The 70,497-nt window shown below is 41.3% G+C and overlaps 3 protein-coding genes across 6 annotated transcripts; all 3 read right to left on the reverse strand.

The window, feature by feature from the left end:
• Window positions 1-7,727: 7,727 nt before the first annotated feature.
• On the reverse strand, window positions 7,728-14,949 carry LOC131249751 (probable disease resistance protein At1g61300). Its single transcript, XM_058250515.1, has 2 exons — window positions 14,078-14,949; window positions 7,728-8,127 (listed from the first exon to the last, which is right to left on the reverse strand). The coding sequence occupies exons 1-2, from the start codon at window positions 14,947-14,949 to the stop codon at window positions 7,728-7,730; spliced, it is 1,272 nt and encodes a 423-aa protein (XP_058106498.1).
• A 5,333-nt stretch (window positions 14,950-20,282) lies between these two features.
• On the reverse strand, window positions 20,283-25,632 carry LOC131249184 (thioredoxin M-type, chloroplastic-like). 4 transcript variants are annotated; one of them, XR_009172697.1, is made up of 4 exons: window positions 23,928-24,368; window positions 22,499-22,752; window positions 20,682-21,433; window positions 20,283-20,372 (listed from the first exon to the last, which is right to left on the reverse strand). XR_009172697.1 is itself a non-coding variant. In XM_058249802.1 (4 exons), the coding sequence occupies exon 1, from the start codon at window positions 24,579-24,581 to the stop codon at window positions 24,366-24,368; it is 216 nt and encodes a 71-aa protein (XP_058105785.1). In that variant the 5' UTR covers window positions 24,582-25,632; the 3' UTR covers window positions 20,960-21,433; window positions 22,499-22,752; window positions 23,928-24,055; window positions 24,364-24,365. The 4 variants fall into 4 exon arrangements, 3 of the variants coding, with proteins under 3 accessions (XP_058105785.1, XP_058105786.1, XP_058105784.1); XM_058249802.1 differs by lacking the exon at window positions 20,283-20,372 and having other exon boundaries at window positions 20,960-21,433; window positions 23,928-24,055; window positions 24,364-25,632; XM_058249803.1 differs by lacking the exon at window positions 20,283-20,372 and having other exon boundaries at window positions 20,960-21,433; window positions 24,364-25,632.
• Window positions 25,633-48,428: 22,796 nt separating this feature from the next.
• LOC131249752 (disease resistance protein SUMM2-like) lies at window positions 48,429-53,880 on the reverse strand. Its single transcript, XM_058250516.1, has 2 exons — window positions 53,226-53,880; window positions 48,429-51,067 (listed from the first exon to the last, which is right to left on the reverse strand). The coding sequence occupies exon 2, from the start codon at window positions 51,057-51,059 to the stop codon at window positions 48,429-48,431; it is 2,631 nt and encodes an 876-aa protein (XP_058106499.1). The 5' UTR covers window positions 51,060-51,067; window positions 53,226-53,880.
• Between the last annotated feature and the right edge of the window lie 16,617 nt (window positions 53,881-70,497).

Consider the following 70,497-nt stretch of genomic DNA (forward strand, 5'->3'; position numbering starts at 1 on the left):
TTCTTCAAATGCTGGAGTACCACATGATTGAAGTTGTTGTTCCATTACTGTTCTACATTTAATACGAATATCTGTTGAAGTGTAATGTGTTTGGGACTATGAATAGTCCAGGAAATCGGTAATCTGCCTTAAGGTTGTGGCTGAGATTGCTTTCACCACAACGGACGTAATTAGACGAGCCCGAGCCGTATTAGAGTTAGCGGCAATGGTTTGGCCACGCGGAGTGTTTGCGCACTCTATGTCGTTCAACCCAACGTGCGTTCGTGCTAGTCGAGTTCGTCAAGTAACCCGATTGTCCGATGTATGTTCACCATATATGGACGCTACTGTTTGAATCTAGGGTACCGAACTTACCGATGAAATCCTATTAACTATGGTACCTTGATCCGCTAAGACTCATGGGCCGGACATGGTGGTATGGGACACCGTGGCCGAGCTGTCGGCCTACGCTGGGGTGACGAGCCTCCCTGTAGTGACCAGTGAGCAACCAAACTCGTGACCCGATTATGGTGGTATGGGACACTATATTCGTGCTGTCGGCCTACATTGATTGGTGACGAGCCCTTTGTAGTGACCTTGAGCATACCTGGCTACCGCATTGAGGTAATGAGCCGAACTGTGGTAATAAAGGTGTGATAGGCGTGCATTGATTGGTGACGAGCCCTTTGCTGCGACCTGAAACCATATGGCCGTATGAGATGTCTAGGATTGACGACCTTAGAATGGATCACTGTTTGGATGGTGATATGAGGAAGGTATCTTAGCTTCACAATCCTGCTGTATGAAATGAACTAATAACAACTTAGTAATCATATCCATGCACCGCATTTGCATGTGCTTTGTAGACGTGGCGCACTTTGAGGTGGTGTCATGCGTAACGTAAGATGAAGACGCTGAGGGTGTACGCGTGAGTGCACGCATCATTCTGCATACATCCTTGCATTAACAAGAGTACTTAGGACATGTTTAATTGTTCTGCTTTATCATTACTGCTTGATTGAACTGATAGCATGTTAACCTTTGCTTTACTGTTCCACTGAGTTGATCACTCACTCCCACGTTCTGGGGCGGTGTTAAATACCCACTAGACTCTGTCTTAGGTTCTGATATTGCAAATGTGGATGCGATTTCTGAGGCAGAGCGGGAGATAGATGATGATAAGGCTGCTTTCTCTTTTATGCAGTTTTCAGACGGGTTCTAGTGAGCCTTGTTCTGATGCGCGGGATGCTGAGATTTCTTTTGGAAAACTAAATGATGTAATTTGATACTTTTAATTTTGATAAGTAACACTTTCATTACGACCTGGTATGTATATATACTTCAGGGATTTGCACTTGCACACATATATTTCTATAAGTCTTCCGCTTGCTTTCTTCACTTATCCTTGAATTATATCTGTGCTTTGGCTTAATCTATTCCATGTTTTATGCACTAATACAGTCAACATACATCCATCATTAAATATGTTGCATAAGTGATGTTTTGGAACTCGGGAGCTGAGTTATGCTCGACCCCCGAATTTCAGGGCGTTACAAGAGCCTTCTTAGATTTTTGATGTGTTGGATTTTAGAATCAAACATCTTGCTTGATTATATATGCAAGTTATTTACTTCACATGATTGGCTAAGTTGTTATCCATGATGTACCTTATTCATAAATTAGCATTAATGACAACTAGCCCAAGATCTAATAAGTACTATTACAAACTACTCTAATCAAACAACATAGAATATCAAAAGTTACTAAAAAATTATCCAAATCAAATTGAAACAAGAGAGTAATAAACAAAGTAGAATAAAGAAGAAAATGACAACAAAAGTTAAGAAGCAGCACATTATTTTTATTTTATTTTATTTTTTAATTATTTTTTTTAAATTTAAACAAAAAAGGATTAGACTTCTTTATATAGAAAAAGGCAACACATTTGCATTGAATTAATAATGTGACCTAAACAAAAAACAAAAAGATCCAACATTTTAAAATCGAATGCATATAAAACCAAAATTAATCTCAACTAGAAAATGAATAAAAACGTGAAATGACTAGATCAAGTGCCGCAAAATTTACAAAATTTCCACCAAACGCACTTTTTTTTTTTTTTTTTTTTTTTATTACTTGATACATTACGATCGAGTACCCTGTGTTTTTGTTTCTTCTCCAAGAAGGATAATAGAATTAAAAATTTCCAACAAAACCTAAGTGTACCTCTTCTTTAATGAGATCGTTTTTGAGATTCCTACAATCAAAATCAAAGCACCAATCCTTCTATATTGTGGGAAATTTTCTTAGGGAGCATATCAAAATCAATCTGACTAAGAAGTCATAACTATCCAATTGATGGGAGTTAATCAGCGAGTTATCCCCAGTCCAAGAGAAAAATCAATGGTTATTATCATCTTATCATAGTAATTTATGGGTTATGGAGATCATGCTCTAAAATGAGCGGGTGAAAGCTATGGATTTAAAGAACATACAATACGATCGGCCCCACAGTTAGGTATCTACCCACCTCGGATCAACCCAAGCTGCGCCCAAAAAATTGAGCGGATGCCAAACTCCAATGTCCATAATATATGAGTCATTTAGATGTAAACGCCCACCATTGAGACCTTTTTGAGGCACACTTTGTTGATTGTGTGCCATCTAAATGGTTAGTGGGAATAGTCCTACTAAGATGGATGTAGAAAACAAATATCAGCCTGATCTGAAACTTCTATCACCTTACCATGAGGGTTTCCATGGTGGATTGTTCAATCTCTTAGGGGACGTTTGGCGCTAGGTATTAGATGGGATTAGGTGGGATAGAATTGCATTTGGTCCCGTTCAATTCCATCCAGCATTTGGAGAGGATGGGAAGGTTGGCATCAGGTGGAATGGAATTGCATTTAGTCCCATAAAATTGCATTTAGTCCCATGCCGGATTTCTCTGGATTTTGAAATCCACTGCACATGTGAGCCCTACATTGATGCATGTATTTATCCATGCCGTCCATCCATATGTACTATTTACACGTGGCATTCTGGTTATATATGGTTATATATGTGTAAAAGTGAATGACATCCGTTGTGAATTTCGTCTGTTGATTACAATTTCATGGTCCATCAAATATGATTTTGCTTAGTCCAATGTTTATCCGTAGCAAAATTGCATGGCTAGCTGCAATACCATGGTATTTCCGGACATACATACGATCATTGTATAATAATAATGTTAATCCCATCTAATACAATTCAATACCATTCAATTCTACGGACGAAACACGCTTACTATTTTATGTGTACTGATCCACTTGAGTTTTGGATCTTGTTTGTTTAGTCCTAAGATAAGCTCGCGAAACTAATGGACCAACCGGATGCCACACGTTCATAGCAGTAGGCCCACAGGGATTTCGGCCACATGGACTCTTTGTAGGTGGGGATTACATGAAAGAAATTGGGATAAAATAGCAATTGCACTTGCTGGGGTACAGGGGGCATCTTGATATATTTACTGAATATCCATGCCGTCCGTCCATTTCCAGCACCTTTTTAGGTTACTAGAAAAAAAAATAATAAAATAAAAATAAAAATAAAGCAGATCAAATCTCAGGTGGACCACACCACTGGAAACAGTGGTGATTGAACGCCCACCGTTAAAGAAATCCTAGGGCCCACTGAAATCTTGATTTACCATCCAACCAGTTGATAATGTAAAAAATATCTGAACGAGGGAAAAGACAAATATCATCTTGATACAAATTTCTTGTGGCCCATAAAAGTTTTTTAATTGCCAGTCATCACTATTTCCAGTGGTGTTGTCCACCTGATATTTGGATCTATTTAATTTTTGGGAAAACGTATGGACAGTGCAGATTTACAAATATCAAGGGGGGCCCGAGTCAGGGACCGACAGAAGTGGAAGTGGATTGGTTGGTGTACCTCACACCAGCAATATAGCTGTTGTAGGTACGTGTCGTGCGAAGACGAGCACTGACGCTCCTCGAGCTGAGTTGGAACGGTTCAAAGGAGATCAAAGTTACATGGCCCCACAGTGATATATTTATTATATCTACACCGCTCATCTATTTTTAGAGTTCATTTTAGAGCATTATCCAAAAAATGAATCATATCTAAAGGTCATCTGGACCACACCATAAATAGCAGTGGAGATAATGATTTTCACCGTTAAACAATTTATAGGGCCCACCATAACATTTATTTTACATCCAATCTGTTTATAAGGTCAAAATTGCCTGAATGCAGAGGAAAAACAAATTTCATATTGATCTTTGTGACCCCATAAAGAGTTTCAATGGTAGACCTTCAATCCCCCACTAATTTTTTCAGTGTGGTCCACTTGATAGTTAGATCTGTCTTATTTTCGTCTCAAGCCTTAAGATGAGCTTGGCCAAATGAATGAGCAGTTTGCATATAACACATACCTCGTGATCACAGAACTTGTTGAAGTCAATACAGCAGCTAAATAGCTCGTATAAGGTACACCAGCCAATCTGCTTCCGACGGATCTCTGTTATTCCGATCTGACAGAATCTCGTTCGCCCCTGGAGTAGACACGCACAAAGCTTGCGTGAAATCAGAGTCGCTTTTTAGGTGATCACATCAGCCTGAAATCCATGCCTGGAAAATCAGGCTTATGCAACTATCGGTCAATGTCTTTTAACCGTTCATTTGTTTTGCACGAGAATGAATAATCTGATACTCGATTTATTTTCGTACAAAACAAATGAACGGTTAAAAAACATTAACCAATGGTTCTCGTACTAGGCACTGATATGGCCCACCTGATAGTAATATTTTCCCACCTTTACATGTGTAGAATTCACACAGTGAGGACCACCTGGAGAGCGGGTCTGATCTTTTGTACGTATGGTCCATGTCCCACGGTGACACGAGTGTAACTTCAAAGCGCGCTCGAGCGGTAAAATAACATTTTCTCTACCTGATCGGCTCTCACGAGATTCCGTTCGCAAGGCAAAGAAAATAACGGGAAATGATATGTGGTGGAACTGCCACTTTCCATCATACACGTGAATAGAGATCTATACAGAGCATCAAAACCGTCCAACTAGTAGGACCAACGTCCTATATCGTGTGGTTCATAAAATACAGTAATATGATACTTTTCCCACCTTTTTTATAATCGTACTCTCCAAATTTCAAGGACTAAAAATCTTTATTTTTTTTTGTGCTTACTAATTAACGATCATAAATGAATATTTATAATAATACATGGTTGGGTCCATTATAATTACGGTCTAGATTCAACTTTATCGAGACAAATGGAAGATGAAAGGATGGAGTCTATCTCATTACCATAATAAAAATGTTGACGTTAAATGACGTGCGGAAACTATAGCGCGGTCATGAGGGGCGTCACTGTTCGTTGACATGGATACAGGAGTTCACGTGGGCGAGATCCACGCCGTCCATCAGATGAACACTCTGGTTGTGGACCAAGGCTAAAAAAATAGGCCGATTCAATGCTCACGTGGGCATGTAAAACAGAATCTTAATTAAAACTGTTCAAATTGTGTTCATGGTGGGTATATGCCATCCAATCACTTATCTGACACGTCATCCGACACACCACACTCGAAAATCAGGACACTTCAAGGGTGGTGTGGGCCACACCACGTGAAATTTACAGTTTTAGGCATGATTTTACACTGTTTTCTTACGGTGTGGCCCACTTAAGTCTCCGATTGAAATGAATTTAGGAACCCATAATGAAAAGGTAGCAGAACACCTGATGGACGGGGTGGATCTGATGCGCCATTCCCCCTGCTAGGTTAGTCGTAATCACTCCTCAGAACGGGTACTCATAGTACAGTCCAATCTTAGCCGTTCAAAAGGTGGGAGACATAATAAAAGGCACCATGGGTTACAGAAAAAAAAACAAAGAAGAAGCCCATTTTTATCAGGCGGGCAGCACACTTAAAATCAATAGAAAACAGATGAATGGTCTAGCTTAATGTATGTGGCTCATTTAATGGGTTGTTCCAACTTTGGAGCTTGTGGCCATCATATTCACGGCTCAGATGTTCCATGGAAGTCGCTCATTACTAGAAAATAAAAATATATGTGAACATTTTCTGATTTTTTGAAAAGTAGATTAAGCATCACTTAGTAGACAACGACATCAATGACTATCAGTTCCTGCGGTTCCATTGCACATCAATACTCGAGTTTAATCATTGTTTATTATCTGCTGCCTTCTAACTAATATGAGGTTAAATCCTGTCATTTTAAAAATATTTTATTGCAATTCAAATGTTGAAACATAAAGAAAATATATATTATCAGTGAGAAGTAAATAATAATAAGAAATCTGTCATTGACTATAATTACCAATTGGTTTCACATCCTTTATATTAAAATAATGATTTGTATGCATAAGTTCATTTTACACTCAAAACTGCTCTATTTAGCATTAATAATACTTGGCCTATTTCATAAAGCATTTGACAGGTTTACCAACAGATGCCCAACATTTAGGATGAAAAAGTTAAGGTAGACCAAATAATAGCAAATGGTGGGGATAATGATGCCAACAGTCGATCCTAAGCCATGCAATCCTGGAATTGAGGCCGTTAGGTGATAACCTTTCTTTGGGTGCATACAAAAAGATCAAAACAGTAACCTATTGGCTGGCGCTGATTTTTGATCCCATGGCCTAACATTAGAAAGTGCAACTGATGGATGGATGGAGTGGATTTTACATGTGCAGCATGGTGGGTCCAATCCAGCTTGGTTGTTCCACGTGGACAAAGACTCCGTATTGAGTGGATGCCATTATCCCCAGTGTGTGGTCCACTTGAGCTTTGGATATATTTCGATTTTGGACTCAAGCACTAACATGATTTGGAAAAACGGATGGACGGTGTGGATAAGACATTTAAGTTACTTGTGGGCCCCACAGCTTACTCAATGCGCAATCCGGTATCATGCTCTCTATGAAACAGGTGTCATAGAAGATCCGTGTGTTAGACTTTCATTAACGTGTGCTACATTGGCACGCGTGCTGTCAGTATCCCTTAACAAGGCTTGTGTGGTAAAGCTCCGTTGTCATCATTTACAGAGAGAGAGAGAAAGAGGGAGAGGAAGAGAAGACATTCTGAGTAACATTACATTTGAAATATAAAAGAAGAAATAGATAACTAAATAAAAAAGCATAGAAAACCAAACAGGATTATCGGTAGTGTGACGTCGATGCAACCTCTTCTGCTCGTTCTACTCGTTCTGCTTTTCTTTTCATTCCACGTCTTTGTTCATGAAAAATAGGTAGGAGGAGTGTTTTGGTGTTGGGATCATCCCACTCCAATGCATCCCACCACTCTTTGCTTCCTTTAATCCTTCCTCTCACAACAGATGTTGAGTTGCCCATGGAAAGAGGGATCTTCTTCAGCAGAGGACAATCCGTTATGTAAATCTCAGTCAGGGAAGGGCAAATGATTAGCCGCTTACAAATGCTTTTCAATTTCCCTAAATTATCCAAAAGGAAAGAATTCAAGTTAGGGAGTAGGATGATGGTATTGTTATTGTTGTTGTTATCACCTTCTTCTCCTCCTTTTATCACCTCCTCCATCTCATTGCATTCTATAATTCGGATGTATTGGAGGCATTGGAGGTGCTGAAACAATTCAAGTGACATGACATTCTCCAATACTTCACATCCCCAGACACTCAGGTTTCTGAGGCATGCAAATGAGCCACGCAGCAAGGCTCCCTCACACAGACCCCTTAAATTCGGAAGATCCATTAGATCCAGACAGTCTTGAGGGTAAAGACGGAATTATGGTGCTGTTGTCTCCTATCGGCAACAACCACTTCATGCTACACTCCAAGATGTCACATGACTGCAAGTGTTGCAAGCGAGACAGGCAGTGTAAGCTTGACAGATCGCATCTCTCCATTTTCAGATTGATAATACTATCAGTAAGCATTAAGGAATTGCAACCACCAGCATTTATCTTATTTGTCTCTTCAGCAGATGAAACATAAAACTCTTTGAGGTTAACCAAACATTCCATCCCATCTGGCACTTCTTTGATGCCAGTGTCATTTAGGTTCAAAAACCTTAGACGCTTCAGCTTTGCTAAGGACGGCACCTCCCTTAACCTCTCACAGCTATTTAGTAAGAGCATATGTGATGTAGAGCGGGTCGCGGACAGTTTCATGGCCAAGATGGATCAGAAAAGGCCCGGTCGACGACAGAAGTGATCCGGACCATCGGACCTTAGATCGGCGTATCTCGCAATCCGGAATGAGTTAGCTGACGTAAAATATATGATTTTGGGGTAGAACGAGCTACTTTAGCCAACCAACCCGGCTATGCCGGGTTGCGCAGCTCAGAATTGCGAAAAATCCCTTGATTGACGGTCGTTTCCTTGTTTTAATTTCGTTTTTACTATAAATAGTAAGTTTTAGTTTGATTATAACTCTTCATCCGTCGGGTTTTAAGAGTTGCGCCCAACGTGAAAAGAGCTTAGAATAATTAGGGGAACGGTTTGGTGAAACCAAATAGGACACTTACTATTTTTGGCCGAAAACCTTGCGCACTAGTAGACATCACGACCGTCTATAAATAGTAAGTTTACTATTTATAGTAAGTTGTGGATTCTAGGAGTTTGAGTTGTAGTTTGATTATGATTTCTTTCCCATTGCTTGATACCCCTATTTAAAGGGTTGTGAACTCGTTTTTAATTATTCATTAATCAATTTCGAATTTATTAGAATTTATTTCTATTTTTTGCTTTTTTTCCTCGTGGATTCGAGAAGTCTCTGTGAGGAGTCCAGAGAAGTTCCGTGGATTCGGAATAGTTATCCTCTTGAGGAAGACGGTGCTCGACCTCACGTCCTCCCCTACGTCAGTTTGGTATCAAAGCGAGGTTTCTCCTCGGGTCGATGGCTTCTAACGACGGGTCGGGCAACAATCCCATGGGCAGTGCTCTAGGGAATTTACCTTTAACGACGGCAGCTTTCGAAGTAGTGCAACGAGAGAATCAGCAAGCCATGCAAGGGCTGCAGGCTTCCATCGACCGCATAGCGGATCTCTTGGCGGAAAACCTAAGGCAACTCCGTATTCCTGGTGGCAATCCTCCACCCTCAATTAATCGCCCTGATCGCAGGATAGTACCGACAGTGCATCCAAGGGTCATTCCTAAGGAAGGGGGCTCCAGTAAGGAGGAAATCGACGACATAATCTTTCAACACCCCAGACATGGCGGCGATCGAGTAGATCGAAGGGATCGAGAATTCAAGATGAGGGTTGATATTCCTAGCTTCAATGGCCAACTACATATTGAGGATTTTCTCGATTGGCTTTCTGAAGTTGAGCGATTTTTCGACTATATGGGCATTCCTGAAGCAAAGAAGGTCAAGCTTGTGGCGTACAAGTTAAAAGAAGGAGCTTCTGCTTGGTGGGAACAACTGCAACTCGCGTGAACCAGGCAGACGAAAGCACCAATCCGCACCTGGCAGCGGATAAAGCAACTACTATGTGCCCGATTCCTCCCTAGCGATTACGATCAGGTATTATTCCAACAATACCAAAATTGTCGACAGGTTAGTCGGTCGGTGAGAGAATACGCAGAAGAATTTTACCGCCTGGCGGCGCATAACGATTTGGTCGAGACTGAATCGCAGCAAGTCGCCCGATTCAACGGTGGATTACGTATGGCTATCCAGGATCGGCTCCAGATGCAGTCCGTCTAGACGATGAATGATGCGATCAAGTTGGCTACTCGAGAAGAAGCGTAACTTAAACGTCCTAACACACGGACCTATCCTACTGTAAGGATCCTTGTGGCAGGTCTGCCCCAGGGAACTGCATAGCTTAAGGGGAAGGAGCCCGTAGGAGCACGCACTCAACCTCCTACGTTTGAGAACCGAGATCAGGGAAGCGGGCAAGCTAGACCCCGAAGGGGTGTATCTACTGCTACTGGTCCAAGTAGAATCTCGAACCCCTATGCTCGGCTAAGGCCCGATAAATGTTATCGTTGTGGCCAACCGGGTCACCTATCAAATACTTGTCCCCAGCGAAAAGTGGCAAACCTCGCCATCAATGATGGTAGTGCTGATAACGCTTATGAAGATCCAGATATTGAAGAACAGGAGCATATATACCACCGAGGACGAGGCAGATAATTCAGGTTGGATTCAGCAAGATCACGGCGAGTCGCTCGTCGTGAGGTGACTATTATATGCGCCAAGAAAAGAAGTGCATCCACAGTGGCATAACATCTTCCACACTAGGTGTACGGTGAATCGAAAGGTTTGTGACGTGATCATTGATAGTGGGAGCAGCGAGAACATCGTCTCCAAGGTCATGGTGAAAAAATTGCAATTGAAAACGGAGCGTCATCCCTCTCCATATATAATCAGTTTGATCAAAAAGGTCAGCGAAACCAAGGTAACTGAACGGTGCACCTTATCCTTTTCAATTGGCAAACATTATAAGGATGAAGTAGTATGCGATGTGGTTGATATGGAAGCATGTCACATACTACTCGGTCGGCCCTGGCAATCTGACCGTGACGCCACTCATAAAGGGCGAGATAATATATATATCTTCGTCAAGGACGGCCGGAAGACCATATTGGCCCCTATGGATCCAGAGGGACCACTTGAAACTTCTAAAGTAGAGGGTCGTTTTCTCTTAACCATACGGGACTTCGTGGAAGAATCAAAGGAAACAGGATAGACTTATGCATCAATTGTAAAAGGGAAAGAACTCGAACCTACCAACATTCCTAAAAGACTAAGGCCCCTACTACATGAATTCAAAGAAATCTGGCCCGATGACCTTCCCGATGGGTTACCCCCCATGCGGGATATCCAACACCATATCGACTTTGTCCCTGGGTCCAGTTTACCGAATCGTCCCCATTATCGAATGAGTCCGAATGAGTGCGAGATTCTGCAGGGACAAGTAGAGGAGTTGATCCGTAAGGGTCTTATTCGAGAGAGCATGAGTCCATGTGCTGTACCAGCTCTATTAACTCCAAAGAAATATGGGAGTTGGCGCATGTGTGTCGACAGCCGAGCCATCAACAAAATCACCATAAAATACAGGTTTCCTATACCACGGTTGGATGATATGCTGGACATGCTAGAGGGTGCAAAAATATTCTCTAAATTGGACCAAAGGAGCGGCTACCATCAGATTCGAATACGGTCAGGTGATAAGTGGAAAACAGCCTTTAAGACCAAGGAAGGATTATACGAATGGATGGTCATGCCCTTCGGTCTTTCGAATGCGCCTAGTACATTTATGAGGTTGATGAACCAAGTTCTAAAACCTTTCATTGGGCGGTTCGTTGTGGTTTACTTCGATGATATTTTGATATACAGTCAAGACGAAACCACTCATATGGAACACCTCAAGAAGGTCCTTCAAGTGCTCACTAAAAACAAACTATACCTCAATTTAAAAAAGTGTAGCTTCATGACTGATAGCCTATTGTTTCTGGGTTTTGTCGTCACATCCACGGGCATTCGGGTGGATGAGGAAAAGGTGAAGGCGATCAGAGAATGGCCGGTTCCTACAAATATTCACGAAGTGCGAAGTTTTCATGGACTGGCGACATTCTATCATCGGTTCGTGAAGAATTTCAGTACCATTGTGTCACCAATCACATATTGCATGAAGAAAGGGCAGTTTCAATGGACTAACGAAGCCGACGGGAACTTTGCCGAAATCAAGCGCAGATTATCCACAACCCCGGTTCTTATACTTCCCAACTTCGACAAACTGTTTGAAGTCGAATGTGATGCCTCATATGTCGGAATTGGGGGAGTTTTGTCTCAAGAAGGTAAGCCGGTAGCCTTCTACAGCGAGAAACTTAGCAATGCACGTAAGAAGTGGTCTACATATGAGATCGAGTTATATGCGGTGGTCCAGGCACTGCGACACTGGCGACATTATTTGATTCAAAGGGAATTCATACTTTACGCGGACCATCAAGCTCTCAAATTCATTAATAGTCAAGCTAACATTAACCGTGTGCATGCTAGATGGATCTCGTTTTTGCAGAAATTCACGTTCGTACTAAAACATAAGTCAGGGCAACAGAACAAAGTAGCTGATGCACTGAGTCGCCGTGCAACTTTGTTAGTCACTATGAGCAATGATGTCGTCGGGTTTGAGCGCCTCAAAGACATATATGCCGATGACGTCGACTTCAAGGACGCATGGGTTAGATGCCAAGAAGGTCACCCCGACGACTTACATATGCAAGACAGGTTCCTTTTCAAGGGAAATCGACTGTGCATCCCAAACAGTTCGCTAAGGGAACAGATAATCCAAGAGCTACATGGAGGTGGCCTCAGTGGATACCTTGGGCGAGATAAGACGTGAGCTCTTGTGGAAGAACGGTATTACTGGCCGCAATTGGTACGTGATGTAGGAAAGGCAGTCCAACGTTGTTATATTTGTCTGACCTCTAAGGGGCAATCTCATAATACGGGCCTTTACACTCCGTTACCTGTGCCTGACGGCCCTTGGGAGGATTTATCTATGGACTTCGTGCTTGGTCTCCCACGAACACAACGCGGCATGGATTCGATGTTCGTGGTAGTAGATCATTTCTCCAAGATGGCGCACTTTATTCCATGCAAGAAGACTCTCGATGCAACACACGTAGCGAATCTATTCTTCAGAGAAATTGTGCGGCTACACGGGGTTCCTAAGACTATTACTTCTGACTGTGACACGAAGTTCATAAGCCACTTTTGGCGGACTTTGTGGACTCGATTCGATACACGACTTCAGTTCAGCAGCGCCTACCAAACTGAGGTTGTAAATCGCACGTTGGGAAACCTTCTTCGATGTATTTCAGGAGAAAAACCGAAGCAGTGGGATTTGGCCTTGTCTCAAGCGGAGTTTGCATTCAACAACATGGTGAACCGCTCGACAAGGAAATTTCCGTTCCAGGTTATTTATGGACGAGTACCTCGCCACACACTAGACTTGGTCCCTCTGCCTAAGCTCCCAAGCATGAGCATTGCAGCGGAACATATGGCTAATAAGATCATGGGCATTCATGCGGAAGTACAAACTAAGCTACATGCCTCGAACAAAAAATACAAGGAGCAAGCCGACAAGCATCGACGACAAAAAGTGTTCGAGGTGGGTGACCACATAATGGTCCATCTGCGCAAAGAACGATTTTCGACCGGAACGTACAACAAGTTGAAGAATAAAAAGATTGGACCGGTACCAATCATCCGAAAGATCAATGACAACGCTTATGTTGTTGATCTTCCAGATGACATGGCAATCTCACGGACTTTTAACGTCGCGGACCTGACCGAGTATCATGAACCAGCGTAGGATGAGAACTCGAGGACGAGTTCTTTTGAAGTGGAGGGGACTGATGTAGAGCGGGTCGCACACAGTTTCATGGCCAAGATGGATCAGAAAAGGCCCGGTTGAAAACAGAAGTGATCCGGACCATCGGACCTTAGATCGGGCGTATCTCGCAATCCGGAATGAGTTAGCTGACATAAAATATATGATTTTGGGGTAGAACGAGCTACTTTAGCCAACCAACCCCACTACGCCAAGTTGCGCAGCCCGGAATTGCAAAAAACCCTTTGATTGACGGTCGTTTCCCTGTTTTAATTTCATTTTTACTATAAATAGTAAGTTTTAGTTTGATTATAACTCTTCATCCGTCGGGCTTTAGGAGTTGCGCCCAACGTGAAAAGAGCTTAGAATAATTAGGGGAACGGTTTGGTGAAGCCAAATAGGACACTTACTATTTTTGGCCGAAAACCTTGCGCACTAGTAGACATCACGACCGTCTATAAATAGTAAGTTTACTATTTATAGTAAGTCGCGGATTCTAGGAGTTTGAGTTGTAGTTTGATTATGATTTCTTTCCCATTGCTTGATACCCTTATTTAAAGGGTTGTGAACTCATTTTTAATTATTCATTAATCAATTTCGAATTTATTAGAATTTATTTCTATTTTCTGCTTTCTTTCCTCGTAGATTTGAGAAGTCTCTGTGAGGAGTCCAGAGAAGTTCTGTGGATTCGGAATAGTTATCCTCTTGAGGAAGACGGTGCTCGACCTCACGTCCTCCCCTGCGTTAATATGCAGGTTCTCCAAGTTGGAAACTGATTCTGGCAGATACTCAATACCAGTCTTAGAAAGGTCAAGAACTCTGAGGCCGTTCATGTGATTGAAGAACTTATGAGAAATGTTACCTGAGAGAGGGTTCTCCTGCAACAACAATGTGGAGAGTTTTGGGCAGTTAGGTTCACCTGAAATCATTTCAATTTGATTTCTCATTAATGAGATTTTTTCAACCTCTTCAATAAATTCTTGTACACCAATTGATCCCCTTATCCCTATCCTAGCTTTGACCACAAACCGAGGCCTCTTCCTTGTAATTTCGATGGCCAAATCTCTGATTAAATCATGCATTACTATACTATCTACAAACTTCCTTACCAACATACATACATCTATTAGTCCATTCAATATTATGCGGCCTTTGTCTTGTTCCTTTTCCCAATATCCCATATCCTCTATCAATCCTTCTGCTATCCAATACTTCACCAGCTCTTCATCATCGAATGCATAGTCCTCTGGATACAAAGCACAATACAAGAAGCAAGATTGAATCCTCTCAGATTTTAGTCGATCATAACTAAATTTTAAAATTGGAAAAGGCTGATCATCCATGCCTTCAATCTCCATCGTTGAGCATTTTAACTCCTCTAATGCATTTCTCCATTCTCTAACGTCGTCTTTTTCTCTCATTGCACTTGCTATTGTGATTATTCCAAGCGGCAAACCACCACATTCTTCAATTACAAGCTTTGCAATCTGTTCTACTTCGGGAGAAAATACAACATTAGTCCCAAGCATTTCCTTGAACAATTCCCATGCTTCTTCCCTTGTAAGAACCTCCACTTCAAACTTTTTTTGACAGTTCATGCCTCGGCACACATTTTTTAATCGAGTGGTCAAAACTATCTCGTATGCATTGCCCTCAGGAATCCCTACCTTTTCCAATGGAAATGATTTACATATATCATCTAAGATAATAACAACTTCTCCCTACGCTTCAAAGCCTCAAACAATTTCCTTGACCTTCTCATTTCATCATCTTCATAGGAAATGTCCAACCCTATTTCTCGTGCAATACAATTTTGCAGTCTCTCAATATTAGAATCATTAAATACCGTCACCCAAATGGTAAGACCAAATATTCTAGATCCCTGTATTTTATTAAAGATATGGGTCATGACGGTCGTTTTTCCCACTCCCCCCCATGCTATACACACCAATAGTTTTGATCTCCTGATCCATCAACGACTCCCAAATATGTTCCAAATTTCTTTCCATTATCGTTCTACCCACCAATTTTGTTGTGGGCATACTTCCACTTTCAGGTAATAGATTAGCAAGTAACCCTTCTGAAAATTGACCTTTCTCCTTAAGTTTCACGACCTCTTCAATCTTCTTTACAATACGCTTTCCCAATGCGACACGTGGGAGTGAGAAATCCCTCCATATTTCTTCATAAACCTCTTCTATCTTAGTCACTGCGCTTGTAATATTTTCCACATTTTCCAGCTTGTAACGTCTTGAAAAAAATCCGTACAATGACATGAGTACCACTTCAGGCAGAAATCACTCAGGACCAAATCCTTTAGAAATTAGACGAGAATTAACTAAGTGTTAAACTAGATTACCTGTGAAATTATCACTAATCACTTTAAATACGATCTATAAGACCCAAAACTTGTAGAATCATTAACGCTACATTACCCTGAAATCTAGGATCAATCTCTAAACCCAGTTGCTTTTGGGAGCATTATGAAACTCCGTATCGAACTTGGACCGCACGTCGAAAGTCTGATTGCCCTAAAACTATACGGTTATGACCACATTACTGGACTTGACAACTACCTCGGAAATCAAGTTCTAATAGTACCCAGAAATGCACAACTTGAGCCCGGAGTCACTACAAGAAAAATGGGTAAAGGCTACGACCAAAAACCATAGCAAAAGTCCTTTTGCTACGAATATGATCCGTAGCATGTCCGTCGCTATTGGTGAGGTAGCTAAAGGTGTAGCTACGGATTATATCTGTAGCAATAGATACCAATAGCTACGGATTATAGCTGTAGCAATAGATACCAATAGCTACCAATATATCCGTAGCAATAGATACCAATAGCTATGGATTATATCCGTAGCAGTAGATGCCAATATCTACGGACAATATCGGTAGCAATAGATACCAATAGCTACGGATTATCTTCGCAGCTATTTTTTAAAAAAATTGTAATAATACGACCTGTTTCCATTGCAAGAACCTGTGGTGATTGATAACTCATCTAAGCTTAAAATAGTACATAAAATGCAATCAGAAAAAAAAAATGATGCATTTATTACAAATAGCAATCAAATCATACAATGCATCATACATTCACATTTCTAAATAAACAACACTTTACTTTGCTCAACCTATCATAAGAATTACAACTAAGACATGCCCTCATGTGCAAGAAACAAATACACTCCAACACAGTAAACACCCTCCATATGCATTCAATAATGCTCACATTTTTATAGAATTTTCTTCCTTCAGACAGTCAATTTCAACAAATGCAGAAGATAGAGCTTCTTCTTTCCTTAAAACTGCAGATGTAACTTCTGTGGACTTCGACACAAAATCACTTTCAAGTTTTGAAACCCTTCCTTGTGAAAATGAATTTCATCCTCCACTGACTTATTTATCTTGTTAACTTGTATAAAACAACATTTGTAGACACAATCAAACAAGCATGCCTTTGTACACATCTCAAAAGAAAGAAAGACAAAAAAAAAACACTTATATATGAAGAAATCAAGAATGTACCTACAAATCTTCTAAACTATGGCAAAATCCAACATGAGTAATGTATTCAAACCTAGGATGAACTTTTAAACTCAAAACCTAGGTCTAGGTTAAGGTTATAGGTTTAGGTTTAGGTTTAGGTTATAGGTTATAGCTTTAGGGAATTGAGAATAGGTTAAGGTTTAGGTTTAGGAATCAAGTTCGGGTTCGGGAGCAGGTTTAGGTTTGGGTTTTCAAGTTTAGGTTTAGGTTTAGGTTAGGGAGTTGGGATTAGGATTAGGTGTAGGTTTAGGTTTAGGTTAGGGAGTTGAGATTAGGATTAGGTGTAGGTTTCGGTTTAGGGATTTGAGAATACATTTAGGTTTTAGGTTTAGGGTTAGGTTATAGGTTATAGGTTTAGGTTTAGGTTTTAGGTTATAGGTTATAAGTTTAGGTTATAGGTTATAGGTTATAGGTTAAGGTTTAGGTTATAGGTTTTGGTTTAGGTTAATGTTATAGGTTTAGGTTAAGGTTAAGGTTTAGGTTTAGGTTTAGGTTATAGGTTTAGGTTAAGGTTAAGGTTTAGGTTTAGGCTATAGGTTATAGGTTATAGGTTAAAGCTTTAGGGAATTAAGAATAGGTTAAGGTTTAGGTTTAGGAAATCGGGTTCAGGTTTGAGATCGGGTTTAGTTTGGGTTTTCAAGTTTAGGTTTAGGTTAAGGAGTTGAAATTAGGATTAGGTGTAGGTTTAGGTTCAAGGATTTGAGAATACATTTAGGTTTTAGGTTTAGGTTTAGGTTTTAGGTTTAGGTTAAAGTTAAAGGTTTAGGTTAAGTTTAGGTGTAGGTGTAGGTGTAGGTTATAGGTTATAGGTTATAGCTTTAGGGAATTGAGAATAGGTTAAGGTTTAGGTTTAGGAAATCAGGTTTGGGTTCGGGATCGGGTTTAGGTTTGGGTTTTCAAGTTTAGGTTTAGGTTTAGATTAGGGAGTTGAGATTAGGATTAGGTGTAGGTTTAGGTTTAGGGATTTGAGAATACATTTAGGTTTTAGGTTTAGGTTTAGGTTATAGGTTATAGGTTTAGGTTTAGGTTTTAGGTCTAGGTTTATGTTAAGGTTAGATTATCAGTTATAAGTTTAGGTTATAGGTTATAGGTTATAGGTTAAGGTTTAGGTTATAGGTTTTGGTTTTGGTTTAGGTTATAGGTTTAGGTTTAGGTTATAGGTTAAGATTAAGGTTTAGGTTTAGGTTTATGTTATAGGTTAAAGCTTTAGGGAATTGAGAATAGGTTAAGGTTTAGGTTTAGGAAATCGGGTTCAGGTTTGAGATCGGGTTTAGTTTGGGTTTTCAAGTTTAGGTTTAGGTTAAGGAGTTGAGATTAGGATTAAGTGTAGGTTTAGGTTTAAGGATTTGAGAATACATTTAGGTTTTAGGTTTTGTTTAGGTTTTAGTTTATAGGTTTAGGTTATATGTTTAGGTTTAGGTTTTAAGTTTAGGTTATAGGTTATAAGTTTAGGTTATAGGTTATAGGTTATAGGTTAAGGTTTAGGTTATAGGTTTTGGTTTAGGTTAAGGTTATAGGTTTAGGTTTAGGTTTTAGGTTCAGGTTAGGTTTAGGTTATAGCTTTAGGGAATTGAGAATAGGTTAAGGTTTAGGTTTAGGAAATCTGGTTCGGGTTCAGGATCGGGTTTAGGTTTGGGTTTTCAAGTTTAGGTTTAGGTTAAGTAGTTGAGATTAGGATTAGGTGTATGATTAGGTTTAGGGATTTGAGAATACATTTAAGTTTTAGGTTTAGGTTTAGGTTATAGGTTATAGGTTATAAGTTTAGGTTATAGGTTATAGGTTATAGGTTAAGGTTTAGGTTATAGGTTTTAGTTTAGGTTAAGGTTATAGGTTTTGGTTTGGTTTTAGGTTTAGATTTAGGTTATAGGTTATAGCTTTAGGGAATTGAGAATAGGTTAAGGTTTAGGTTTAGGAAATCGGGTTCGGGTTCGGGATCGGGTTTAGGTTTGGGTTTTCAAGTTTAGGTTTAGGTTAAGTAGTTGAGATTAGGATTAGGTGTAGGTTTAGGTTTAGGGATTTGAGAATACATTTAGATTTTAGGTTTAGGTCTAGGTTTTAAGTTATAGGTTAAGGTTATAGGTTTTGGTTTAGGTTTAGGTTTAGGTTATAGGTTTAGGTTAAGGTTATAGGTTTAGGTTTAGGTTATAGGTTATAGCTTTAAGGAATTGAGAATAGGTTAAGGTTTAGGTTTAGGAAATTGGGTTCGGGTTTAGGATCGGGTTTAGGATCGGGTTTAGGTTTAGGTTATAGGTTATAGGTTTAGGTTAGGTTATAGGTTATATGTTGAGGTTTAGGTTATAGGTTATAGGTTAAAGTTTAGGTTTTAGGTTTAGGTTTAGGTTTAGGTTTTAGGTTTAGGGTGTGGTTTAGGTTAAGGGTGTGGTCCCTGCAAATACAGATATAAACACGGTCTGTCCAAATAACCAGGCCCCTTCAATGTTGTTCATAGGAAATGGACAGCTTCATCATGGTCATAACAGCGGTTCCCACCTTCCAGGGACCCCCACTCAACATCCGGATAGATCCGATACACATCCGGATCTACTTCACCAATTCCGAGATAATACATAAATACGGGCCTGTCAAAATAGTCAGGCCACCCATATTGCTGTCCATAGGAAATGGACAGCTTCATCATGATCATACTAGTGGTTCCCACCTTCCAGGGACCCCTGCTCAACATCCAGATAGCTCCGACGCACATCCGGATCTGCTTCATCAATTTCGAGATAATATATAAACATGGGCCTGTCCAAATGGTCAAGCCACCCATATTGCTGTCCATAGGAAATGGACAACTTCATTATGGTCATAACAGCGGTTCCCACCTTCCAGGTACCCCTGCTCAACATCCGAATAGCTTCGAAGCACATCCGGATCTACTTCAAAAATTTCGAAATAATATATAAACATGGGCCTGTCCAAATGACCAGACCACTTCATCAATGAATCATATAGTATAAAGGAAAGAAGACTCACCAATTTAGCTAGTAAGGAGAGAAAGTGTGAGTGCTTGGAATGTCGCCCTTTCTTTGAATAATGGATGCATATTCCACAATGCAATCTGAGAATGAGTAAGTTTTTTAGTTTCTACGACAATGCATATGGGCACAAATTTACAAATAAAGATTTTAAAGATTGTAAAATAGAGTAAATGATTATATTAACTTCCAAGTATTAATTAAGAAGAAAAATGTAAATGATGATGGTAAAGAAATCTCAATATATTAAATTATTGAAGGACAATGAGATATACCAAGACTACGGGTGCCCAAAGCAAAATAACTGCACCAATGTTGTACTTAGATGCATTGACAGAACAAAAAAAATTATACGAATGAAATGACAAAAAGCCAGGATATCATGGACCAAGAGGAAGATGAGTACCCTCAAGAAAAAACTCATGCCAAACATATTTAATGCGACGAACTTTCAGTATGTCTTTGGTTGGCTTCACCAAAGGTTTTATCTGCACTAGCAAGACAGATTAATAAACAACACCAATAAAACAGAAATTTACTTGGATGTAAAAGCTGAGTGCCAATTTACAACACAGAAGCAACAACCAGAAAATTGTATATCTGAAAATATAAATAAAGAGCTAAGATTTGAGTACATCTGAGTGAAAAATAACCAAGATGTACTGACGACACTGCCCGTAGAAAGTCAATACCCCTTGGATAACTCAATCCTCTATTAATGCAATTAGCATTTCTAAAGGAAATTTAAAAATAAATAAATAAATAAAATTTAAATCTGCCTTCTAAATTGTACTTACCGATAGTTGGAATTGTGGTAACAATCTCCCCCAGCTTGAGCTTGAGTCTGTTTTCTATTACAATTAGCGAAATCAATATGAACTTACTACAATAGGTTCCAGGTCATTGGATGGTTATGATCTTCTGATCAGTGTGACTTTCGGCCTCTATGCTCTGTCCACAATGGCATCATGACTTAGTCCTTATGGACTTACATGGATGCCACATGCCCAATGGATGAGTCACCACCATTTTGAAAGTGATGCCAAACTAATAACACTAGTCTGACTCTTAAATAGTAGTTGTCAATTGTCATGGACTACCTCAGGCATTACATGTTCACTAATTGAAAGGAAACATAAATATGGCCTCATAAGTTAGTAATCATTCTTATAAATGACAGCTTGCTTGAAGCTAGCTCCATGGAGAGGCTGTCCTCTTGAGTTTCGCAGGGACTCTTCCAGATAGAGAGTTTCCATTAAGATCCCTGCACCATGGATCAAGTTCAACTTATTTGAATTGCCTGTCATGTACCAAAATCGAATGAAAATCAAATGCGTGATAGATTTAAGTGTATTCAGTGTTGAAGCAAGTTCCCAGCTTCAAAAAAATAAAAATAAAATGGTTGAAGGAAGACATGTCAAAATATATCCTGCTTTTCAAAATGAATAGCAATTCCTCACGAAAAAAATATGCATTTAATCACTGTAAGCCTCCAACCTTACCAGCAAGGGCATCCAAAATGCCTTAAAAGAGCAACCACTGCCATTCCCTGCAAAAAAGAAGAAGAAAAAGCCATGCTAATAGTTATTACAATCTCAACGAGCATGTCATCCTGTATGCAAAATCCAATGTCAGATTTTCTTTCCTCAAAGAACATGTAACGATAATCACCTGTCATTTACTTGTCTCAAGAAACTCATTAACTGAAAAGGCAATCCTGCATTCAGAGTGGTCACATATGGGTCTGATACACTTTACATTATAGAGGTATGATTAATGAAAATTATTTGTTCTCATCGTTATTCAGTAAGTTCAAACTGAATCTGCCTGATTCAAAATTTTATGCATTAGAACAGTTTAGGGAAAGAATAACAACAACTCCTAATCCCCAAAATGGACAGGGAGCTTATGTTATGGTTCTACCTAGCAAAGGACACATGCAATCTGATTTAGAGAAAAAGAAGCAAAATCTGTGAGGCCAAATCTGATGTCCAATGTTTGGGACATATTACCAACATCAAACATTTACAAGAATGCACTCCTTGATGGAACACAAATAAGTAAAAAGACATTTACAAGAACTGCATATAGACTAGGGGTTGTTTGGATGCCCAGAAGTTGGGTTCCTGCAAGTTTGGGTTCCACCAAAATTTCTGATTTCATGTGTTTGGATCATTTTGTTCAGACGTAAAATGTTATCCTAGCAAACTCAAACTTCTCCAAAAACAGGAAACCTTAGCCCCAGTAGTAAGATGTCGTGTGCTTAAATGTATTCTCAAAGGGAGCCACACACCCATTTCCTCTCACTTTCCATTTGCGCAGATCCTCTACAATGTTTGCAAGAATAAGCTTATTCTACAAATGTTGTGGGTGGGGACCACCACGGTGTACGTATGACACTGAATCCATCGAGAAGGATTAACCAACCATGAAAAAGGGACTCTCCAAAAATTAGACCAATCCAAAAATTAACCATCTCCCTTTAACTGCACTCCCTGAACCAACGGACACTCACACACCCTTCCATGGAATGTATCCTGAAGAAACAATGCAACTATCAGCATGCATGGAAACATCTCAACTTGTATGTCGGCCTAATTGTACCCTTTAATACCTTGCAAGCAGTAATGTTGGCAGCCTTGTCTTCCCAGTAACCACCATTATTGTTCAAAGACTCATTTGTCTCAATATCCTTGCCTTCCCGACTGCTGCAAAATTTTGGCAATGTTGGGTTTTCCAGTCTCTTTCTCCTCCGACTTCAGTCTGGGACGTTGCATGTTATGGAAAGCCTTCATTCATTTCATACTTACCAAGTATGACTCTAAGGGCCTCCACGATGGTGTCCTTGGGTATGGTCACAAAGGGCTCCTGTTGAAGCAGATATGTCTGGAAATGGCATTCAAACTGGCTAAATTCCATCAGATATTATAACTCAGATACATGACAGTAATTCAAAACCATGTTATAGCCCATAGGACAGGTCATGCTGAGAGTTTGGCAAGTATCAGGTATGACAGATCACTCCAAACCCGAAATTCTAGGCAACTGGGTATTGCAAGCATTCAGTTAGATTTGTCAATAATATAGCCATGCCATGGTGCAACCATTTTGCTGACACTTCATCCTCTTCCACCGATGAATTCCTCGTTACCGGAGCCATTGATTTGTTATTGATTTGTTGGGCCATCATTAGCTACAAATTGCAACGACTGAACCATCCAAATTCCAAGCCATCCATTTTATGAATGCTGCCCCATCAAAATTTTACATGCCCCAGACTTCCTTTCTGAACTTTCCATTTTTGTGCCATGAACGTGGTTGGCTAGAATGTGCTACAGTCTGCAACTTGGGCTATGTGTTGAGCATGGTGTGCTACAGTCTGCTGTGCATGTTTTAGAGCATCTGAAAATATGGCTACCTTCCAGTAGCTAAAAGAGAGCTAACACTTCCTAGTGTTACCATTATAGCCATATTGGTAAGTTTTTTTAGCAATAGTCCATTCTCCATCAAGATTCAAGATCATGGTCCACTTGAGAAACCATCTCCCTAGTTTTAGAACACTTCTTAAGGAAATTATGCTTAAACAGAAATTATACAGAACTCAATATGTGTAGAGCAATAAATTATAATAATGGTGTCTTTGGAAAAAGAAAAAAGAAACTATTAACCTTCAAACCACAAGGTATGGCAAATGTTGGCGCCGATTGGTGGAGGTGGCGGCGCTGGTGGAGTACAGAGGTTGCAACAGTGAATTACAGGGAAGGTGGCCGTGGATACAGATTGTGGTCACGGGGGTTGAAGCAAATGAAAAATCCTCTATACTGAACCAACTCGACCCAAATACACATGATTATTCCTAAAACAAACCAAATTTCAAGTTGGGTCTGCGTTTTCTAACCCCAAATGTGAGCCAAGGGCCTTGACACCTGTCCTAAACTTGATTTGGGTCAATCAGTTTTCGGATTGACCAAACCCAAGTAGCAGCCACAATAGGGATGATTGATATACGATTACAATAACCACAACACAATGTAGTTGCTTACCTCTACAAACTTGCTGCTGACACTCGAATCACCCCCATTGATGGAATCTCCGTCAACACCGATGCTTTCCCTCTTGCGTAGAAGAGAGGGGGAGAAAAGATTGGAAATGGAAAATAAAAATCCTAGCCCTATAATAAGAAAAGGGGATGATCAGAAATTTAGAAGGAGAGAAAAGGGGGAAGAAATGGGAACGAGAGGAGAGAGGGCACTTTTTTTCTTCTTTTTTTAAACGTGCAAAGGACATCTTTATAGTAAGGAAATTTCAAAAGTAACAAAGATACAGGAGAGCACCAGACCCACAAAGATCGAAATTGCAGCCTTTGTGTCTATATATACATCAAAGCATATAGAAAGATCATGGTGGCAGAGTCTAAACTCACAAGATTTAATGTCCTTGAAGAGAATGAACACTACTATTTCTTGCATAGATACTTACCTCTACAAGAATTTGTTGATGCTTGCAGTTAGCGTAGTTTTGGGGACTGCGCCAATGATTGCGTCTTTCTTCTCGCCATTTTTGAAGATGATGACAGTCGGGATGCTGCGGATTCCATATTGGGTTGTGATTGATGGGCTCTCATCAGTGTTCACCTTGAAGCATTTCAGCTTCCCAGCATAGTCCCTTGACAATTCATCTATTATGGGATGGATCATGTGGAAGGGAACACACCATGGAGCCCAGAACTCGACAAGCACAGGAAGGTCAGCCCCAAGGATGAGCGGCTATAGTAATTCAAATGGGTCCTCAAAGTCCAACATGTGTAGCAAACTATGGGACTTAAATTAGCCTCAACAATTTGAGACCAAAACTATATTGCAGATTACTATGAAAAGCTATTTTTTTTTTAAAGGGCATAATACAGCTTCCATGATGATACCATTTCCTACTAAAATGGACAGTGGTAAAGACTTTTAAGCTTGCATAACAACTAATGACTTGCTTGTCTCTTCAAAGAAATTGAAGATCTTAAGAAAACAATTCCTTTCTACTTACTCAAGATTGCATTTGGCCAGATGGAATTATGATACTTCAAGAGTTTCCCCACATTACAATAGAACCAACATGTTGATCAGCGGAAAAAGAAAAAGAAAAATTCCTTACTTTCCTCATTTGACCATTCTCAAATCAACAGTTGTAACTGCAATCCGCAGTGATAACAAATCTTGTAATAATTATAGCATTTAATCATGACAATAAGTTCAATTCTAATAATTTTTCAATCTTGAATTATACAAGGCTCAACTCGAAATAGTACAGTACACTCAGGTTTCTAGTTCGTAATAGTGGGCTCCATGGTTCAATGATTCAAACCATTGATTTGATCCCCCCATTGAATCTGTAGCCTTTTATCAAAAGAATGTGGACCAATGCTGTATTTCTTACTTAACCATCAATTTGCTAGCCACCAGTTGAAAGGATAGGATTTTCCAATCTGCGAAAGTTCTTAGGGGCAGGTCATCCACCATCATGTAGACCACACAACAGGGGACAGTTGGGATGGGACGCCCACCGTTAAAAACCTTCTAGATTGTGTGTGGGGCCCAGTCTGTTGGGTGCATGACATCTAATCAGTCTAACAAGTGTGACCAACTTAAAAGCTGAACACGATAGCATGTAAAACAGTCTACACAGAAACTCTTTTCAAGTGTGAAGTGTTTACAATTTAAAATTTTACAAGCATCCAAACGACCCCTAATTACAATAAACAGAAATCAGAAAAAAAAGGGAAATGAAAATTCAGAATCAAAATTCGAATTTACCTTGGCTTTGGTAGATAAGGCAGACCCTCCAAGATCCCCCATGTGGATCTCACTCCGGTCAGTGTCCATCATGATCACGACTGCATACCCCTTCTCATCATTCAGCCTGCGGACGTTGTCGATTATGTGGCGGTGCCACTCACTCGTGTCGTGGCACATGTTGATCAGCGCGACGTTCATCCCGCCAACGGCCAGCGCCTCCAGCTGCTCGAACCCGCATGTGGCGGGCCCGATTGTGCACTCTAGCTTGGTCCGCCGCGTGCTGTGGAAGCCGTTCTCCTTCAGCTCCGTCTCCGTCACCGAGTTAACCTCGATCGCGCCAGTGTCGTAAGGAGGCAGAGGTGCTGCCTTTGACATTGTCAGTGGATAGGATGGAGGATGAGGAATCAATGGCTGAGATCGTAAGGCAGGGAAGGGGGATGCGTTTACGATTGAGATGGATTTGGGAGAAGGGGAAATTGGAGAGCTTGGAGATGGATTGGTTTGGAGAGGAGAGAAGAATTAGAAAATGGAGGGTTTGCGCCATTTCTTTCGAGGGACGAGGATTGTACGGGCGGGATGTAGCTTGTGAAATGGAACGGCTGGGGTTCGGTGATCGGATCGAGAGAGAGAGAGAGAGAGAGAGAGAGCTGGAGGTGGAGCTAGGGCATGGGGGTGAGGTGGAGGCGTGAGAGGGATGTTTGAGAGGGAATGAAAAAAAAAGGTCCCGCGTTAATGAAATAGAAAGGGCCCGCGTGGCCTTTTTTTTGGGTGGATTTACCTACGGATTAAACCCGTAGTAATATAGCTACAGCTTTAAACCGTAGCTAAAATCCACCATAGGCTGTATCTTTTACCTCATTTTTTGGTAGTTTAAAGTGTGTGAGAAAAGCAAATATCTTTAGGAAATGAACTGAAACTTAAGTAAATTGAGTCGTTCGCTTACAGGCTGAATCTAAGGATTCAGACTTTCAGAATATGACCCAATTACACCCTCGGATCAGAAAAAATTTTCAACACATGTCAGTGTACTTGTGACCCTGATCGAGTACTAGTGACCTTTGAACTGAAATTGGTCTCCGCGGTTGATCTGTAAATCCGATCAGACTGAAAACTTAGCCTGGCCTAGATCCAATGTCAGGGAGCTTAAGTCTGACCGCATGCAGAAAAGGAGCCTCCAGATGTGCTCCATTGGACCGAAACGGCCAGTCTTTGGCTATAACCTAAGAATACCATGGCCATGGGGCCATTCCCATCAGTTCTGGGCCTATATAAGGGCCTAAACCCACCTCTCTCTCATTCCATATGAATTCCTAACCCTACGAGAGAAGAGAGAGAAAAGAGAAGAAAATAGAAGAAGAAAGTGAGGAGAAGAGAGAGAGTGTTGGCGTCTGTTCCTAGGATCTTTCCTTGCCGCTCCACGTGCTTTACCACCTCATATGTATCGCTATTCCGGCGATTCCGACTCCGTTCGTAGGTAAAAAATCCTAATCCTAATCTGTTTTAGGATTTCAAATAGTGTAAGTGATGAAATAGTTAATCTATTTCATGCTATAGGTGGCCGATGTGCCGTAAATAAAGACTTGGCATACAAACTAAGTTCGATACTTGTTTATCGGTGAAAGGTGTGGACTATAAACGTTTAGGTTATGGTTTTCAAGGCTTTCAATGTCAGTAATGATTTATGACTGACTTGATTGCTGTCACACATGCTTAGATGCGATGTTTTACGTATATTACATATATTTATGAACTATGTTGATTTTAATGCATTTCATGTGTTTGTTGAAATGTCTGAATGAGTATGTAATTATGATTTGTGCTTGCCATGATATTGGTTGTGAATACATGATTGTTATACGTGTGACAACTCCTATGTAGAAGGATTTGCTATAATATGTGTTTTAACCAATTTATTACATATATGTAATATGTGTAGTCTAAGTGTTTGATAAAATGCCTGAATGAAAAAATGCTTGATGTAATGTATTTAATGAGGGTGTTGAGATACGATTTTCAATCCCCTCATATGTAGTTACAGTTCCTGTGTGAAGCCTATCTTACTACTATGTGATTATAGATGAAATGCTTATGTGTGATAACATGTGTATGATGTGGTTGTTTAAATGCTTAAGTAAGATTTATATTTACATTGGTTGTTACATGCTGACGTTGATTATCACATGCGAATACCATTGTTGGAGTGTGTTTGGGGCTGCGATATAGCCAGGCAATTGGTAATGATTTACGATCGGTGGCCGAACTGTTTTAGCTACGACGGATACGTTTGATGTTCACTCCCCAAGTATAGGGTTGTGATGTAGTAATAAACTCGGTAAGACCGAGGTCGAATCCACAGGGACTGAAACTTGTACGTTTCCTGAAACTAGGTAGAAATAGAACTAGTCTAAGATGCGATCTAGAACAAATAGAATTTAGGGAATAATTGTGGAATAACTATCTAAAACTTAAGTAATTCAGAGGAAGGAAACTAGGGATCCAGAGGATCCACTTGTAGAGATCAGGGAGAAATTATGCCTGCATTAAGATTTATGGAAATCAAACTGAATCTACTTGATCTGGTTTTTAAGAGATGAAAAGTATATGAATTAGAATGGATTCCATCATCTAACCATGCCCAGGAGACAACGCAAACAACAGGATTAAACTAATTACCAACCAATCAACCATGTATGAGGATCAGGAAGGGTACTGTCATCCTACCATGCCCATGGAGCAATGATGAACAACAGGGCTTTCTGACTTCATAAACATAAAAAGGGGAAAGAAATATTCAAAGCCATTGCAAACCCATTGTAATTTCAGTCACAACAGACCATTAAAGACTAAAAAAAATATTCCTTATAATAATCAACTTAAAACCAAGTTCAGTTCAAAATTTTAAATTAAATGCATGAAATAGTGTCTCCCATCTCAATACAAGCTTCACCTCTTAGCCCTAGCTAAGAGGTTTAGCCAAACATGACTGGGCTAAATAGAGCAAGTGATAATAGAGAAAAAAAAAGAAGAAAAGAACAAGAGGACAAAAAAAACCAGCTTTAATAAACTTCACTTCCTGTCTTCTCTGTTCCTTCTCTGTTTCTTCTCTCAGACCAAACTCTTGCTCACGTCCACGCCGCCTTCCCCGTGCTGCCAACAACTTCCACCCTCGCCCTGTAAAATCTCTCCAGCCGTAGAAAACCCAGCTGTGCACTCCACGTTCAGCAGCTCCCCACGGCTCCACACTCTCTTCTCGGCTGCACACTACAAAAACTAGTTTTTCCTCCTCTCTTCCCGTTTCTTTTCTTCCTTTTTAAAGATGGAAAAGCTTCCCCCTGATGCTATGGAGTCCCACCGGAAGTAGGCTGCGGAAACAGTCCTTCTGCAGCCTGGAACGTGTCCCTCTGCTGTGAAAGTCCTCACGCAGTCCGAAATTCCGCGTCTCCCTTCTTCTTATTTTTTTGCCTTCTTTCCAAAAGGACAGCGTCCCCTGGGAGATTTTTAGCCCACCTACATGATGAACGGTTCAGATCAGCCGTCCGACCGCCCCCAAGGGCGTACAACCCGTCGCAAAAGTCGGACGGCGTCCGGCTTTCACGAACGCGTGTAACAGGGCACGCGCTGACGCGTGGTGGGGCCCACTTCACTGGTTTTTTGAAAGATCCACTCCGTCTATTCGTATCAGCTCGAAAAAACAGGTGGGACTCAATGTTTTTGGATAAAAATCGGTGCGGTCCAGGGATGATTTCATTCAGCCGTCCGCCTTTAGTTTTGACGATCAACAGCCGGCCTCCGATCTTTCTTGAAATTCTGCCATCTAGGCGAGGATGATAGGGGGCAAGGGTTTCTGATGGACGGTCCGGATTGATCATCCGATGCACGGTGGTGGCCCACCAACTTCTGCAGTCCGATCGTCTGCGTAACAGCGGGACGTGCTGCAGCTGTTTGAGAGGGCGAGTTCGAGTCCAGGACGGTTTGACCGTCCTGGAGTTACCGTGCATGCCTGGTGCACCCACGCTGTATATGTGCGATGCACATGTGGGTCTCATGCTGATGTATATAAGAGATCAGCTCCGTCCAACCATTCTGCCATATCATTTAAACTGTCTAAAACAATTTTGAAGCATATCCGGATATCAGGCGGGCCCCACATAATAATTAAAGGGGCTGATCTGTCCGTTGAGCCACTTCCACAGTGATCCAGGGGCTGAAATTTTACGTGTACGGTTTATTTATGGTCCTCAAGCCACGTATGAAGTTTTGAACTGATCAGATGGTGGGAACCCTATGATCTTGCATTCTGGACACTTTTCAGGCCACTTGAGCTTCAATTCCTCGATTTTCTTGGGTCCCTGATGTGTAATTCTATTGATCTTGGGTCTCTGGAGTCCGTCCCATGCTTTGGTGTCATTAGAGCGTTAAGTCCATGCTTTAAACACCCTTTTCGGTCCAGGCTCGTACATACACTCTGCATTACAAACACGATTAATCAGGCCATTAAGCGGTATCATGCGTGTAAATCTATGCAACAACTGGGTCTGATATGTAATATTTGACCCTCAACATTTAACGAATTCGAGCCATACGTCGTTTGATGATAGTGGTTAGGCTATGCGGAATGTTTATGCACTCCATGTCGATTAAGTCTACGTATGCTCGTACAAGTCGAGCTTGTCAAGTAACCCGATTGGCCAGATGCATGTTCATCATGTATGGACGCTACTGTTTGAATCTAAGGTACCAACTTACTAGTGCAAAACTCGTTTAACCTTGGTACTTCGATCTGCTAAGACTCATGAGCTGGGCATGGTGGTATGAGACACCGTGGTCATGCTGTCGGCCTATGCTGGGGCGACGAGCTTCCCGGTAGTGTCCATTGAGCAACCTAGACTTGTGAGCGGTGGTATGGGATACTATATTCGAGATGTCGGCTTACGATCAGGTGACGAGCCCGTAGTGACCTCGAGCATACACTAGAAACTATGTTGAGGTCACGAGCCTTTCCATAGTAAACTAGAGTGTAAACCAGGCCTACGCTGACGGTGATGAGCCTCTCTGTAGCGACCTGAAAACCATCTATCGTATGTGACTATTAGGATTGACGACCCTAGATGGATTAATGTTTGGGTTATGATGTAAAGGGAGGTGTCTTAGATTTTCAATCCTGCTGTATGAATATGTCTAATTAAGAACTTGGCTAACACGACCATGCATCGCATTGCACGGTGCTTTGGCGAGGAAGTGCACAGAGGAATGGGTGCATGCCGCGATCGTAAGATGTTGTCGCAAGAGGGAGTGTAGGCGAGGGCATGCATCATTAACACATACCATCCTTATATTAATAAGAGTACTTAGGACCTTATGGTTGTACTGCTTTATCATTACTGCTTGACTGAATTGATAACATGTTAACCTTTGCTTCATAGTTCCACTGAGTTAATCACTCACTCCCACGTTCTGGGATGGTGTTTTAAACACCAAATAGACTCTGTCTTAGATGCAGATTCCGGCGCGACGTATGAGGCCGAGCTAGACTTCTATGATGATGAGGAGGAATTCTCATACATGCAGTTATCAGGCGGGTTTATGTAGGTCACTCTGATTGATGAGATTACAGGGATATATGATTAGTTAGACATTCACATTTTGTCATTTTGTATTTTTTTTGGAACGGATATGTATTTATTCAGCTTAGTAATGCCATCATACTTGGGAGTTTGGAAAACACATCTATGTACTTTATATATCTATCATAGTCTTCCGCTTGTGAAATTTAACTGTCTCTAGAGTATGATATGTTGTTCGGTATAATCTCACTCATGTTTAAGGCACTAATACAGACAACATTTAATCATCATTATCTATGTTGCATAAGTGATGTGCTGGGACTCGGGAGTTGGGCTCCTTCTCGACCCCCGAATTTCAGGGCGTTACAAGTTGGTATCAGAGCATGATTTGGATTAAAATGGACCTGGGTTATGGTCACTCGACGCCCACTGACGTACTTTGACTTAGGATGGTACGATAAAACATAGAAACGGTTATAGAATTTCCAGTTTCGTTGGTCGTTGGATTCGACCGAAACTGACTATCGTAGTTCACCCCGTAGGCACCTATGATCGTATAAAACGATCCTAATCTCCCTCTAGTCCGTCAATTGATGAATATGGACGTCAATTCAGTCAATCCGTGAATACTCGCAAGTTGGAGTGTGAACGTGCACCGGACGAATGCGAGGGGGGGGGGTGACATACCGCAACTTATGATGGGATCCGAGGTGGGTCCCACACATTTTCGGCATCCCGGGGAGGTGGACACTGCCCCCGTGCAGAGCCACCATTTGCCAGATAGACCCCGGGCAGAGCCTCCGCCAGATCGGCGGGGCCCTGCACTGCGAGACAGCGCCCGGGCGGAGCCTCCGCCCGCCTGGCAGGGCCCCGCCAACCGACTGACTGTGGGGTCCTCCACACACGTGTTGGACCCCTCTCCTCCCTTTAAAAATTCATTTTAGGGTATTTTTGCAAAATCTCAACCTCCCTCCACTCCATATTCTCTCCTAAACCCCTCAAATCTTTCTTCCTCTCTAACCCATTACACTAAACCCATCTTCAAGCTTCAAATCTTCTTCTTTCATCATCACTATCTTCCTATTTCTCTTTCTAAGTGAGTCAAACCCCACTAACTTTTTCAATCCCTCTCAAATCTTCTTCCATATCTTCCAAACACCACCTTTTCCTTCATTTTTTACACCATCTCCCTCTTCCCTTCCCATTTGAGTGCACAAACCCACTTGTGTGTCTCAAAACTCTAAGACCCACTAACCCATCCTATTCCCAACGGCTTTCTTCGAAGTGGTCACCACCATCTTCTCCATCTCTACACTCTTGTCACTCATGACGAGGAAAAGAGCGGCCCCGGATGAGGCCGGGACAAGCTGACCACGTCGTCCTACGAGGAGGGCGGACACTGAAACAAGTACTAGTGTCGAGCATAAACGGAGGTCCAAGCGGGACCTCGATCCTTGGATCCCGTTAGAGAGATCCCTACTGCCGAACATCAACCTGGGTAAGTTCCGCAACCGCAGGGTCGTATTTGAGGCACATGTTGATGAGAAAATGTTTGGGACGTATCCAGTCATCAACTTCCTCCTGGACCATGGGTGGGGTCCCATATTCGAGGAAAAAGTTCCTGCGAGTACAAACACGGTGCACACTTTTTATGCCCTCATTCGGAATCCGATATATAAGTCTCTCCAGTTTTTCATCCCTTTAGGAAGACAGGAGATCACAATTGGTGTGGATGAGATTGCTCGTGTCATGGGTGTTGAGAAGGGATTGGTGCATGCTAGCAAGAAGGATTGCGCTAGTAAGTGGGAGAAGAGACTCCGCATGCGATTCCTCTGTGGCCAGCTTGAGCATTGGAGGTGGGGGACTGGTCTCGCTTCAACCAAGATGTCAAATGACTTCCATCTGCTCCACAACATATGCACGTATAACGTGTATCCCCGATCGAGTAACCGCACCGAGTGCACGAGGTTCATAGTGGACTTCTTGTTTCGAGTTGGAAAAGGAGACAAAGTATGTCTACCCACTCTTGTCCTGACGCAGATAATTAAAGCGGCAAGGTCCAATAGGGAAAGCACTGCGCTGCCATTCGGCCGACTGATTTGCAAGATCACCCTCCACTACAGCTTCCGACTCCATATGGATGACGTCGCCCCAATCCATATTATCAATGCAAGCACTCTTGACAATATGGGGATTGGCGAAAGGCAACGCTAAGGCCGCCTTGGGGAGCAGAGTGATGATACCGAGGAGGAAAGTGATGAGATCGAGGAAAGCGAGGATGAGGAACAAAGTGGCGAGGAAGAAGAAGGAAGTGGTGAGGATGGCGATGGAGATGGTAATAGTGGCGAGGAGGAAGGGCAAGAAGAGGAAGAAGTGGAGGCCCAAGGCCCTGATGTGGCCTCTCCTCCTGCTATGCATGAGCGTGACAGTGATCTGGCTACATCAGAAGCCCACTGGGCTAGAATCGAGGAGGGTCAAGCCGCCCTGCAACAAGAGGTTGGGCAGGTCCGGGCCGAACTTGGAGAGACCCAAGCTAAGCTTGAAGAGAATAAGGCCTTCATGAAACGAAAATTCAAGAAGGTGTCTCGTACCTTGAGGGCTATCCTATGTTATGTACAGGACAAGGGTGCACCTCCACCATCACCGGATTCTGATGACTAGTCATGCATGTAGTCGTCTTTTATTTTGCTTTGTTTGCTTGTTTCTATGTGTAGCCTCGATAGGCTTAGTAATGTGATAGTTTGGTAGTATGTTTTAGTGTTTGAAGCCTTAATTGTATTAGCTCACATGCATCTTCTGTCATGATTCATGTAACGTTGTATCTCATGTATTGTGACAATTTTGGTAAATGAAATGTATGAAGTTCCTTTAAGTTGTGTGTGAATGCTGTGTAGTTGAGTTTGTGAGTATGCTGAATCTGACTTGGGTTGCACCCTATGTTGTATATAGGGAATGCTACCTAAGGCCACAAGGTGTACGGCATGTCTCACTCTTGGCGATTCGATTGACGGGGCACCTCCCTTGAGCGATAGCCATACGGACCCCATTTTGGGCCCGACTCGCGATGTTATGTCAAATTCGCAGCCGGCCACTGGCCCCACTAATGGGCCTGCACCTGTTGCACCATAGGTTCTTGAGTAGAACCATGCGTTTACCAACGCCTTACGTGCCTCAGTCTGCTCCTCCTACTGATAGGTTAGAGTAGATGATACTATTGATGCAGCAGCAGCAACAACGGCAGTAACAATAGTTTTTGGCCACCATCGCAGGGGTCTTTGCCCAGAGCATGGGTGTGGTTCCACCTGCACCTCTTGTGTAGCCTGCGGGCAATATGAGCACTAGCGGCCTGTTTAAGCCATTTCAGCGCTTCCGCCCTCCTACCTTTGCGGGTACTCACAGACCCAAGGAGGCTGAGTATTGGCTTGACCGCATCTTTAAGATGTTGAAGCCGCTACACTACATTGAGGCAGAGCAGGTGGAACTGGTCACCTATATGTTCGAGAATGAGGCCAGCCTCTAGTGAGACAGTGTCCTCCAGACCATTACTGTTGGATACGTGTGGACGTGGGAGGCTTTCCAGACCCGTTTCCATGAGAAGTACTTTCCTCTCACGTATCGGCATGAGAAGGAGAGTGAGTTCCTTCGCCTCCGTCAGAGAGAGATGTCTATTGCTGAGTACAAGAACAAATTCATGGAGCTGGCTAGGTATGCTCCGTTAATATTAGCCGATCAGCCGATGCAAATGCGGTGATTTTCAAAGGACCTGCAACCCGAGATACGCTCGAAGATGTGCTGCGCTAGCATATCTACCTATGATGAGCTGGTGGGCATGTCTTTGCGTGCGGAGCAGGATTGGAATAGATTGTCCTGCACGCGCATACCTATGGTTCCTAAGCCGTGACCAGATTTGCCGAGCAGGCCGTTCCTCAGTAAGAGACCCCATGCAAACTCGCCTCCTAGACTTGCAGCTCCACCAGCCCCTGTGAGATGACCAGACTTGTGGTGAACTTACTGCAAGAGGTCGGGCCATGCAGATACCTACTGTTTCACCAAGATGACGGACAGTGGCTTCTCGCCGCCTCAGAGGATCAACCACCCGCTTCCTCAAACGATTGCAGCTCCACCTCTACGGTCAGTGCCAGCACCCCGATTTAGGCCGCCTCAGTGACCTATGGTACCGCAGTCGAACCATTCTCAACAGGCTCGGGTGCATTCACTTACAGCGGAGGCATCCGAGACAGCAGACATGGCACCGATGGCTTTCGAGGTCACGACACAGATCCAAGGTATTCCAGTCTTCTTATTGGTGGACAATGGGTCCACTACCTCCATCATATCATGCGCGACAGTCAAGCGGCTAGCGTTGGATACAACTCCTATGAAGGGAGTGAGGATCGTTACAGCGACAGAGACTTTTTCAGACATTAGCAGAATTTGTGAGGGTTGCCAGATAGATTTAGGAAGCAGGGCGGTACTAGTCGATCTGATTGTTGCCTCCCCCTCTATCATTATGACGTTATCCTCGGTATGGACTGGCTCACTGAGATGAGGGTAGAGATTGATTGTGAGGCTGGGGTGGTGACAACCCATGGACCTGAGGGCATGACTTTTTCTTTCCCTGTTTAGGTCAGTCACCCTTCCCGTTTGAGTTGTTGCGCTTCTCTATTGGAGAGTACTGATAGTCCGACACTTGGGAACACGCCTGTAATTTAGGATTTTGAGGATGTGTTCAGAAAGATACCTGGGTTGTCTCCTTAGCGTAAGATCGATTTTACTCTCGATTTAGTGCCTGGTGCGACGCCCATTTCGCTGTTGACATATCGCATGCCTCCATGTGAGATGGAGAAACTGAGGAAACAGATCGATGATCTGTTGGATGCAGGCTTCATACGACCGAGTGTATCTCCTTGGGGAGCACCTGTGTTGTTTGTGAAGAAGAAGGATGGATCACTGCAATTGTGTATTGATTATTGCAAGTTGAACCAAGTAACAGTGAAGAACAAGTATTCTTTGCCCAGGATAGATGATCTGTTTGATCAGTTGAAGGGGGCACAGTATTTCACGAAGATCGATTTACAATCAGGGTACCACCAGTTGCACGTCAGAGATGAGGACGTGCAGAAGACAACTTTCAGGACCAATTTTGGGCACTACGAGTTCCTTGTGATGTCATTTGGACTCACGAATACACCAGCCGTGTTCATGGACCTGATGAACTGGGTGTTTCAACTATACTTGTAACGATTTGTTATCGTATTTATAAATAACATTCTGATATACTCCAAGAGTCAGGAAGAGCATGAGGAGCACCTGCAAGCAGTCTTTACTACTCTCAGGGAGAACCAGTTGTTCGCACAGTACAAGAAGTGCAACTTCTGGAAAGAAGAAATCAAGTTCGTGGGACATATGGTGTCCAAGGAAGGGATAGCTGTGGACCTTGCTAAAGTAGCTGCAGTTCAGGACTGAGAGCAGCCCGGTTCGGTTACTGAAGTGAGGAGTTTTCTTGGCCTGGCAAGTTACTATCGGCGATTCATTCGGGACTTCTCCAAGATGGCCATACCGTTGTCTCAACTAACTCAGAAGGATCTCAAGTTCGCCTGGAATGAGAAGGCAGAGGCAGCTTTTCGGGAGCTGAAGGACAAGTTGACGTCCGCCCCTGTGCTAGTATTACCAAAGCAAGGGGTCAAGTATACGATATATACTGACACGTCTCGTGTTAGTTTGGATTGTGTCCTTATGCAGAAGGACAGGGTGATTACCTATGCCTTGCAACAATTGAGGAAACACGAGAAAAATTACCCCACGCACAACCTGGAGTTAGCAGCCGTCATCTTTGCATTAAAGCTCTGGAGACATTACCTCTATGGAGAGAAGTTCGAGCTCTTTTATGACCATAAGAGCCTCAGGTACATATTCACGCAGAGGGACTTGAATATGAGATAACGGCAGTGGATGGAAACTTTAAAGGACTTAAAGTTCGAGGTCTCCTACCATGCTGGCAAGGCCAACCTTGTGGCAGACGCATTAAGCCGCAAGAAGGCGTTAGCATTTGCGGCTCCGCTGATGATAGCAGAGTGAGATATGGTAGAGTTTGTGCGAGACTTTGAGTAAAAACTCACGGTGGAGGAGCCGTTTGAGAGCATCACACATATTTGGGTACAACCACTTATTGATGATAGGATCATCACGGCTCAGAAAGATGACGAGCTATTGGTGAAGATGAGAGAGTAGGTCAGTGACAGTGAGGACTCGGAATGGAGAGTTGGTACAAATGGGGGCTTACGCTACCGTGGCCGCCTATGCGTCCCAAACCTTCACAACTTGAGGAAGGAAGTTCTCGAGGCTGCTCACAATTCGAGGATGGCAATGCATCCTGGCAGTACGAAGATGTACCATGACATGAAGCGATCATATTGATGGGACAACATGAAGGCCCACATAGCAGAGTATGTATCACGTTGTCTCACGTGCCAGCAGGTTAAGGCCGAACTTCACCGACCTCTTGGACTGCTTTAGCCCATGCCCATAGCGGAATGGAAATGGGACTTCATCTATACGGATTTTATCTTAGGGCTTCTGAAGACGAGGAAGGGACATGACTCCATCTGGGTGATCGTGGACCGGTTGACGAAATCGGCTCATTTTTTCCCTATTAGAGTTTCGAACTCTTCAAACGACTTGGCTAGGCTGTACATCACAGAAATTGTACGTCTGCATGGAGTTCTTATGGAGATCTTGTGGGACCGAGACAAGCGATTTACATTTATCTTCTGGACCCATATTTAGGAAGCAATGGGTGTGAAATTGAAGTTCAGTACCGCGTTCCACCCACAGACTGACGGGCAGATAGAGTGCGTGAATAAAGTGTTGGAAGATATGCTGCGAGCTTGTGTGCTGGATTTCAATGACAGTTGGGACGACTTTCTTCCTTATGCAGAGTTCGCGTATAACAACAACTTTCAGGCGAGTATTGGCATGGCTCCCTATGAGGCCTTGTATGGGCGTCCCTGTCAGGCACCGCATTGCATGGCAGAGGTTGGCGAGAAGAGCCTGATTGGCCCAGAGTTAGTTCAGGCGACTTTAGAGAAGATCGACATTATTAGACATCGGCTTCTGGGAGCACAGAGTAGACAGAAGAGCTACGTTGATACAAGATGGCAACCGCTAGAGTTTGAGGTTGGGGACCACGTATTCTTGAAAGTTTTTCCAGTGAAGGGAGTTCTTCGGTTTAGGAAGAAAGGGAAGCTCACGCCGAGATTTATTGGCCCATTCCAGATACTGGATCGAGTGAGGGTAGTAGCGTACTACCTGGCTTTGCCCACACCACTCGTAGGCATGCACAACGTATTTCATGTATCGATGTTGAAGAAATACGTTCTTGACCCTTCCCACATTATCAGATGGGAGCAAGTACAATTGAGTGAAGATGCTACTTATATACCGTGACCGACGCGTATTCTGAATAGGAAGAAACAGGTGTTGCATAGTAAGGTGATTCCACTTGTGAAGGTTCTGTGGACACACCACACTGAGGAAGAGGCTACTTGGGAAACAGAAGCCGAGGCTCGCAAGAACTACCCTCAGATTCTCGAGGAGTACGAAAAGGTACTAATTTTGAGGACGAAATTTTTCTTTAAGGAGGGTAGATTGTAACTTCTTGAAAAAATTCGTATAAGGACCCGAGTACCACCTCAGGCAGAAATCACTCAGAACCAAATCCTTTAGAAATTAGACGAGAATTAACTAAGTGCTAAACTAGATTACTTGTAAAATTAGCATTAATCACTTTAAATATGATCTGTAAGACCCAAAACTTGTAGAATCATTAACGCTACATTACCTTGAAATCTAGGATCAATCTCTAAACCCAGTTGCTCTCATGAGCATCATGAAACTCCGTATCAGACCTGGACTGCATATCGAAAGTCCGATTACCCCAAAACTATACAGTTATGACCGTATTACTGGACTTGAAAACCACCTCGGAAATCAAGTCCTAATAGTACCCAAAAGCACACAACTTGAGCCCGGAGCGAAGTATGTGAGAAAAATGAATATCTTTAGGAAATGAACTAAAACTTAAGTGAATTAAGTCGTTCGCTTGCAGGATTCAGACTGTCGGAATCTGACCCAATTACACCATCAGATCAGGAAAAATTTCTAATACATGTCAGTGTACTTGTGGCCCTGATCGAGTACCGGTGACCGTCGACCTGAAATTGGTCATCCGCGTTCGATCTGTAAATCCGATCAGACCTAAAACTTAGCCTGGCCTAGATCCAATGTTAGGGAGCTTAAATCCGACTGCATGCAGAAAAGGGTCCTCCAGATGTGCTCTGTTGGACTGAAACGGCCAGTCTTCGGCTATAACCTAAGTATACCATAGCCCTAGGGCCATTCCCATCAGTTCTGAGCCTATATAAGGGCCTAAACCCACCCCTCTCTCATTCCATATGAATTCCTAACCCTAGGAGAGAGAAGAGAGAGAAAAAAGAAGAAGAAAGTGAGGAGAAGAGAGAGAGAGCGTTGGCGTCTGTTCCTGGGATCTTTCCTTGCCGCTCCACGTGCTTTACCACCTCGTCTGTATCGCTATTCCAGCAATTCCGACTCCGTTCGTAGGTAAGAAATCCTAACCCTAATATGTTTTAGGGTTTCAAATAGTGTAAGTGATGAAATAGTTAATCTATTTCATGCTATAAGTGGCCGACGTGCAGTAGATAAAGACTAGGCATACAAACTGAGTTTGATACTTGTTTATCGGCGAAAGGTGCGGACTATAAACGTTTAGGTTATGGTTTTCAAGGCTTTCAATGTCAGTAATGATTTATGACTGACTCGATTGCTGTCACACATGCTTAGATGCAATGTTTTACGTATATTACATATATGTATAAACTATGTTGATTTTAATGCATTTCATGTGTTTGTTGAAATGTCTGAATGAGTATGTAATTATGATTTTTGCTAGCCATGATTATTGGTTGCGAATACATGATTGTTGTATGTGTGGCAACTCTTATGTAGAAGGATTTGCTATAATATGTATTTTAACCAATTTATTACATGTATGTAATATGTGTAGTCTAAGTGTTTGATAAAATGCCTGAATGAGAAAATGCTTAATGTAATGTATTTAATGAGGGTGTTGAGATAGGATTTTCAATCCTCTCATACGTAGTTACAGTTCTTGTGTGAAGCCTATCTTACTACTATGTGATTATAGATGAAATGCTTATGTGTGATAACATGTGTATGATGTGGTTGTTTAAATGCTTAAGTAAGATTTATATTTACATTGGTTGTCACATGCTGATGTTGATTATCACATGCAAATACCATTATTGGAGTGTGTTTGAGGCTGTGATGTAGCCCAGGCAATCTGTAATGGTTTACGATCGGTGGCCGAACTGTTTTAGCCACGACGGATGCGTTCGACAAATCCGAGTCATACATCATTTGACGACAGTGGTTAGGCCACGCGGAATGCTTATGCACTCCATGTCGATTAAGTTTACGTACACTTGTACAAGTCAAGCTTGTCAAGTAACCCGATTGGCCCAATGTATGTTCATCATGTATGGATGCTACTGTTTGAATCTAAGGTACCAACTTACCAATACAAAACCCATTTAACCTTGGTACTTCGATCCGCTATGACTCATGAGCCGGGCATAGTGGTATGAGACACCGTGGTTGTGCTGTTAACCTACGCTAGGGCGACGAGCCTCCCCGTAGTGTCCAGTGAACAACCTAGACTCGTGAGCCGAATACAGTGGTATGGGACACTGTATTCAATCTGTCGGCCTACGATCAGGTGACGAGCCCGTAGTAACCTCGAACATACACTAGAAACTACGTTGAGGTCACGAGCCTTTCCATTGTAAACTAGAGTGTAAACCAGGCCTACGCTGACGGTGACGAGCCTCTTTGTAGCGACCTGGAAACCATTTATCGTATGTGACTACTAGGATTGACGACCTTAGATGGATCAATGTTTGGGTTATGATGTAAAGGGAGGTGCCTTAGCTTCCCAATCCTGCTGTATGAATATGTCTAATTAAGAACTTGGTTAACACGACAATGCATCACATTGCACGATGCTTTGGCGAGGAAGTGCACAGAGGAAGGGGTGTATGCCGCGATCGTAAGATGTTGTCGCAAGAGGGAGTATAGGCAAGGGCATGCATCATTAACACATACCATCCTTGTATTAATAAGAGTACTTAGGACCTTATGGTTGTACTGCTTTATCATTACTGCTTGACTGAATTGATAATATGTTAACCTTTGCTTCATAGTTCCACTGAGTTGATCACTCACTCCCACATTCTGGGACGGTGTTTTAAACACCAACCAGACTCTATCTTAGATGTAGATTCTAGCGCGACGTATGAGGCCGAGCCAGACTTCTATGACGATGAGGAGGAGTTCTCATACATGCAGTTATCAGGTGGGTTTACGTAGGCCGCTCTGATCGACGGGATTACAGAGATATATGATTAGTTGGACACTCACATTTTGTCATTTTGTATTTTTTTTGGAACGGATATGTATTTATTTAACTCAGTAATGCCATCATACTCGGGAGGTTGGGAAACACATTTATGTACTTTATATATCTATCACAGTCTTCCACTTGCGAAATTTAACTGTCTCTGGAGTATGATATGCTGTTTGGTATAATCTCACTCATGTTTAAGGCATTAATACAGACAACATTTAATCATTATTATCTATGTTGCATAAGTAATGTGCTGGGACTCGAGAGTTGGGCTCTTGCTCGACCCCTGAATTTCAGGGCATTACATATCCATAAACTCACCTATGCCTTTGGCTTCTTTCCATGCACTACCTCCGATGCATTCAGTGCAATAATTATATCAGTCTGCTGGTGTAGACACTAAAAAATCGACGCCTACGCAAATTTAAATGCTTTTTATAGTTTGACAGGTGGGGATTAGCAGACTGATTTGTGGATATTCGAGTCGCCACTAGCCAATTAATTTCATAATCCCGCAGTCGGTTAGAACCTATGGAAAATGTAAGGTTGGAGAAATCTGAAGACTCTCCTACCTTAAATTGACTCATGATCTGCGAACTGGGATTCCGGGTAAGGAACCTTGGTTACAAAGAGGGAAGGTGTTAGGCACCCTCTCTGCCCATACGAATGTATGGTCTTTACTTTGTGTGGTAAAACAATCTCAAGGGATGGATGATATGGTCGAGATAGGACTAGGCACACACATGGATTTCTGATGTGGTAAGATCCGAGATTTTGGCAAGCCACAGAGTATAGGTCCAATGCCGTGTTTAGAAGTCGGACGTATGGTGCTTATGCAAAGAAGTAAGTAAATAGGACTATATCGCTAAGAATTTCTGATGTGACAGGATCCGGTATACGACAAATCACAGAGCATACGTTCACTAGAGATCTAGAGGATCAATGGGGTTGAGAAGGGAATAGATATCATGGTGAATGCTTGCATAAAGTAAGAGGTTCTTGGGCTGGAACTTGAATAGGCTAAGACATGGGTTGCACCATGACCAATCCGGGCTAGACTTGGGATTGAGGAGGTTAGGAAGAGGCTAAGAGATGGTTGAAAGAATCTGATCTTGGAGGCTTGAGAGCTCTCCCTCACCCTCACTCTCTCCCTTTCTCTTTCTCTCCCTCTCACTTAAGCTTGGAAATGAGGAGTAGTTGTCTTTAAATGTGAAGACGAGAGGGCTATTTATAGCCTTCTCCAATGGCATTGTTGTAATTACCAGGTTTGAAAGGGGTGAATGCTGATGTGGCAAGTGGTGAATGGTTGAGGGGAGAGAAACGCCACGTGGCGCACTCCCATTGGCTATTGGGATAGGTAAAATAGTAAATAAGGTCAGATAAGAGGATAATTTTTAGAGAAAGTTGACTTTCGGATGCTAGGAGAATTGTCCCCAGAGATTCATACGCGGGCCGCGAGCGGCGGCACTCCAAGTACCACCGACGGTAGTCAAACTACTGCCGGCGGTAGTTGGACTACCGCCCGATAAAGGCTCGGGTCGGGCTCAAGCGTGTGGGTTTGTTCAATGTACTGGTTCGTCCGCTAGTCCCCTTTTTGGGGTTTTGGGGTTCAGATATGTGGACTTGGGTTTGGGTAAAGGGCTCAGATCAGGGTATAGGGTATAGGCAGGGGCTGCATGTGGGTTGAACGGTTGGATTAGGGTTTCAAGTTGCAGATTGGGAGTTTGAGGTTTGGGTCAGGGTTTTGGGTTAGGTTTAGGTCTAAGATGGGATTAGGGTTTAGGATATAATCATGATCGCCGGATTGTCTTTAATTAGCCTTCTCAAGATATTAGCCTGGGTGGGGTGTCTACAGTTGGCTACTCAACTCTTGCATTTCGATTTTCAAAACATCAAGACTCTCTTTAAGCCTTCTAGAGTAGTCGTATTGAGCCCATGCATTCCTGGCAATCTCCTGGAGGAATTCCATAACAACTCCTGCAATAACAATTTAGAAATGTTAAAATAAAAATTATTGAACTAAAAAAATAAATAAGTTAAGGTGTGTTTGGTTACACTACATTTCATGAAAATTTGTACTGATAATAGTCTAAAAATGTAAAAACTCGACTAGACTTGATGTTATTTTGGGCGGGTCAACTTGGTGAGTTGACCCAACTCGACTGGGAATTTAATAATTATAATTTTTTTGATATTTATAATTATGGATAATATTTAGAATGGTTAAATCTATATCCATACTTATTCCTTGGAGCCAATTACTTCTCTATTTTTCCTGCTATATTTAGAATTAGGGAATTTCTTTTTCTTTTTCATGGACAGACAGAAGAAATACACTTAAGGATAGTTAGGTAATATCCTCTTTACCGTGCAAGGAGAACTACTGTTTATAGGAAGTGGATAGTTGTGTGGGGCTCATTAGAGATGTCCATGATGAATCCACTCAGTTCATCTGTTTTGAAAGACCAAAATAGAACAGGCTTCTAAAACTCAGGTGAGCCACACAAAATGAAACAGTGGGAGTGAAATCGTCCACTGTTAAAACCTTTCCAGAGCTGACCATGATTTTTATATGCCATTCAAACTGTTCATAGGGTTATAATTATCACTCAAATAAACTGTGGGCGCAAATATCATCCTGATACAAAACTTCTGTCACCCTCAGCCATTCGATCCCCACTGTTTTGTGTGGTATGGTTTATATGTGTTTTTGATCTACCTCATTATCACATGATTCTTTAAAATCATAAGTGATCCATGATAGGACTATCAAATAGATGGATTTGATTGTTTGTTAGACCTAAATTTTATACAAATTATCTTGGTTGCCCATATTAGAGGCCATCAATTAGATGGTTATGATCATTGAATTGGTCTAGCTCATAAATTTCACACCAATGAAAATACTACTAAATTTTAAAGTTGTATGATGATATTAAACAATACATTGAATAGATAGCATAAAAGCAATATAATTATTTTCATATTAGTGTAGTTCTAAAGGCTTTAATGATAGCATCTTTATGGGGCATTTGTAGAAGAGCCTTCTTAGATTTTTGATGTGTTGGATTTTAGAATCAAACATCTTGCTTGATTATATATGCAAGTTATTTACTTCACATGATTAGCTAAGTTGTTATCCATGATGTACCTTATTCATAAATTAGCATTAATGACAACTAGCCAAGATCTAATAAGTACTACTACAAACTACTCTAATCAAACAACATAGAATATCAAAAGTTACTAAAAATTTATCCAAATCAAATTGAAACAAGAGAGTAATAAACAAAGTAGAATCAAGAAGAAAATGACAACAAAAGTTAAGAAGCAGCACATTATCTTTCTTTTTTTTTTCTTTTTTTTTTTTAATCTTTTTAAAATTTAAACAAAAAAGGATTAGACTTCTTTATATAGAAAAAGGCAACACATTTGCATTGAATTAATATCGTGACCTAAACAAAAAATAAAAAGATCCAACATTTTAAAATCGAATGCATATAAAACCAAAATTAATCTCAACTAGAAAATGAATAAAAACGTGAAATGACTAGATCAAGTGCCGCAAAATTTACAAAATTTCCACCAAACTCACCTTTTTATTTATTTATTATTACTTGATACATTATGACCGAGTCCCCTGCGTTTTTGTTTCTTCTACAAGAAGGATAATAGAATTAAAGATTCCCAACAAAACCTAAGTGTACCTATTCTTTAATGAGATCGTTTTTGAGATTCCTACAATCAAAATCAAAACACTAATCCTTCTATATTGTGGGAAATTTTCTTAGGGAGCATATCAAAATCAATCTGACTAAGAAGTCATAACTATCCAATTGATGGGAGTTAATCAGCGAGTTATCCCCAGTCCAAGAGAAAAATCAATGGTCATTATCATCTTATCATAGTAATTTATGGGTTTTGGAGATCACGCTCTAAAATGAGCGGGTGAAAGCTGTGGATTTAAAGAACATACAATACGATCGGCCCCACAGTTAGGTATCTACCCACCTCGGATCAACCCAAGCTGCGCCCAAAAAATTGAGCGGATGCCAAAACTCCAATGTCCATAATACATGAAACATTGAGATGTAAACGCCCACCATTGAGACCTTTCTGATGCCCACTTTGTTGATTATGTGCCATCTAAACGGTTGAGCGGATGCCAAAACTCCAATGTCCATAATACATGAAACATTGAGGTGTAAACGCCCACCATTGAGACCTTTCTGATGCCCACTGTGTTGATTATGTGCCATCTAAACGGTTAATGGGAATAGTCCTACTAAGATGGATGTAGAAAACAAATGTCAGCCTGATCTGAAACTTCTATCACCTTACCATGAGGGTTTCCATGGTGGATTGTTCAATCTCTTAGGGGGCGTTTGGCCCTAGGTATTAGATGGGATTAGGTGGTATAGAATTGCATTTGGTCCCGTCCAATTCCATCCAGCATTTGGAGAGGATGGGAAGGTTGGCATCAGGTGGAATGGAATTGCATTTAGTCCTATGAAATTGGGTTTAGTCCCATGGAGGATTTCCCTGGATTTTGAAATCCGCTACACATGTGGGCCCTACATTGATGCATGTATTTATCCATGCCGTCCATCCATATGCACTATTTACACGTGGCATTCTGGTTTTATATGGTTATACGTGTGTACAAATGAACAAAATCCGTTGTGAATTTGGTCTGTTGATTACAATTCCATGGTCCACCAAGCATAATTTTGCTTAATCCAATGTTTATCCATAGCAAAATTGCATGGCTAGCTGCAATACCATGGTATTTCTAGACATACATATGATCATTGTATAATAATTATGTTAATCCCATCTAATACAAATCAATACCATTCAATCCTACGGACGAAACACGCTTACTATTTTATGTGTACTGATCCACTTGAGTTTTGGATCTTGCTTGCTTAGTCCTAAGATACGCTCGCAAAACTAATGGACCGACTGGATGCCACACGTTCATAGCAGTAGGCCCACAGGGATTTCGGCCAAATGGACTCTTCGTAGGCGGGGATTACAAGAAAGAAATTGGGATAAAATAGCAATTGCACTTGCTGGGTCCAGGGGACCATCTTGATTTATTTACTGAATATCCATGCCGTCCGTCCATTTCCAGCTCCTTTTTAGGTTACTAGGAAAAAAAAAGAAGAAGAAGAAGAAGAAGAATAAAGCAGATCAAATCTCAGGTGGACCACACCACTGGAAACAGTGGTGATTGAACGCCCACCGTTAAAGAATTCCTAGGGCCCACTGAAATCTTGATTTACCATCCAACTAGTTGATAATGTAAAAAATATCTGAACGAGGGAAAAGACAAATATCATCTTGATACAAATTTCTTGTGGCCCACAAAATTTTTTTAATTGCCGGTCATTTAACGGGCAGCACACTTAAAATCAATAGAAAACAGATGAATGGTCTAGCTTAGTGTATGTGGCTCATTTAACGGGTTGTTCCAACTTTTGCTCAAGGTGATCTTTAGCTTATGGCCATCATATTCACGGCTCAGATGTTCCATGGAAGTGGCTCATTACTAGAAAATTAAAATATATGTGAACATTTTCTGATTTTTTGAAAAGTAGATTAAGCATCACTTAGTAGACAACGACATCAATGACTATTAGTTCCTGCGGTTCCAATGCACATCAATACTCAAGTTTAATCATTGTTTATTATCTGCTGCCTTCTAACTAATATGAGGTTAAATCCTGTCATTTTTAAAATATTTTATTGCAATTCAAATGTTGAAACATAAAGAAAATATATATTATCAGTGAGAAGTAAATAATAATAAAAAATCTGTCATTGACTATAATTACCAATTGGTTTCACATCCATTATATTAAAATAATGATTTGTATGCATAAATTCATTTTACACTCAAAACTGCTCTATTTAGCATTAATAATACTTGGCCTATTTCATAAAGCATTTGACAGGTTTACCAACAGATGCCCAACATTTAGGATGAAAAAGTTCAGGTGGACCAAATAATAGGAAATGGTGGGGATAATGATGCCAACAGTCGATCCTTAGCCATGCAATCCTGGAATTGAGGCCGTTAGGTGATAACCTTTCTTTGGGTGCATACAAAAAGATCAAAACAGTAACCTATTGGCTGGCGCTGATTTTTGATCCCATGGCCTAACATTAGAAAGTGCAACTGATGGATGGATGGAGTGGATTTTACATGTGCAGCATGGTGGGTCCAATCCAGCTTGGTTGTTCCACGCGGACACGGACGTACTCCGTATTGAGTGGACGCCATTATCCCCAGTGTTTCCTGTAGTGTGGTCTACTTGAGCTTTGTATATATTTCAATTTTGGACTCAAGCACTAACAGGATTTGGAAAAACGGATGGACTGTGTGGATAACACATTTAAGTTACTTGTGGGTCCCACAGCTTACTCAATGCGCAATCCGGTATCACGCTCTCTATGAAACAGGTGTTATAGAAGATCCGTGTGTTAGACTTTCATTAACGTGTGCTACATTGGCACGCGTGCTGTGAGTATCCCTTAACAAGGCTTGTGTGGTAAAGCTCCGCTGTCATCATTTACAGAGAGAGAGAAAGAGAGAGAGGAAGAGAAGACATTCTGAGTAACATTACATTTGAAATATAAAAGAAGAAATAGATAACTAAATAAAAAAGCATAGAAAACCAAATTGGATTATCGGTAGTGTGACGTCGATGCAACCTCTTCTGCTCGTTCTGCTTTTCTTTTCATTCCACGTCTTTGTTCATGAAAAATAGGTAGGAGGAGTGTTTTGGTGTTGGGATCATCCCACTCCAATGCATCCCACCACTCTTTGCTTCCTTTAATCCTTCCTCTCACAACTGATGTTGAGTGGCCCATGGAAAGAGGGATCTTCTTCAGCAGAGGACAATCAGTTATATAAATCTCAGTCAGGGAAGGGCAAATGATTAGCCGCTTACAAATGCATTTCAATTTCCCTAAATTATCCAAAAGGAAAGAATTCAAGTTAGGGAGTAGGATGATGGTATTGTTATTGTTGTTGTTATCACCTTCTTCTCCTCCTTTTATCACCTCCACCATCTCATTGCATTCTATAATACGGATGTATTGGAGGCATTGGAGGTGCTGAAACAATTCAAGTGACATGACATTCTCCAATACTTCACATCCCCAGACACTCAGGTTTCTGAGGCATGCAAATGAGCCACGCAGCAAGGCTCCCTCACACAGACCCCTTAAATTCGGAAGATCCATTAGATCCAGACACTGTATTGAGGGTAAAGACGGAATTATGGTGCTGTTGTCTCCTATCGGCAACAACCACTTCATGCTACACTCCAAGATGTCACATGACTGCAAGTGTTGCAAGCGAGACAGGCAGTGTAAGCTTGACAGATCGCATCTCTCCATTTTCAGATTGATAATACTATCAGTAAGCATTAAGGAATTGCAACCACCAGCATTTATCTTTTTTGTCTCTTCAGCAGATGAAACATAAAACTCTTTGAGGTTAACCAAACATTCCATCCCATCTGGCACTTCTTTGATGCCAGTGTCATTTAGGTTCAAAAACCTTAGACGCTTCAGCTTTGCTAAGGACGGTACCTCCCTTAACCTCTCACAGCTATTTAGTAAGAGCATATGCAGGTTCTCCAAGTTGGAAACTGATTCTGGCAGATACTCAATACCAGTCTTAGAAAGGTCAAGAACTCTGAGGCCGTTCATGTGATTGAAGAACTCATGAGAAATGTTACCTGAGAGGGGGTTCTCCTGCAACAACAATGTGGAGAGTTTTGGGCAGTTAGGTTCACCTGAAATCATTTCAATTTGATTTCTCATTAATGAGATTTTGTCAACCTCTTCAGTAAATTCTTGTACACCAATTGATCCCCTTATCCCTATCCCAGCTTTGACCACAAACCGAGGCCTCTTCCTGGTAATTCCGATGGCCAAATCTCTGATTAAATCATGCATTCCTATACTATCTACAAACTTCTTTACCAGCATACATACATCTATCAGTCCATTCAATATTATGTGGCCTTTGTCTTGTTCCTTTTCCCAATATCCCATATCCTCTATCAATCCTTCTGCTATCCAATACTTCACCAGCTCTTCATCATCGAATGCATAGTCCTCTGGATACAAAGCACAATACAAGAAGCAAGATCGAATCTTCTCAGATTTTAGTCGATCATAACTAAATTTTAAAATTGGAAAAAGCTGATCATCCATGCCTTCAATCTCCATCGTCGAGCATTTTAACTCCTCTAATGCATTTCTCCATTCTCTAACGTCGTCCTTTTCTCTCATTGCACTTGCTATTGTGATTATTCCAAGCGGCAAACCACCACATTCTTCAGCTACAAGCTTTGCAATCTGTTCTACTTCAGGAGAAAACACAACATCAGTCCCAAGCATTTCCTTAAACAATTCCCATACTTCTTCCCTTGAAAGAACCTCCATTTCAAACTTTTTTTGGCACTTCATGCCTCGGCACACATTTTTTGATTGAGTAGTTAGTACTACTTTATATGCATTTTCCTCAGGAATCCCTACTTTTTCCAATGGAAATGATTTCCACATATCATCTAAGATGATAACAAACTTCCCCCTACGTTTCAAAGCCTCAAACAATTTTATTTTCCTTCTCATTTCATCATCTTCATAAGAAAGGTCCAATTCTATTGCCCGTGCAATACCATTTTGCAGTCTCTCAATACTAGAATCATTAGATACCGTCACCCAAATGGCAGTGCCTAATATTCTAGAGATCTGTATTTTATTATAGATGTGGGTCATGATGGTTGTTTTGCCCACTCCCCCCATGCCATACACACCTATAGTTCTGACCTCTTGATCCATCAAAGACTCCCAAATCTGTTCCAAATTTCTTTCCGCTGTCGTTCTACCCACTAGTTTCGTTGTGGGCATACTTCCACTTTTAAGTAATAGATCAGCAAGTAACCCTTCTGAAAATCGACCTTTCTCCTTAAGCTTCACCACCTCTTCAATCTTTTCTATGACATGCTTTCCCAATGTAACACGTGGGAGTGAGAAATCTCTCCCTATTTCTCCATAAACCTCTTCTATCTTAGTCATTGCGCTTGTAACCTTTTCCACATTTTCCAGCCATAAACTCACTTCCGCCTTTGGCTTCTTTCCATGCACTACCTCCGCTGTGTTCAGTGCAATAATTATGTCAGTCTGTTGGCTGCTCAACTCTTGCATTTCAATTTTCAGAACATCAAGACTCTCTTCAAGCCTTCTAGAGTAGTCGTATTGAACCCATGCATTCCTGGCAATCTCCTGGAGGAATTCCATAGCAACTCCTGCAATAGCAACTTAAAAATGTTAAATTAAAAATTATTGAACTAAAAATATAAATAAGTTAAGGTGTGTTTGGTTACACTACATTTCATGAAAATTTGTACTGATATCCATACTTATTCCTTGGAGCTAATTGCTTCTCTATTTTTCCTGCTATATTTAGAATGAGGGAATTTCGTTCTCTTTTTCATGGACAGACGGAAGAAACACACTTACTTAAGGGTAGTTAGGTAATATCCTCTTTACCATACATGCCGCAAGGAGAACTATTGTTTACAGGAAGTGGATTGCCCATGACCCGGATATGGTGTGGGGCTCGTAGAGATGTCGATGACAAATCCACTTCATTCATCTGTTTTGAAAGACCAAAATAGAATAAGATTCTAAAACTCATGTGGGCCATGTAAAATGAAACGGTGGGAGTGAAATCGTCCACTATTGAAACCTTTCCGGAGCTGACCATGATTTTTATATGCTGGCATTCAAACTGTTCATAGGGTTATAATTATCACTCAGATAAATTGTAGACGCCGATGTCATCCTGACTTCTGTCACCCCCAGCTATTCGATCCCCACTGTTTCTGTGGTATGGCTTATATGATTTTTTTATCTGCCTCATTATCACTTATGATTCTTTAAAATCATATCAAATAGATGGATCTAATTATTGGTTAGACCTACTTTTATATAAATTGATGTAGAGCAGGTTGCGGACACTTTTATGGCCAAGATGAACCAAAGAAGGCCCGATCAGAGGTGGAGGTGATCAGGACCGTCAGAACCTTAAAACAGTCATATCTTGCAAACCTGAATGAGGTTGTCGACATATCATATATGATTTTGGGTAGGACAAGCTACTTTAGACAACCTATCCCACGCCGAATTTGCGAGATTCCATCGTATCTATGGTTGAAAGTCCATTTTATTTCTGTTTTTACTATAAATACTAAGTTTTAATTTGATCATAACTTTTGATCCTTTGAGTTTTAGGAGTCGTGCCCAACATGAAAAAGGCTTAGAAAAATTAGGAGAATACCATAGTTCGGCCAAATTGAACACTTAATATTTTTGGCCAAAAACCATGAAGTCGAGTAGGAATCATGACCGTCTATAAATAGTAAGTTTTTATATTAAGTCATGTTTTTAGGTAGTTTGAGTATGAAACTCCATCCTATGTTTAGTTCACTATTTTAAAGTATTGTAATTTCATTTTTTTAATCATTAGTCAATTTATTTTCGAATTATTAGAAACTATTTCTATTTTCATTCCTCATGAATTCGAGGAATCTTTGTGAGGAGTCTAGAGAAGTTCCATAGATTCGGAGTAGTTATCCTTAAGAATGACGGTGATTGACCTCATCACATCCTTCCCTGCGTCACAAATGATCTTGGCTGCCCATATTAGAGGCCACCAATTAGATGGTTATGATCATTGAATTGGTCCGGCTCATAAATTTCACACCAATGAAAATACCGATAAATTTTGAAGCCATATGATGATATTAAACAATACAATGAATAGATAGCGTAAAAGCAATATAATTATTTTCATATTAGTGTAGTTAAGGCTTCAATGATAGCATCTTTATGGGGCATTTGTAGAAGAGCCATCCTAGATTTTTTGATGTGTTGGATTTTGGAATCAAATATCTTGCTTGATTATATATGCAATTTATTTACTTCACATGATTATCTAAGGTTGTAATCCATGCTGTACCTTATTCATAGCTTCGCATTAATGACAACTAGCCAAGATCTAATAAGTACAATAACAAACTACTCTAATCAAACAACAATAAAGAATAGCAAAATTTACTAAAAAAAATTCACATCAAAATTCAAACAAGAGAGTAATAAACAAAGTAGAATAGAAAAGAAAATGATGAGAAAAGTTAAAATGATGAAAAAAGTTAAGCAGCAGCATTTTATCTTATTTGTTTATTTAAACAAAAAAGGATGAGACTCCTTTATATGGAAAAAGGCAACACATTTGCATTGAATTTAATATCCTGACCTTATAAAAAAAAAAAAAAAAAAAAATCTAACATTTTTAGATATAATGTATATAAAGCCAAAATTAATCTCAACTAGAAAATGAATAATAATGTGAAAACACCAGATCAAGTGCTGCAAAATTTACAAAATTACTACTAAACTTACCTTTTTCTTCTTTCTTGATAGATTATGGTTGAGCCCTCTACGTTTCTTCTCTGGGAAGGATAATAGAACTAAAGATTTCCAGCAAAATCTAGTTGCGCCTCTTTTTTAATGAGATCGAATTCGAGATTCCTACAATCAAAATCAAAACACTAATCCTTATCTCCACTTAAAAGTTTTAAGAGGCCATTTCGTTGCTAGTAAAAATCCTTGAGCTGTAATGAGATTGTAAGTAATCTAATTGCATGGGCTGTTTGGATATCTACATTTGCATATAAAGGTTTTACAGGCCGTAAATATATTATTCATTTCGGCTATAATTTGAAAATTGGCAAAAAGTCTAATTTCATATTACATGTAAAGTCTTTATAGTTAAAAAGACATTATATATAACAGAACGCCATGTTGATACACAATCATGATGTGTGGAGCCCCCCATGATGTGTATTACATTTACCACTTAAAAGCCAAATACATAGTTAGTTTTCATGTACACAAATTACTATTTAAAAGCTAAACAAAACAATATGTTAACACATTAAACTCCTTTTAGGTGTAAAGTATTTACAACTTAAAAATTTACAAGCATCCAAATAACTGTTGAATGAAAATGGCATAAATGGATGAAATGGCAAAGACAAATGAAATGAATTTGCAAAAAAAAAAAAAAAAATAAATAAATAAAATCCTTGCTATACCTAGGGAGAAATCTCTAGAAGTTTAGAATATTGATAAAATTGCAACTAGAGAGCGAAAGGAAACTCTAAAAATCCAATACAAAACCAAGAGAAACCATGATAAAAATAAAAATAAAAACCTTCAAAAACCCTTGCTTCACACTATCTCCTTTCTCGAGAAGGGGGGAAAGAGAGAGGAATTTGGGGGCCAATTTTGAATTTTGGTTTGAGTGGTTCAGTTTCTACTCGATCCTCATGACAACTTTTACACATAATAATGCTTTCCCTTCTATCATTCTTTTATAAATCATCAATTACTTTGTGACGCATCATTCTACCAAGGATATCCTTGGGTAAAGCAACATATGTCCTTTCAAGAGATGTGGATTACATGGTGACTTTGCCACCATAGACATTCGTGATGACCTAATGTGCCGGATTTGAATGGGTCAAGTGCCACCTATTCGCTTTTTTTTTTTTTTTTTTTTTTTTTTTGTACTAGGTGCATGGGCATGCCAGAATTGAAATTGTGGCTTCAATTCGAACTGAACAACAATGACCCCAAGCGCCAAGATAGGCAGATGCGTAGTGTATGACCGAGATTTGAAGAGATTGATCGCTTATTCAGTCACTTGCTCAGTGTGTAAAATTGGATCAAGAATATTCAAATGATAGGGTTCGTCCTCTAATGATGGGTTACTCCTTTGCCTTCCGTACAAAAGGACTTTTCAATACAGATAAAAATGGAACGGGAAAGAGATTCTTACAATCGATCGCAAAGAACAACTGAAAAACACCTTTCCGAAGGATGAACTGAGTTCAGCGTGTTAGCGTACACTCGAATTATAGCTAAAGATTATCAGCTACTCAGTTACTGCTATAGATTACACTACGGAATGTAAACAATAGATAGTAAAAGTAAATGATTACACTATGGAATGTAAATTGACTGTTAATTGAACTAAAGATTTGGTTTGTTTGGGTTGGTATGAGATAATTTTTTCTCTTGATTTTCTTTGTTATTTATATCTTTGATCCAACCATCTGTATCTTTCTTACATTCCGATGGCTATAATAACCATTTAACACGATTGCCTTCTGGAGACTTCCTTGCCACCTGTCCCACTAACCACTTTAGGCCTTCTTGCTAACTCGATCGCATTTCGCTCGGCCGCTCAATCGAGCTCCTGGATGACCATCAACTGCTTGCTCGATCTCCTAGATGGCCATTAGACACTTGATTGACCTCCAAGATTGCACTCGGCCATTAGATCGACCTCTAGGGTGGGCATTGGTTGATTGGTTGACCTCCAGGATGACACTCGGCCGCTTGGACAACTGCTTGGTTTGCTTTTAAATTTCTCTCAACTACTCCATGTTCTGTCATCCTGTCAGCTGTGATTCTGTAAAATACACTCCAAACATCCTTAGAGATCTTTAGCTTGCAATATCTTTTCATTGCTTTAACACCTGTCATTTCTAATTGGGTTTCCCAAGAACGGTCAGGAATCAGGTACAATATTGCCCGCCAAATCACTTCGCCTTTGGTAAAAGGTGAATGAGATGTTAATTCGTTGTTTCGTGCAATAAGTGTGATGGTTCAGCCGTGTAAAAACATTAATTTCAACCATCTTAGTCAAACTTGACCATCTTGATAAAAAAAATAAAATCAAAGTTGGCTGACTTGGCTGAACTTGGCCATTTGAATCGAAAAATGGCAAAATTGGCTATCCTAGTTGAACTTGGACATCTTAATAAAAAAATGTCAAAGTCGTATGACTTGGGCAAACTTGACCATTTTGATCAAAAAACATGAAAGTCGGCCAATATGGCCGAACTTAGCCATTTGAATCAAAGAACGACAAAATCGGCCATCCTGGTCAAACTCAATCAGCTTGATAAAAAAACGTCAAAGTCAAATGACTTGGTTGAATTTGACGATCTTGATCGAAAAACATCAAGGTCAATAGATTTGGCCGAACTCGGCCATCTGAATCGAAAAATGGTAAAATCGACCATCATGGTTGAACTCAACCATCTTGATCAGAAAACATCAAATTTGGATGACTTGGGTGAACTCGACCATCTTGATCGAAAAACATCATGGTCGGCTAACTTGGCCAAACTCGGCCATTGGAATCGAAAAATGGAAAAATTGGCCATCCTAGTTGAACTCGGCCATCTTGATCAGAAAATGTCAAAATTGGATGACTTGGGCAAACTCGACCATCTTGATTGAAAACATCAAAGTTGGTAGACTTGGCTGAACTCGGCCATTTGAATTGAAAAAGGGCAAAATTGGCCATCTTGGTCGAACTCGACCATCTTGATTGAGAGACAATGAATTTGGCTGTCTTGGTTAAACTCAGTCGTCTAGATTGGAAAACGTCAAAGTTGGACAAATTCACCGAACTCGGCCATCTCGATCGAAAAATGGTAAAATCGGTCGTAATAATGGAGACTATCGGTCAATCCATTCCGAATAAGGCTTATGGTTGAGCGAGGTAATAATATGACTGCGAACTTGGCCTGTTACTTCCTGAACTATTGATGTAGAGAGGGTCGCGGACAGTTACATGGCCAAGATGGATCAGAAAAGGCCCAGTCGACGACAAAAGTGATTTGAATCATTGGACCTTAAATCAGGTGTATCTCACAATCTAGAATGAGTTATTGGACATAAAATATATGATTATGGGGGTAAAATGAGCTACTTTAGCCAACCAACCCTGCTACGCTGGGGTGCCTAAGCCGGATTTGTGAAAAACAGCTGAATCGACGGTCGTTTTCCCGTTTTAATTTCGTTTTTACTATAAATAGTAAGTTAGCTTGATTATAACTCTTTATCTGTTGGGTTTTAGGAGTTGCTCCCAACATGAAAAGAGCTTAGAAAAATTAGGAGAACAACTTGGTGAAGCCAAATAGGACACTTACTACTTTTGGCCGAAAACCTTGCACACTAGTAGACATCACAACCGCCTATAAATAGTAAGTCGCAAATTCTAGGAGTTATAGTTGTAGTTTGATTCTGATTTCTCTCCCATTGCTTGGTATCCCTATTTAAAGGGTTGTGAAGTCATTTTTTAAATTAATCAATCAATTTCAAATTTATTAGAATTTATTTATATTTTCTTGCTTTCTTTTCTCCTGGATTCAAGAAGTCTCTGTGTGGAGTCCAGAGAAGTTCCATGGATTCGGAATAGTTATCCTCTTGAGAAAGATGGTGCTCGACCTCACGTCCTCCCTTGCGTCAGTTTGGTATTAGAGCGAGGTTTTTATTCGGATCGATGGCTTCTAACGACGGGTCAAGCAACAATTCCATGGGCGATGCTCCAGGAAATTTACCTTTAAAGGCAGCATCTTTCGAAGTAGTGTAGTGAGAGAATTAGCAAGCCATGCAAGGGCTGCAGGCTTCCATCGACCGCATGGGGGATCTCTTGGTGGAAACCCTAGGGCAACTCTGTGTTCCTGGTGGTAATCCTCCACTGCCAATTGCTGAAACTCGTAATCGCCTTGATCGCAAGATAGTACTGGCAGTGCATCCAAGGGTCATTCCTGAGGAAGGGAAATCCAGCGAGGAGGAGATCGATGACATAATCTTCCAACACTCCAGACAAGGCGGTGATCAAGTAGATCGAATAGATCATGAATTCAAGATGCGGGTTGATATTCCTAACTTTAATGGCTAACTACATATTAAGAATTTCCTCGATTGACTTTCTGAAGTTAAACGATTCTTCGACTATATGGACATCCCTGAAGCAAAGAAGTCAAGCTTGTGGCCTACAAGTTGAAGGGCGGAACTTAAGCTTGGTGGGAACAACTGTAACTCGCACGGACTAGGCAAACGAAAGCACCAATCCGCACATGGCAGCGGATGAAGCAACTACTACGTGCCCGATTCCTCTCTAGCGACTACGATCAGGTACTATTCCAACAATACCAAAATTGTCAATAGGGTAGTCAATCGGTGAGAGAATACGCAGAAGAATTTTACCGCCTGGCGGGGCGTAACGATTTAGTCGACACTGAATTGCAGCAAGTTACCCGATTTAACGGTGGATTACGTATAATGATGCAGGATCGGGTCCAGATACAGTCCGTCTGAATGATGGATGATGCAATCAAGTTAGCTACCCGAGAGAAAGCGCAACTTGAACTTCCTAACATACGGACCTATCCTACCACAAGGGTCACTACGGTAGGTCCGCCCCAGGGAGCTCCACAGCCCAAGGGGAAGGAGCCTATAAGAGCACGCACTCAACCTCTTACGCCTGAGAGTCGAGTTTAGGGAAGCGGTCAAGCTAGACCCCAAAGGGACGTATCGACTGCTGCTGGTCCAAGTAGAATTCCGAACCCTTATGCTTGGCCAAGGCTCGACAACTGCTATCATTGTGGCCAACCGAGCTACTTATCAAATACTTATCCCTAGTGAAAAGTGGCGAACCTCACCATTAATGATGGTAGTGCTGATAACACCTATGAAGATTCAGATGTTGAAGAACAGGAGCACACTACCTAGGACAAGGCAGATGAGTCAGGTTGGGTTCAGCAAGATCACGACGAGTCGCTCATCGTGAGACGGCTATTGCATGCGCGAAGAAAAGAAGCACATCCGCAGTGGCATAGCATCTTCCAAACTAGGTGTATGGTAATTGAAAGATTTGTGACATGATTATTGACAGTGGGAGTAGCGAGAACATCGTCTACAAGGTGATAGTGGAAAAATTGTAATTGAAAACGGAGCATCATCCCTCATATACAATCCGTTGAATCAAGAAGGTCAGCAAAATGAAAGGTAACTGAACGGTGTATTATATCCTTTTCAATTGGCAAACATTATAAGGATGAAGTAGTATGCGATGTGGTTGACATGGAAGCAAGTCATATACTACTCAGTCCACCTTAGCAATCTGACTATAACGCCACTCATAAAAGGCGAGATAGTATATATATCTTCGTCAAGGACGGTCGGAAGACCATATTGGCCCCTATGGATCCAAAGGGACCACCTAAAATTTTTAAAGTAGAGGGTCATTTTCTCTTAACCATACGGGACTTTGTAGAAGAATCCAAAGAAACAGGACAGGCTTATGCATTAATTATAAAAGGGGAAGAACTCGAGCCTACCATCATCCCTTAAAGATTAAGGCCCTTGTTACATGAATTTAAAGAAATTAGGCCTGATAACCTTCCCGATGGATTACCCCCCATATGGGATATCCAGCACCATATCGACTTTGTCCCTGGATCGAGTTTACCCAATCGTCCTCATTATCGGATGAGTCCGAATGAGTGCAAGATTCTGCAGGGACAAGTGGATGAACTGATTCGTAAGGGTCTTATTCAAGAAAGCATGAGCCCATATGTCATACCAGCTCTATTAACTTCAAAGAAAGATGGGAGTTGGTACATGTGTGTCAACATTCGGGCTATCAACAAAATCACCATAAAATATAGGTTTCCTATACCACATTTTGATGGTATGCTGGAGGCCACAAAAATATTCTCTAAATTGAACCTAAGGAGTGACTACTATCAGATTCGAATACTGCCAGGTGATGAGTAGAAAATAGTCTTTAAGACCAATGAAGGATTGTACGAATGGATGGTCATGCCTTTCGGTCTTTCGAACGCGCCTAGCACATTCATGAGATTGATGAACCAAGTTTTGAAACATTTCATTGGGTGACTTGTTGTAGTTTATTTCGATGATATTTTGATATACAGTCAAGACTAAACCACCCATATGGAACACCTCGAGAAGGTCCTTCAAGTACTCACTGAAAATAAACTGTATCTCAATTTAAAAAAGTACAGCTTCATGACTGATAACTTGTTGTTTCTGGATTTTGTCGTAATATCCACTGGTATTCGGGTGGATGAGGAGAAGGTGAAGGTAATCAGAGAATGGCCGGTTCCCATAAATATTCACGAAGTACGAAGTTTTCATGGATTAGCGACATTCTATCGTTGGTTCATGAAAAATTTTAATACTATTATGTCACCAATCACAGATTGCATGAGGAAATGATAGTTTTAGTGGACTGATGAAGCTGATAGGAGCTTTGCTGAAATTAAGCGCAGGTTGTCCACAACCCCGGTTCTTGTACTTCCTAACTTCGACAAACTATTTGAAGTCGAATGTGATGCCTCATATGTCAGGATTGGGGGAGTTTTGTCTCAAGAAGGTAGGCCAGTAGCCTTCTACAGTGAGAAACTTATCGATGCATAGTAGAAGTGGTCTACATATGAGATCGAGTTGTATGCAATGGTCCAGGCACTGCGACACTCGTGACATTATTTGACTCAAAGGGAATTCATACTTCACATAGACCATCAAGCTCTCAAATTCATTAATAGCCAAGCTAACATTAACCATGTGCATGTTAGATGAATCTTATTTTTGCGGGAATTCATGTTCGTGCTAAAACATAAGTTTGGGTAACATAACAAAGTACTCGATGTGCTAAGTCGTCGAACAACTTTGTTAGTCACTACAAGCAATGAGGTTGTCGGGTTCGAGCGCCTCGAGGACATATATGCCGACAACAATGACTTTAAGGACGCATGGTTTAGATATAAAAAAGGTCACGCTGATGAGTTACATATGTAAGGCGGGTTCCTTTTCAAGGGCAATCGACTATGCATCCCCCAAAGTTCGTTAAAGGAACAGATAATCCAAGAACTATATGAAGGTGGCCTTAGTGGACACCTTGGGTAAGACAAGACGTGAGCTCTTGTGGAAGAGCGATATTACTGGCCACAATTAGTACGTTATGTGGGAAAGACAGTCCAACATTGTTATATTTGTCAGACCTCCAAGGGTTAATCTCAGAATATGAGCATCTACACCCCGTTAACCATGCCTAATGGCCCTTGGGAGGATTTATCTATGGACTTCGTACTTGGTCTCCCACGATCACAATGTGACATGGATTCGGTGTTCGTGGTAGTAGATCGTTTCTCTAAGATGACGCACTTTATTCCATATAAGAATCTCGATGCAACACACGTGGCGATCTATTCTTCAGAGAAGTTGTGCGGCTACATGGGGTTCCCAAGACTATTACTTCTGACCATGACATGAAGTTCATTAACCACTTTTGACAAAATTTGTGGAATCGATTCGATACACGACTTCAATTCAGTAGTGCTTACCACCTATAGACAGACGGGCAGACCGAGGTTGTGAATCACACATTGGGAAACCTCCTTCGATGTATTTTAGGAGAAAAATCGAAGCAGTGGGATTTGACTTTATCTTAAATGGAGTTTGCATTCAACAGCATGGTGAATCGCTTGACAGAAAAATCCCTGTTCCAAGTTATTTAGGGACGAGTATCTCGCCACACACTTGACTTGGTCCCTCTGCCCAAACTCCCATTGCAATAGAACATATGACAAACAGGATCATGGACATTCATGCGGAGGTACAGACCAAGTTACATGCCTTAAACGAAAAGTACACGGAGCAAGCAGATAAGCATCGACGACAAAAAGTGTTCGAGGTGGGCGACCAAGTAATAGTTCATCTGCGTAAAGAAAGATTTCCGATCTGAACGTATAACAAGTTGAAGAATAAGAAAATTGGACCGGTACTAATTATCCGAAAGATTAATGACAATGCTTACGTTGTTGATCTTCCAGATGACATGGCGATCTTATGGACTTTTAACGTCGCGGATGTCACGCCCCAAACCCGGAAATCGGATTCGCAGGAATCTCGATCACCGAATCCGGTGCCGACAGCCTCCATAGTACCCCATTCTTGGCTCCTAGCGTCCATACGCCAGATTCTGATCCTGGGATCCTACAAGGAGGATTTTTTTTGTACATTTAACTCATAATAAGCATAACCACAAGATTACCCAATTCACAAAGGCAACATCATCATCACATATCCACTAATATAATCATTTGAGTACAATGCTGAAAGGAAAAATACATATATCGAAATCAAAGCTCCTGAAGACAACTGCATGCTCTAAGCTCAACGCTACTGCAAACTAATAACACCTGCACGCATCTATCGTGCATAAGCTTATAGAAAGTTTAGAGGATGGTGAAAGTATGTACACAAGGTAAGTGCCAAGTATACAATACAATGCCATGAATTAGACAGTGGAATAAATAGAAATACTTGTAAGATACGATATCAGAGTAAGCAGAATTATACTGGTATGCCCATGAGTCAATACGATATCAGAGTACGCAATTCAGACCAGCCATATGAATGAGGAGTCAAAGAGAGCCAAAAATCAGATACCGAGAGTATAATGCAAGATGTAAATCCTGCTAAGTCCGTCTAGGCCATATAAATGCAGAAACATAGTAACCCAAAATGCTAAGTACTATGGATGCAATGCAATATACGGTGCGAATGTAATGACCATGCTGGAGTGTGAAGTCGGGATGATAGTACGTAGTATCGCAGACTACGGAGTCCACCACAAAGGACTTCTATCCAAACCAGTCCCATACCTAAATTTGGATAGTCAGACTCAATGTGGTAAACTTCTAATCTCAGGTTAGTCACGCGCCCAACTAAAATCCTGGTCATGCGAAGGTACACGTAACAAATAGTTACGCACCACCAACCCGAGTGGATAGTGAAGGAATGAATGAATGAATATGCAATTCTTGCTCAATAAGTTCATATATTAGTACGGTTACTTTCTGGGAAATCACCAGGGTCTATTACACTCCAACCAGATTGCCGCCCCATCGTGCACAACAAGGTGAGCGGAAGAGACCTCACTATCCGCCTACCAATATCGGGCCTGGCTCGTCGATAGCGGACCTATTCCTTAAGCTGGTCAGACTCAGCCTAGCATTGCCCCCTCCTCTCGGGCAGGTAAGGCCGTACCCTCTTCCAACCGAGCACGACACAGTGGGAGACGCGGCCTAACGGTATACGGCCCTCATGCGCTCATGCATCCACTCGGTCTAGACGTTGGAGCAACCTCTGGAACTAAGAGGGTTTAGGGACTTTCACCCAGGGATATCTATAGCACCCCATGTAGAACAGATTTTCGGTGTCCCATCTGGCCATCCACGAAATACCTGTGGAGGCTACGACCCTGATATCGCTAGGGCGTACAGTAATCACAATACACAATGCAAAATGTATGAGTTATACAATCCAGTCATGCATCAATCCTGCGCATACCGTGCACTCATGTGAGACAATCTCGGCCTATCAAGGAGTCTCATAACAATATACCCAATGTCATATGCAATGGTCAATCACATCTCATAACAAACATGCAGATGATGCGTATGGGCATGTATCATGATGCTATGCTGTCATAAACTCATAATCAGTATCTATAATTGGCACCGACAATCGGCATCGATAATCGGCCTCGACAATGTAGACATTTAACCAACATTACCCCCAAGGAGTGGCCCACATAAAGCCTAATTTATAGTAGACTCATGGCCTCACACAAGGACCTAATATATAACACCATGGGTCTTACTCAAGGGCCACATATACACAACAGGTGGGCCCTACTCATAGGCTTCAAATACATGAAAGCCCTACACATGGGTCACGAATACGTCAAATGAGTCATACGTTATGGGCCTAATACATATCACAATGGCCTTACCCATAGGCCACAAATACACCACAATGGACCTTGCCCATGGGCCATGAATACATCACAGTAGGCCTCGACTACGGTTCACATATACATCATATAGGTCTCGACAATTGGAATTGACACTCGGAATCGGCCTCAACAATCGAAGTCGGCCTATACAATCGACCTTGACAATCGAAATCGGCTTCAATACTCGGCCTCGACAATCGGGATCGATTGATAATCAGAATTGGCAAATCGGTCACGACAATCGGGATCGATCGTACTCAGAGTCGGCAAATCGGTCACGACAATCGGGATCGATCGATAATCAAAGTCGGCAAATTGGTCACGACAATCGGGATCGATCCATAATCAGAGTCGGCAAATCAGTCATGACAATCGGGATCGATCGATACTCAGAGTCGGCAAATCGGTCACGACAATCGGGATCGATCGATACTCAGAGTCGGCAAATCGGTCACGACAATCGGGATCGATCGATACTCAGAGTCGGCAAATTGGTCACGACAATCGGGATCGATCGATAATCAGAGTCGGCAATTCAATCACGACAATCGGATCGATTAATAATTAGAATCGGTAATCGACCTCGTTGCAAGGCGAAGTCCATAGATGAACGGCCGATGATGGATCAAACAATATCAATGGAGCCGAAGTGTTTGGGTTAACCCACTATAAAGCGATGAGAATGGGCCTATCTAGGCCTAAGAGAAGGTCACAATGTAAATACTTAACCATCATTGCCCATCAATGTGGACATTCAACCAATACTGCTCCTAAGCAGTGGTCCACATAGAGTCAAACATAAGGTGGGCCCAAATATCCAATAAGTGGCCTCAAATAGTCATCACAGGTGAGCCTCACATATGTAGCACATGAGCTTACACATCACGATGAGTCGATACATTGGGCCGCACCATTAGCCTAATACACACCTCACAGTCGGCCTCTAACACAAGCCACATATACATCACCATGGGCCACATATACATCACATTGGGCCACTCCCATGGGCCTCGAATACATCATAATGGGCCTCGCCCATGGACCTTGAATACGTAACATCGGGCCTTGCCATTTGGGCCGAAAATACATCACAATGGGCCACAACCCATGGGCCTTAATGCACAATGGATGGGTCCTACACCTGGGCCTAATATGCATCACAGATGGGCCCTACACATGGGCCTCATACACAACAAGTTGGGCTTATCAATGGGCCCTAGGGAGAGTCGTAATGTAGACGTTTAACCAACATTTAAACGTGCAATGTGGACATCAAACCAACATTGCTCCCAAGGCACGACTGTCATAAACATCATTACATAAACCATGTTGGGATCACACATTGCAATGGACCTTAAGTACATCCCATTGGGCCTTAAATACATCAAATGGGCCAAATCACATGGGCCTTATATTCATCAAGTGGGCCACATCAATGGGCCGCACCAATGGGCCTTATGTACATTACAATGGGCCATAATCCCGTGGGCCTTAGAATGCATCAAATGGGCCTAATCTCATGGGTCTTATGTGTATCAAGGTGGGCCTTAACAACAGGCCACAAATACATCAAGGTGGACCTAATCACATGGGCCTCATATATATGCCAAGGTGGGTCTCAGTGGATGGGCCATAACTACATTAAGATGGGCCTCCTCAAATGGGCCTTATAAATATCAAGGTGGGCCTCAATGGATGGCCACAAGTATATATATATATATATATATAAATCATATCAAAAGATCAACCGATCTTCACTTCAAATAACAGTGGTGGGGATCCACTTGAACCATAGGTCTGACTCATTCTTTAGCCCCTGCCATAAAATGAGCTTTCAAATTGGTTGGACGGTTTGGATGCAACCCATGCATCATCGTGGGTCCCATAGGTGGACGGTGAGGGTGAAATAGGTGGGGCCCACATAACTTGGTGACGTCACATACACCAGCTACTTAGCTGGTATGTTGCACGCCAGCCAATTTGCTTCATAAGGTGGGTCCACATGTGTGGCCCACCATAACATTTATTTTCCATCCAACATTAATAAGGTCACACAGACCTGAGAAAAAGAAAAAATAAATAAATTACATAATGATCCAAACTTCAGTGAAAATCCCAAATGGATTTCAATGGTTGACGTTCAATCCACTCTGCCTTTGCGGGGTGGCCCACTTGACTGACGGCTAGATGGCAAGGATAGAACACGTACATCACAGTGGGTCCCACCGTCCAGTGCTGTGGACGGTGCGGACACAACACATGCACCAGGGTAGCTTCCACCGTCCACAGCCGTGGATGGTGTGAAGAGAACACGTACATCAATGGTGGGTTCCACATGGGGCCTACTATAACATTTATTTGTAATCCAACCCCTTAATAAGGTCACACAGACTTAGATGAAATGGCAAAACAAATTTCATGGTGATCCAAAACTTTTGTGGCCCACAAAAAGGTTTCAATGGCAGAAATTCAATTTACTGTTTCCTGCAGTGTGGGCCACTTGAGCTATGGATGGAGCTGAAATTTGGAGGGGGCCCACTGTCGGGAGTGGCCCACCTCGTGAACGGGTTGGATGACAAATAAACATCAAGGTGGGTCCCACGGCTAGAGCCGTGGGTTGGTGTCCGCCTGCCCGTCCGCTGGTGTGCAGGCAGCGCCTGCTGCCTTCTGACAGCAGCAGCGCAGCTGCTGCATCTCCTTTTTTTTTCTCGCGGTATATCACGTGTGGGGCCCGCATTAGGTAAATCCACCCCGTCCAATGGCCTCCCATGGCTCAAGACAAGGAAAATAAGCCCAATATTGAGCATATTTCGGTGTATAGAAACATGGAGGGTGTTTCAACGATAATTACATTATTTACTATGCTATGGCCTACCTGAAAGTCAGATTGGTCCCATTTTTTGGCTCAACGCCTAAAACAATCTAAGGAATGGAATGGACGTCTTGGATGGGCTCAATGCATCAAGGTGGGGCCTGTATGGGCGGTCCACCTAAAAGCTAAAAAAAATAAAGTACATGTATTTTTTTATTTTTTTGTTTTATACACTCACCATCTGCTCACACTTCACAGACTACGTCCAGCGGCTCTGGAGGCTGGATGGTTGAATATAATACATTATTTAAGGTGGGCCCCACCTACAGATGTGTTGCTTAGGTGGGCCACCACAAGGTTGGATAATGTGGATAAGACATACATCAATGTGGGGTCCATCCGAGTGGGTCACATGACCACACCATCACAAAGAAATAAGGAAACACCATCACAAAGAAATAAGGAAAGAGAGAGTGGGAGAAAGAAGCACCCACCTTCAAAACTACTACTCTTTCTTCCGCACTAGGGCAATCTAGCTCCAAGGAGAAAGAATCAATGGTTGAGATTGGATTTTAGAGGTTGGATGATGGGGTATGAAGCTTCATGGTGGGTGAAAAAATGGAGGAAAGCTTGGACATGAGTTGCTCTCATGGAGCTTGGGAAAAATGAGAGAGAAATGACGAAGAGAGAGAGATGTGACTGATAGATAGGTGTACTTGATGGGTGGAGAGAGAGTGTGTGTTGACTTTAGAGGTTGCTTGGGGATGAGTGTTTATACTTGACATGATGGGATAGAGTACTTGACACTTGATGCGATTGATAGGACATTCCCTTGGGATCGCAACCCACGGGGTTTCTCTCGAAATGAACACGGGCCCACATCTCCTGGCTCAGGTATCGTCTCGGCGTGTGAGATATGGCATCGGAACTGCGGCGACGGCGCGGTCGCAGGGGTATAAGTCTTGGGTCGAGTCGACGGCAAGTGAATCAAGGTCACACGTAAATACCGGTTGAGGGTTGAAAGTTGCCGGAATTCGACCGGGAAGACCGCGGAAGTCTATGGAATGGTACGGTCTAGGATACGGGGCTTACAGCGGGCCTGACCGAGTATCATGAACCAGAGCAAGACGAAAACTCAAGGACGAGTTCTTTTGAAGTGGAGGAGACTAATGTAGAGAGGGTCGCGGACAGTTACATGGCCAAGATGGATCAGAAAAGGCTCGGTTGACGACAAAAGTGATCCGGATCGTCAGACCTTAAATCAGGTGTATCTCGCAATCCGAAATGAGTTATCGGATGTAAAATATATAATTTTGGGGTAGAACGAGCTACTTTAGCCAACCAACCTTGCTATGCTATGTTGCCTAAGCCAGATTTACGAAATACAGTTGGATCGATGGTTGTTTCCCCGTTTTAATTTCGTTTTTCCTATAAATAGTAAGTTTTAGTTTGATTATAACTCTTCATCCGTTGGGCTTTAGGAGTTATGCCCAACATGAAAAGAGCTTAGAAAAATTAGGAGAACAACTTGGTAAAGCCAAATAGGACACTTAATATTTTTGGCTAAAAACCTTGCGCACTAGTAGACATCATGACGGTCTATAAATAGTAAGTTTACTATTTATAGTAACTCGCGAATTTTAGGAGTTTTAATTGTAGTTTGATTTTGATTTCTCTCCCATTGCTTGGTATCCCTATTTAAAGGGTTGTAAACTCGTTTATTTTTAATTAATCAATCAATTTTGAATTTATTAGAATTTATTTCTATTTTCTTGCTTTCTTCCCTCGTGGATTCGTGAAGTCTCTGTGAGGAGTCCAGACAAATTTCGTGGATTCAGAATAGTTATCCTCTTGAGGAAGACACTGCTCGACCTCATGTCATCCCCTGCATCAACTATTTGAATAATTTGGTCAGAATTCAAACGGCACAATTCAGGCATTAGAGGTGGATCAGGGCCTACCTAGTTTTGTTTTCCATGATATAGTGGATTCCCAAGGAATGCTTACTCCAGAAATAAGATTCATGACCTCCCACTTTGGTTTCCTGAACTCGGTAGACAGCGGAGTGTTTCACATCTCCTAGATTGGAGCTAATGAATATTATATTATGACAGAAGAGGTAACTGCAATGTTGGTGGTATTGATGCTAGATTTCTAACAAAAATAATATTAACAATTGGCTGAAGCACATTTTGCTGCGGCACAATAAGTGTTCTTTCAAACAACATCATATTCAGGCTTCCGGCCTAGCTCACCATCCATCTATTAATGGTCTCAGCTTGAGCTCGTAATTGTCTTCTGTATGCCGATTCACAATTTGCATATCACACAGCCAAGTCATCATTATCTCAGAAAGATTTGTCGACCATCTCACTTTCTCATTATTTTCATACCGACTCATGTTATAGTGTCCCACAGGGCATGCCAGAAAATTATTTGTTGTTGTTTTTTGCACTAGGTGGCGGGCATGCCGGAATTGAAATTGTGGCTTCAATTCGAACCAAACAACAATGACCCCAAGCGCCGAGATAGGCAAACATGTATTGCATGATCGAGATCTGAAGAGATCGGTCGCCTATTCAGCCACTTGCTCAATATGTACAATTGGATCAGGCGATATTCAAAGGGTGGGGTTCGTTATCTGATGATGGGTTACTTCATTGCCTTCTATACGAAAGGACTTTTCAATACAGATCAGAACGGAATGAGAAAGAGATTTTTACAGTCGATCACGAAGAATAGTTGCAGAACACCTTTCCGATGGATGAACTGAGTTCAACGTGCTAGCGTACGCTCAAATTACAGCTAAAGATTAATATCATGACTTAAAAATAAAAAAATAAAAAATCCAACATTTTTAGACTGAACGCATATAAAACCAAAATTAATCTCAACTAGAAAATGAATAAAAACATGAAAACACTAGATCAAGTGCTGCAAAATTTAAAAAATTACCACCAAACTCACCTTTTTCTTCTTCCTTAATAGATTATGATTGAGCCCTCTGTGTTTCTTCTCAGAGAAGGATAACAGAATTAAAGATTTCCAACAAAATCTACTTGTGCCTCTTCTTTAATGAGATCGATTTTGAAATTCCTACAATCAAAATCAAAACACTAATCCTTATTTCAACTTGCAATTTTTAAGTGGTTGTTTTGTTGCTAGTAAAAATCCTTGAGTTGCAATGAGATTATATGGGCTGTTTGGATATCTGCATTTGCTCATAAAGGTTTTACAGGTTGTAAACACATTATTCCTTTTTATTGTATTTTGAAAATTGGCAAAAAGCCATGTTTCAGATTACATGTAAAGTCTTTATAGTTAAAAAGACATTATCTATAATAGAACGCCATGTTGATACACAATCATGACATGTGGGGCCCACCATGACGTGTATAGTACATTTACCACTTAAAAGCCGAATGCATTATTAGTTTTCATGTATGTAAATTACAACTGAAAAGCCAAACAAAATAGCATGTAAACAATTAACACTTTTAAATTATTTTTAGGTATAAAGTATTTACAACTTAAAACTTTACCAACATCCAAACGACCCTTAAAGGAAATGGGCATAAATGGATGAAATGGCAAGGACAATTGAAATGAAATTATAAAAGAATTCTAGTTGTACCTCTAAAAAACCCATGCTTCACACTATCCCCTTTTTCTAGAGAGAGAGAGAGAGAGAGAGAGAGAGAGAGAGAGAGAGAGGGAATAATTTTAGATTTTGGCGTGTGTGATTCAGTTTTTAGTCTACCCAAATGGCAACTTTTACACATAATAACGCTTTCCTTTCTATCAGCCCATTTATAAATCACCAATCACTTTATGACATGTAATGTCAGCAGGGATATCCTTGAGTAAGGCAACCTATGTCCTTTTAAGAGACGCAGATTGCATGGTGACTTTGTGACATAGGGATGAACGTGATGAGGTCGAGCATCGTCTTCCTTAAGAGGATAACTAATTCCAAATCTACGAAATTTGTCTGAACTCCTCACAGAGACTTCTCAAATCCACAAGAAAAAAAAGCAAGCAAAATAGAAAATAAATTCTATAAAATTTGAAATTGATTAATCAATTAAATAAATGAGTTCACAACCCTTTAAATAGGGATACCAACCAATGAGAGAGAAATTAGAAGCAAACTACAACTAAAACTC

The sequence above is a fragment of the Magnolia sinica genome, chromosome 6 (genome assembly GCF_029962835.1).
Source record: "Magnolia sinica isolate HGM2019 chromosome 6, MsV1, whole genome shotgun sequence".
NCBI classification, from domain to species: Eukaryota; Viridiplantae; Streptophyta; class Magnoliopsida; order Magnoliales; family Magnoliaceae; genus Magnolia; species Magnolia sinica.

Bases quoted from the DNA above. Each gene is read 5' to 3' on its own strand.
- LOC131249751 (XM_058250515.1), bottom strand. From the start codon at position 14,949: ATGAACTGTCAAAAAAAGTTTGAAGTGGAGGTTCTTACAAGGGAAGAA. The intron at 8,128-14,077 runs GTCGAGCACCGT...CTTACTAAATAG, and splicing joins AACGCAGGGGAGGACGTGAG to CTGTGAGAGGTTAAGGGAGG.
- LOC131249184 (XM_058249803.1), bottom strand. From the start codon at position 24,581: ATGATCCATCCCATAATAGATGAATTGTCAAGGGACTATGCTGGGAAG.
- LOC131249752 (XM_058250516.1), bottom strand. From the start codon at position 51,059: ATGGAATTCCTCCAGGAGATTGCCAGGAATGCATGGGTTCAATACGAC.